Source organism: Scleropages formosus, chromosome 9 (assembly GCF_900964775.1).
Source record: "Scleropages formosus chromosome 9, fSclFor1.1, whole genome shotgun sequence".
Lineage (NCBI taxonomy): Eukaryota > Metazoa > Chordata > Actinopteri > Osteoglossiformes > Osteoglossidae > Scleropages > Scleropages formosus.
The window spans coordinates 2,769,491-2,840,634 of NC_041814.1; the positions used below are offsets into that span (position 1 = coordinate 2,769,491).

The following is a 71,144-nucleotide window of genomic DNA, read 5'->3' on the forward strand; positions in this document are numbered from 1 at the left end:
ACCACAGTCCTGCTGTCCGGTGGGTCTGGGGTTCGAGTCCTGCTTGGGGTACCTTGTGATGGACTGGCGTCCCATCCTGGGTGTGTCCCCTCCCCCTCCGGCCTTGCGCCCTGTGTTGCCGGGTTAGGCTCCGGTTCCCCGTGACCCCATATGGGACAAGCGGCTCTGAAAATGTGTGTGTGTGTGTGTGTGTGTTTGTAACTACGGGTTGTATGTAAGTCGGACGTTTGTAACTCAGGGACTGCCTGTTCCTAAGTTCAGTTTAATTTCCAAGGTCTGGTAAAAACTCAGGTATTGGTTAGGCAAACAGCAGAGTCAATTAAGTTTAAAATGTGGTCAGAGATAATTGTCCCGGCAAGTTTTAATAAAGAAGTTATTGTATGAATTACAGGTTGTACCATCATCACCATTTTATTTTATCATTTGTGTCTTATGTTCAGACATTTACGGGAACAAACACAGCCTTTCAAAAGCAGTTTGCACTTCTTCACGTAACACACATATACACATACACAGCTTTTTCCACCAATGTTGCCGTTATCTCCGGATGTTCTGTTCTGCTTCACATAAAACACCCAGAAGCAAATAAGACATAATTGTACGAGCAGTATTGCAGGACTTCAAAATACAAGGGCTGAGAAAAAATTGAGATGAAGTATGAACTCATTAGCAAAAACTGCTAGAAACACAAGTGCTGTTGTAATTACAGGCAGACTGAAGCTTAAAAGAAAGCGATAAGAACAAAGAAGCACAAAGCCTTCTGGGTAGATTTTATTCAAAATGCTTCCAAAACCAATTTAATTGTCCCATATCTGCTTGTAAATGGGTTAGATTTTTGCCAGAGCCTACGGTACTATGGTAAGCACTTTGGGAAAGCCGTGTTGCGAAGACTGCTATATAAGAGTAAACCGAACTGAAATTAATCCTGGAACTCAGCTGGTAGTGTAGTGGTTAGAGCTACTACCTTTGACCCCAATAGTTGCAGGTTTGATCCCCACCTCTGGCTGTTGTACCCTTGAGCAAGGTACTTACCCTGAATTGTCCCAGGAAAGGGAAAAAAAAATTTTTCCAGCTGTATAAATAGATAAATAATTATAAGCATGTGATAATTGTGATCTTAACATTGTAAGTTGCTTTGGAGAAAAGTGTCAGTTAAATAAATCAATGTAAACTTTCTGGCCATCATGCTGTTGTATGCAGCAGACTGCTGCCATTGCTTTGGCTGCAATCAGAACCCTGCTGATCGAAAAAGGCAGAGGCACCTCCAGAAGAGCCTGAAGGCATGCCTTGCTTGCCCAGTTCTCCCCTGCAGCACCCAAGCACATGTCAGTGCCTTTTGCTGGAGCTGGGTGCACTCACACCACCCCCCCCCACAGGGAACCACACTGACACTGTGAACCGGAGGGTTTGGCGGAGATCAGAGCGGAAGTGGGCACAGTGCCGGGCTCTCGGCCTGTGGGTTTCACAGCTCTTCCAAGGCGTGACTTCTTCCCTGGTGCGAGGAGGACTCTAGATGGGGGCTGGAGCCCAGCCGAACCCAAGCTCCGAACAAACATCCTGCCGCGTGGGGGGGTCTGACCCCAACACAAACACTCCACGCTGGCTTGTCCCACGGAGGCCATCATAGCGCAGATGTCGAACCTTCACGAAGGAACACGCAAGCCACCGATTATACCATCCTCATACACCAACACAGAATTCTGCCACAGCATAACAGGTGTGATTCTTATGGAATCGGATGCGTTTGCTGTCATTTATCATCATCACCAGAAGTGTTTTGTGTTACACGCAAACGAAGCGAACTTGAAGCCGTCCCTTTCGTTGTGGTTGTTATACAGGCTGAAAACCACTGTAAGCTTTTTGAACATATGTTTGAAACATCTAAAGCCATGAGGTGCCATATGCCACTTCTTCATTCCCATTTGGATCTCGCTCTGCCTAACTTGAGTGCCGTGAGTGATGAACATGGAGAAAGATTCCCTCAGGGTATTTTTGTCGTGGAGAAAAAAAAAAAAGGGGAAGAGGGTCACCAAACATTTGACTGTTGCTGGAATATCTTTAAAGGAGTCCAAGAATGCAGGTTTCTAGAAAGGAGTTTTAAAAATGTAGTGCAAAGGATTTTCTTATCAGTAATCACATGTTTGAAATACATTTTACACGACAGCATTTTTTAAAATCATATTTATCTTCTGCATGTTTGAATTAATAAAAGGACATGTTCTTATGCCTTCAGTATTGGTAAATAATGTATTAAGGAGGATATTTTCAGCAATTTCTGATAAAATTTTAAATATTCATTACAAAAAAAAAAAGTATTTCATTTTTTAATTTGGGAGATGGGAGTCAGTAAAAATTGCCTTTTTTTCTGCAGCAGATTAAAAGGTTTATGTTTCTTGATCAGTTTTACCTAGAGATGCGACCCAGAGAGAGTAGCGTGTCAGTCCGTTCGCTGATGTTAGACCAAATGCTTTAAACACGTGCTCTTGGTTATGCAAGGATGTTCATAGCTGTTTTCCTCCCCAGTATAATAATTTCCACTTGATGTGCTGTTGAAACTAAAATCTTTAACAGGCAAGAAATAATCAAATATTCATGGAGAGAATGAGTAGAAAAGATCACTTGTGCCTACTCGGCTTGAGCATGCCTCCTTCCACCAGTAACTCAATGTGCAGTTAAGAGAGTCAGCATTATGGATGTGGTCTTGGACTTCTGAGCGTGGTAAATCCATCTGTTACGGCTCCAAGCAGAATTAGTGAAAGTGAGCAGGGGCTGCAAATTGGTCCCTCACCTTGTGCAGCCTCAGTCACCCCTGAGAGAGACACTTGTTCTACAGTCACACCTGAAGATGGAAGGCATGGCAGGGTATCTGACACCAAAATATTTTTCAACCTTGATGAGAAGACAGCACATCCATCAATACAGAAATATGACAGTTTTCCCATGTGCTGTAAACGGCCCTATAAGCCGATGAACGGCGCAGCAATTCTGTGTGCCACTTTTGTGTTTTTATAATACTTCTTTATTTATTTTGAGCCTTCTATTTATAGAAGCAAACCTTTTTGCTTTTTAGCTTTCCATTTAGGGGGTGCAGTGGGTTTGGCCTGTGCCTGCTCTCCAGTGGGTCTGGGGTTCGAGTCCCGCTTGGGGTGCCTTGGGACGGACTGGTGTCCCATCCTGGGTGTTGTCCCCTCCCCCTCCAGCCTTGTGCCCTGTGTTACTGGGTTATGCTCCGGCTCGCCGTGACCCGCTTGGGGATAAGCGGTTTGTGTGTGTTTTCCATTTACAAGTGCTTATGCAACCCTGAACTGGAACCAGAGAAATGAAGCACTGCAGTTTTGAGAAACGGTGGCTTACAAAGCACAACTGGTATAAAAGAGAGAAGTGGTCTAGTTATGACAATGCACCCTCATTTAAAACCAGAAATGACAGCAAAAGATTATTTTAGGCTTTCATATAGACACGCGTCGCTTAACAGGGATACGTTCTGAGAAATGTGCCGTTGGGCGATTTCGTTGTTGTGCGAATATCATCGATGGCACCGCAGGTTTGTTTACAGCAGCACCACCACGAACACGTGAGTAACACGTTGCGCTACAACGTCGATAAGAATTTTTCACTTCCATTATATTCTTACGGGACCACTGTCGGATAATACAGTCAGTCATTAAGCGGCACATGACTGTACTTTAAAAAGAAGCACTACCCCATGAAAAACATAACTGTTCTGAAGCAGAGAGGCTCAGGCATGCATGAAGGAAAAGCAAGTCTCCTCTGGTGAGTAGCTATGAAAAAGGAGAGAAAGGCAGAGGTCTGGAGCAAACACGGTGTACCATATGTCCCCTCTAACCTAGGCAAAGGAGATCCACAGAATTGAGACAATGTCGTGTACTGGGGTCAATGGGAAGGATGGGAATTCATCATTGCAGACTACAATCTCTCAAAAGCCCAGACATCTGATTATCAGAGAGTGTTGTTAACCTACTTATCCCACAAACACATTTATTTATTTAGCAGACACTTTTTTCCAAAGCGACTGCCAATGAAATCTGGTGTTATCAGCCCACACACCTTATTTACCGTGGTGACTTACACTACTAGATACACTACTTACGATGGGTCACTCATTTATACATCAGTGGAACACACACACACACACACACTATGGGGGAAACCAAACAGCATGTCTTTGGACTGTGGGAGGAAACCAGAGCACCCAGAGGAAACCCACACACACATGAGGAGAACATCATGCAAACCACAGACAGACTAAGCGGGGATCGAACCCACATCCTCCCTGCCACGCCCACACCATCGGCATAATCTAAAACACCTGAGGCTCGACAGGATATAAGGCAGAAACAAACAAAGAGTGTTGCACAGGGAGTGTGTCAGTACAAGCTTTGGTCGAGTCAGGGGCCGCTGGGAGTTTCATCGACGCTAAGTTCATCCAGTTTCATGAAATCCCCATAACCCAATGTCCCAAACACTTAAATCAACGCACTAGACGGCCAGCCATTAGGCAAGGAGATATTAGATTCCCAGACAGTACCCATTCAAACGTCAATCGGGGCTTGCCACCATGAAACAATACAATTTTACCTGAACACGTTACCTGATGTTCCTGTGATATTAGGCTTTCCGTGGTTAGCACGTCATGACCCTGTCTTCGCTTGGAGTACTGGAGACCTCACAGAGTGGGGGACTCAATGTAAAGGAAGATGTCTTAAGTTGCCTTTCAGGGCGACCTCCATCAAGGGTACGGAGTCTGCACACCAGACCCAGACACCCCCGAATATCAAGAACTGGCCCAGGTCATCAGCTACGATCATGCTGCTGAGCTCCCTCCTCATAGTCCCTGGGATTGTGCAATAGATCTCTTGTCAGATACTTCACTGCCTCGTAGCCATATTTATCCTGTCACGGCCCAAACACCAGGCGCTCCAGCAATAGATCACTGAGGCTTTTGCCTCCGGCATCATTCGACCCTCCACCTCTCCAGCCTCCACCGGGTTCTTTTTTGTGGAGAAGGACGGAGGGCTCCGCCCATGCATTGACTATAGGGGTTTGAATCGAAGCATTGTCAGATACCCCCATCCGATGCCACTGATCACAGCCGCCCTCGAACAGGTACGTGAAGCAAGGTGGTTTACAAAACTAGATCTCAGGAGTTCTTATAACCTCATCCGTATTAGAGAAGGTGATGAGTGGAAGACCGCCTTCAGTACTACCATGGGGCATTATGAATACCGTGTTATGCGTTTTGGCCTTGCTAATGCACCGAGAGTCTTTCAGGCCTTTCTGAACCACGTGCTTGGGGATCTGGTCAACAGAGGGGTACTTGTTTACCTGGATGACATCCTGATATTCTCTAAGGACCTCAGCAGTCACATTGAGCTGGTGAAACAGGTTTTATGGCATTTGCGCCAAAATCACCTGTTTGTCAAGCTAGAGAAGTGTGAGTTCTACTGACAACGAGTGTCCTTCCTTGGCTTTGTGCTGACCCCAGATGGAATCTCCATGGACCCTGGTAAGGTACGTGCATTACAAGAGTGGCCGCGTCCGACCACTACAAAAGCCCTACAACGTTTCCTCGGGTTTCCAAATTTTTATCGCCGCTTCATACGGAATTTCAGTATGATCATAGCACCACTGACTGCATTAACCACAAGTAAAGCAAATAGGCTCCCTTGGAACCCTGAGGCCCAGAGGGCATTCGACGAGCTCAAACATCGGTTCACCTCAGTGCCCATCCTGCACCAGCCCGACCCTGAACTTCCTTTCATCGTGGAGGCTGATGCGTTGGAAACCAGAGCGGGTGTGGTTTTGTCGCAATGCCAAGGTAAACCAGAGAAAATGTACCCCTGTGCCTTTTTTTCTAGGAAGTTATCCCCTGCTGAGCCAAAGTATGATATAGAAAATCGGGAATTGTTAGCAATGAAATTGGCATTGGAGGAATGGCGCCATTGGTTAGAAGGTGCTAAACATCCCTTCTTAATTTTCGAGGATCACAAGAATCTAGAATACCTTCAGAGTGCTCGACACCTAAATTCTAGACAAGCCAGGTAGGCACTCTTCTTTTCACACTTCAATTTCACAGTAACTTACAGGCCCGGGATGAAAAACACCAAAGTCGACGCCCTTTCCCATGCGTATGAGGAGAAGCAGAGTCCCGAGGTCCCCGACTACATCATTCCCCGGACCCGAGTGGTGGGCCCCAGTGGGAGGCCAACCAAGGACAGCACCCCGAACCTGAACTAGCCGGAAAACCCGCAGGTAAGCAATATGTAGCCCCCGGAATGCGGAAGACATTTCTCCAATGGGCCCATGATCATCCTGCCACAGGCCACCCTGGCTTCAGTAAAACACAGGAACAACTGCAAAAACAATTCTGGTGGCCGTCCCTCAAGGAGGATGTACAGGACTACGTCCGGGCATGTCCCGTTAGCACCCAAACAAAGGTGTGTAACCAAAAACCTGCCGGCCTACTACAACCGTTGCCAGTATCGAACCGCCCCAGACTTCCTTGTCGATCTACCCCGCAATGAAGGTAAGACTATGATCCTGACTATCATTAACCGCTTTTCAAAGAGGTGTCACCTGGTTCCATTGCCTAAATTGCCTACTGCGTTAGAGACTGCTGAACTCCTTTTTCATCACGTTTTCCATCTCTAAGGACTACCCGAGGACATCGTGTCCGATCGCAGTCTTCAATTCACCCTGTGGGTGAATCCTTCTGGAAGAAGTTGGGGATTACGGTGAGTCTAACCTCCGGATATCATCCACAGGCTAACAGACAAGTAGAGCGGCTTCAACAGGACATTGGACGCTTCCTCCTAAGCTATTGCTTTGATAATCTACAACATTGGGTGCGGTACCTACCCTGGGCCGAATACGCTCATAACACCCTTACCCACACATCAACCGGACGCTCACCCTTCCAATGTATCTTTGGTTACCAACCACCTCTATTCCCTTGGCATCCAGAGCCCAGTAATGTGCCCGCTGGTACAGGAGCAGCCAGAAGGTGTGGAAGTCTGTACTGGATCATCTCCTCCGTCGCCAGTCGCAACTGAAACAGCAGGAAGACCACCGGCGGCGACCCTTGACCCTCATGCCAGGTCAACGAGTCTGGCTGTCCTCCCGCGGCTTGCAGGGACCCTACATGTCAAGAAAACTCAGCCCCAGGTATTTGGGTCCTTTTAAGGTTTTACGACGAGTCACACTCGTAACCTATAAGTTACAACTGCCCCGGCACTTGCGAGTACATCCTGATTTCCATGTGTCATTCCTAAAGCCCGTAGCCACTTCTTTCCATCAGCCGCCACCAGCGCCTCCCAACCCAATTTCCCTGCCGGCTGGGAGCAGGCCCGGATGTATCATTAGGACACTCTTAGATTCTTGTCGCTGTGGAGGGATTCTCCAATACCTGGTAGACTGGGAGGGGTATGGCCCTGAGGAGCACAGCTGGGTGGCAGCCCATGATGTTCTGGATCCTGACCTCATTTCTGATTTTCACAGGGCCCATCCGGACCCGCCTGCTCCCAGGCCTCGCGGCCGTCCTCCAGGTCCCAATGGAGTGTCTAGAGCCGCTCCTGGGGGGGGGGTGGGTCCTGTCACGCCCATGCCATCGGCGAAATCTAAAACACCTGAGGCTCGACAGGATATAAGGCAGAAACAAACAAAGAGTGTTGCGGAACCTTATTCGCCTACTGCTCACTCTCTCTGAGTCAGCCTACCTGTCACCTCCGAATCCTATCTCTTGCTTCTCGTTCTCTTTCCCGTCACCTGCTCCCAAGACCCCTTCCACCCTGGTTCCTAATCTGCTTGTTCGTGTTGTGACCTCCTGCCTGTTCCTCTGACTATGATTCTGGACTTTCTTGTGTACCACATTCGCCGTCCAAAGACCAACGCCTGTCCCTGACTACGGTTCCTGTCTCGCGTTTGAATAAACCCCTGTTCCCACCGCAATTGAGTCTGCCCTACACTTCCGGGTTGAAACCATGGCACTCCCTCACCACCCAGGTTCTGTGAGACGCAGCGCTACTCGCTGTGCCATCATGCCGCCCAGACAGACAAATGCATAAAATATTGTGTTCACACTTATAGGCAGCGATAAAGAAATCAATTAAACCCAAACAAACCTCAATAAGAAGCTACCCAACACTTCGTGGTAGCTCATGCCTTCGGGCACGACATCAGCAGTTGGCTACAATTCCTTCAAACAGGACTAATGGTTTTGACCATTTCCCCTCTAAGCTCATCTTTCACATTTTCAGCCCTCGGATTTTAATTTTTCACTATTATTACATATTGAAATGTGCACAGCTAGATAATAAACCAGAGAGCAGTACTGCGTAAAGGATTTGTCTCATCTATGACATCCTGTGAGCTGACATTTTACTCATAGCTGGCAGCAAAGTGCAGGAAGTGGCGTGGCTGGGTCCATGCCCAGGTGACTAATCCGATGCTAAAAATCAATAAGTTCATTTTGTTTCATCAAGGGTTTATTTTAAATGTAAGAACGGACCCCCCGCAGACTGCATGTGAACGGCAAAACATCACTGTACTTGTGCCAGTAGATAATCAGATTATTTTTACCCTACTCATAATACCTAAAGAAGCAGAGGTCTGAGATCACAAGCCCACATACTGTCCATCACCAGAAGAAGGGCTCAGGACTGCCGGTTTAAAGCACTTCTGTGAAATTTGAAAAGACTGGTTTTGAACAGACTAGATGTGATTAGGCATTTTTACAATTAAGCACACAAGGGCACATTTAAACAGGCCATTGCTGCTCTGGTGATTATGATTCTGATCATGCACGTGTCAGAAGGACTTCATGGAGCAGCAGCTCATGCAACAGGCTCTGCACACTGAGCCGCTGCTTTGCCAGGCGGGAGGCGTACTGCACCTCCCACTGTCGCTGCTCACCACTCTTTGTAATAAAATCTGTGCAGCATCTGTTGCCCTCGCTTCGTTTATTGCGTCCACCTATTAATGTTATGAAAACATTCAACACATCGGACCTTACGTCACACACAATATCACTAATAGGGGACCTGTTCACCTGTGCGGACAGAAAGATTAGCAACTGAGCAAGCCTTATGCAATGTGTTTATTTGTAGGAATGCTGCACCACCCTCCACGCAAAAATCAATTGAATTAACAATTACCTGATATAACCCCAGTAGCTGAGCCACCAATATACTATACATATATTAGACATTACAGATACGCTATACGTCGATAAAATGCAGTACTGCATGGAAATGTACCATGCAAAACCATGAGATATTCAAATAAATTGATGTGAATTAAAAGCACAGTGACATGACACTTTTGCATGTGAGACTGGTGCACCACTCCTCTACAATTTTATTTTACCTCACCCATTTACTTTGGACATGTGGACAGAATTACACACACACCATCTGAAACCACTTGTCCCATACGGGGTGACGGGGAGCTGGAGCCTAACCCGGCAATACAGGGCGTAAGGCTGAAGGGGGGAGGGGACGGACCCAGGATGGGACGCCAGTCTGTCCCAGGGCACCCCAAGCGGGACTCAAACCCCAGGCCCACCAGAGAGTAGGACCCGGTCAAACCCACTGTGCTACCGCACCTCCTCCATTGGACAGAATTAAACATGCTTAATAAAAGTGACTAAGAAAAAAAATACACACACTGGCAATTCCTCCCCCATAAAAAATGGAATAAAACCCTCTGTGTAATGAGATTTTCTTTTGACGCTGCCAGTATAATGTGGATGTGTGTAAAGTCATGCATAAGACTGACTGAAGAATTTCAGGTTTTAACACTATTACTGGCACCACCGCCCTTGCATGTTAAATTAGACCGATGATCCCAGAGTGCTCTGAATCTTTCAGTACACAAGGCCCTCGCCAATTCCTCATACGGAGATCCTGAACACCGGAACAAAATAAGACCATCTATCAATTTTAAATAAAAAGAAACAAAAGTCTTTCTCAGGCTTTAAAGCAAAGTGCCTTCTAACACAAGAAAAAAATGCACGGCCCATTGCTGCGCCAGTAAAATAGGAGCCCCGGGCAACCACCAACCTTGCCTGACATTCTGGAATATAGCACAACGTATACAGTAGAGACAGTTGACACTGCACCAGACAAAGGCGTATCAGAAAAAGGTGTCGTTGGCTTCTTTCTGCAGAAGGCATGGGCCAGAAGACCGCAGAAAAAAGGGCTACATGTTGCATGTGTAGATGCACAGTGACTTCTTACTATTTAAGTTTATTTAGCTGAAGCTCGTCTCCAAAACAACTTACTGATTTACCCATTTATATGGCCAGTAATTTTTTTACTGTGTTAATTCAGGTGAGGATCAGCTGTATGGCGAGTTCCTGTACCACCTGCCACCTGAAGTGGCCATCATAACTCGCATTCTGTCCATTACCATCTGAATTCCTCACCCAGAACCATTTCCAATGGATATGTCCAGCTTTGAATCCAGACTGATTCCACAGAGAGAGCGCTCCTGGGAATGTCTGATGCTCTCCAGTTGGCTAAAGTGGCCTCCCTCTCCCCGGTCCTCATCCTCCTCGACCTGCCTGCAGCATACAACACTGTCAGCTACCAAATTCTACTCTCTTCTCTTGGTAACCTTGGCATTAAAGGAACAGCACTAAAATAGCCTTAGTCCTACCTATCTGACAGATCCTATCAAGTGGTCTGGTGGGGCTCCCGTCCATCTCTTAAGCCTTTCTCAACTGGTTTCCCACAAGGCTCGGTACTGGGTCCTCTGCTCTTCTCGAGCTACACCTCCTCCCTCGACCCTGTCATCGCGTCCCATGGATTAAAATACCACTGCTATGCTGATGATACTCAGCTCTTCTTCTCCTTTCCACCTGGAGAATCATACATTTTATGCATCGCTGTCTGCCTATCAGACATCTCTGCATGGATGTCTGATCACCACTCACAACTCAACCTCTCCAAAACTGAGATACTACACCTCCCAGCTGGCCTAACTTCCTGTCATGATCTCTCGACCTGCTGAAGTCTTCCCACATATCTCCCTGCCTTGTCTCTCTGCATTGGCTTCCAATAGCTGCCCAGATCAAATTTAAGACCCCGGTTACGGCCTACAAAAGCATCATTGGAATTGCTCCCAGATATCTACAAGACCTGATCATCCGCTACACCCCAACCAGATTGCTATGCTCCTCCACCACTGCCCACTCGGTGGTCCCACACACAAAAGGTCCAAAAGTAAAAGCACAAAGGTTCTCGGTTCTGGCTCCGTTGTGGTGGAACGACCTCCCCCTCTCACTCAGAACTGCTGAATCTCTGTCCACATTTTCAAAGGGTCTTAAAACTCACCTCTTCCAGACTCGCTTCACCCATCATCTCTTCACTTTATGTAATGTGCAAATGTTCATGCACCATAACTTGGAGATCATAACTGTTGAATAACAGACAAACCTTCACGCAGTTACTCATGGAATCTAAATGTTTATAAAAACATTATGACGAATGTAATTAGAATTTGTGGATATTCTGATCAAGTTTTATGCAGCTACTCATGTGATGAACATTGGTTCATATGGTGGAAAGAAACAAAATGCCTGTAGTTAAGAATCACACGTCTGCATCTAAGTGTCTCTCCTTACTAATGTAATTTCTGAGATGTACGTCGCTTTGGAGAAGTGTCATAAATACATGTAAATGTAACAAATGTACTATTAAACTTTTTCAGACACTTTTCTCCATAACTTAAAACGTTAATCATATTTATGTATTACAATTATTTGTCCATTTACACAGCTTGGCAGTTTTTACAGGAGCAATTCCTTCATCGAGGGTGCTGCATTAGGAGGTGGGATTTGAACTCCTACCCTTCAAGCGGAAGGTGGTGGCTTCAGCCATCACACTTTAAGAGCAACATAGTAATAAAAAAAAAAGGTTTTTTCCTTCTCAAAGCAGCACAATACTGTCAGGTGCTTCTTGAATTTACCACAATGCACTGTGCTGTACATGTGTTTTGTCCTTCCTCACTCTGTGGCTGTTTAGTGGATGCCGCCTTGTCCTCCCTTCACCCCAACCACCGTGGCACCTGCTGGCCTTGCAAATTACACATAAAAGCTACACAACCAGGGTGAGAACTAGTTCATCAGCAGTAGGAAACTGTGCATCTCTAGCAGCGACCAGCTACACAGGCACACACAAATACAATGAAAACACATCTTCAAATTTTCATACCTCAGAAGGACGATAACTGCCCGAACCCCAAAACACCACCAAGTCATCCATTCTCCTCTGTCACGTCCCTGCAGCTGCGTCCGTGTCGGTGCAAGAGGCCGAGTCTCACTGAGGTTTAACCGGGAGCACTCCCAAGCAGCGCCAGCTCTCCAGCAGCCAGCATAGCGTGAGGCATGGTGCCCCCTCGCTCCCTTCCCACACAGCGGCCCAGCCGGCTGAAGGCGTTTGCGTGGGGGGCTGTGCCCATTATTCCCTTAAAGTCACAACCTGTGTGAACATTTCCCATTACAGGCATACTGTGTGTGTAAAACTTGTCTAGGTGTACGTGGATACAAGCTGGCAGAAGTCTAGCTCTGAACAGCAGTCGTCGAACCCGATCCTCATGTCCTCCAACGATATGAAAGCAGCGTGAGCACGCCCATCGCCCCAGTTACAACAGAGCTGACTAGTCCTTCCTTATGTCCATCAACAACAAGACTGAAAGTGAGAATCAGAAATTGAAAAACACCACGATTTATGTTATTTCACAACTGTGAGAAAAATTCTCCTTTTTGTGGATCAGCAAAATTTGGACTGGAAGCGGACAGCGTTTTAATTTTGAAACATGCAGTGTGGAGTCCGACGGAAGGATCGGTAAAATAACAGCAGGATGAAAGGACTATGAACTCTAAGGGTCTTTAGAATTCACACTTGATTGCTTCAGTGAAATTTTAATCACGGTACAATTGAAGGACGGAGGGATATATGCGGATGAGGAAGACGAGTCCTCGTTAAGCGGGAAACGGCCACATATGACCAGCTGTCATAGGAGAAACTTCATCAGCAAGCTTCATGGTGGATGGATCCGGGAGTCAGAGTTCATCACCGACTGCCGAGGCTTGTTTATTGGTTTAGCAGATGCATTTCTCCAAAGCGACATACAACTCAGCAGAAGTGCACTGCAAACCAGGTAAACAGTACAAAAGACGGAGAAAAGAAAACTCGAGAAACTCAAGATGTCAGTGCTGGGGTTTCAGAAGAGATCATTTCATCCTCTGCACCAAAATCACATTTCCACTTGAGTGGGTGACAAATACCCTGCTTACAGGGTAAGGACAAGGGATCTAACAACTGAGGTCAGACTGCTGGTCATTTTCAAGCTGCCCATCAGAGAGGTGGTCAACTGAGGAAGACAAAGAACCGTTAAGGAAATTGACTGGGGGTGGGGGAGCTGGTGCATGGTCTAAATTGAAGCTTTTTATTTTTAAAAAAGGAATCAAAAGGCAAACAGTCAGACGCCAGCTTTAATCACCACACTGCCCTTCTGTGGCAGCTGTTAGACGGATACCCAATATGTTCCAATGCCTTTCTGCCAAGCACGGATAATTGTGTTATATACCTGCTGCCCGGAGGACAGCTGTGACTTCCACGGCAGCAACAAAATGGGAACAACACAATAGGTACCAACAGACACACGAACACAGGGCTGCAGAGAGGCACGTGGACTGAGACAAGGTAACGGTTCAAACACGGCAGGAAAATTCCAACATCGGGCTTGAAAATGGTTTGATTAATAACGGAGCATCCCAGGGAAAGTATGAGGAATGTATCGCAATGCGAATGTGAACACTGCAGGCAGATAGAGCTGCTTGGCCACTGCTGCTTTCAATGAGAGATCACCCAGAGTGCAGCTGTTGGCTTCAGAGGCGCCTCGTTCCGACCAAGAGCAGCGTTAATCTGTGCTCTACCGGAGACCCTTCCTCGCGTTCCACTTGATGTGAAGCTCTGGGGGACCAAGCGACCTGAACATTCAACACTGGAAGTTCTAATGCAAATTAATATGATATGGTAAAATTACTATAGACAAAGTGCTATGTAGTCAAGTGTAATGTTAGAATTGCTCAGTAAAGTGAACAGACAGCATCACCCGAAGCTGAGTGCCGATCAATTAGCAGCTGGTGTAAAGCAAGGTTGAAACAGTGTAAGTGAGAATAGTGTGATTAAAGAGCAATGTAGGTATTTAGAGGAGATCAAGTAATGATGTATAAATAAGGACTGTGACAAAGAGTAACACAGGATCTTCACGAAATGTGTTAACAGTACAGGCAGTCCTGGAATTACGAACGAGTTCCGTTCCCAAGTCTGTCTTTAAGTCGAATTTGTACGTAAGTTGGGTAATTGGAGATTTCATCGGAAGTCTTTCACACGCTCCTTTATTTTCGCTTTGTCTTTTAAAATTGTCCCAATTGTTTCCGACTGTAGCCTAATGCTTTTCCAACGTTCATTGGCGTCTCACCTTTTCCTCAAGCGTTTTATTATTTCTGCTTTAATTTCAACCACAATCATTTTCCTTTTCTTGGATTAGTCTCCATCATTTGCATGACATTTACGCTTTGGTGCCATGGTTAGGAGAATAAATCAAAAAATTAGAACCGAACAGTAACGTGGTCCGACTGAAAAGAAGGAAGTCTTAGTCCTACCTCAGATCCACGTGCCCATGAGCCGATGAACCGTCGTAGATACGCAATGTTTTGATGCTCGTCGCAAAGTAGAGCCCGTTTGTTATTATAAACCATTGTATGTAACTAAGGGGGGTGCAGTGGGTTGGACCGCAGTCCTGCTCTCCCGTGGGTCTGGGGTTCGAGTCCCGCTTGGGGTGCCTTGCGACGGACTGGCGTCCCGTCCTGGGTGTGTCCCCTCCCCCTCCGGCCTTACGCCCTGTGTTACCGGGTAGGCTCCGGTTCCCCGTGACCCCGTATGGGACGAGCGGTTCTGAAATTGTGTGTGTATGTAACTAATTCTTAAGATAACAGGTTTAACGTGGAGGGAGGGTTGTGGTTTGTAACTACGTGTTGTAGTAAGTCGGACGTCCGGAACCCGTGGACCGGCTGTACACACCAACTGACACCTTCCAATGTGATGGGAGAATGTTTGCTATAGAAATGAATATTTAACAGGATCAAAGGGCACTGATGCCTACTAATTGAAGCACTAATGACACATCACTTGTGCCTCCCCCATAGGTTGGCTGTAAGTGAAGGAAATACCTGGAAGCACTTTGGCTGCTCACACCGAATCCACATAACATGCAAATGTAAACACACCAACGGCAACCGTAGGTGGATTTAAAAATCAGAAGGATTATCTTATGATCCTTCAGTCGTCTCCATTTGCATAGAGTAATCGGAAAAGTCATTTGCATACAGTGAGGTAGAGAAGCTAAACATGCTACACTTCTGTCACTAATGTTTAAAAGGATATAAGGCACATGTGGGGGGGGAAAAAGATCACTTACCTGCACAAATCAAATTTATAGGACAATCACCTATGGGATTGTGTGAAACTCCTGAGCATCAGATATAATGACTATGAAGTACTTAAGAACGCATTCTCATCATCCTCTACAGTACAACTGGGTGCATTGGAAATACACATGGTCTAAAACCCTGAACCTAACAGCGGACACAAACAAGAACATCCATGCTTTGTGTACCTTGGCATGTGTTGACTAAGGAACACACACTGGGAGATATCCCAGGTCGACTTTTGAGCTGAACATCATGTGGCATGTTGACTGACTTGAGGTTGCTGCAAGAATGCAATGCTGAGCTCCTTCCCTTACGCAAGGTGCACATCAATAGGTCTGAAGACTTATAGCTCTCCTCACTGATTACAAAGGACATCCAAGTACCTCAACTCACACACTCCCAACACAAGGCACTGGGCACACAGGGATGTTGAAATTACACAGCAAATGGTATTTCATGAACCGTGATCACCCCAGTACCTGGGTGAGGCTTTTTTTTTTTTTTTTTTGGTCAAACTGATCGTAGGGTTACTCAACTTGTGAGAAAACACACACACACATTGGTCCAGTCACTTTTACAGATGTAATGTAAAAACCCATGTTACTGATGAGCGTCACATTCAAGCAGGAAAAGATGCTTATTGTAAATAGTTGGAATAATGGGGGGACATGAGAAATAGCTCAACTGCTGTGGGTGCTGACAGGGATTATAAGGGGGTGAGGGCCTGTTGGGGGAGTGTTGATCCCAAAAAAAAAACCCCTAGATCCTTCAGGGAAAGGGGTCCTTGGACCAGGAGCATTATTCCCCATTAGTGCATCTGATACCTGTCACTGTGTACCGCTGTTGCAGTAAACATCCATAATGAATGCTGTCCGTGCGTTCTTCGCCCCATCCGAACCCCAAGCACCGTGCACTACAATACACATAGGCGGTCATCCATTTGTCTTTGCAAGTGTATAGGTGGGAGTGTGTGTAAGGAGATCAGATGTGGTATCTGAAGCTAGAGGGGCCGTGTCTCTGTCTCAGGCAGAGACCATTATTCATACAGGCCTAACCCCAGTTCGGCAACTATCTTCTAGTATGAAACAGAAAAATGACAAATGAAAGCAAGAACCATATGTAATACTCTGTTTTTATTTCTCCAGGATATTTACGCAGCTGTCAAGCTGTCCCAGTTGAAACGCTCAGACTTCTGAAGTGCCTGGATTCTTAGATGCAAACACCCACTGGTATTGCCTTTACTGAGCACCATTCCTATCCATTGTATGTTTAGAATGCAAAAAAACAGATGCAGTATCAGCTAGATACTTGAACCACTTGTGACTATCTTTGTCTTGTGTTTGGACCCATCCAGACAGAACCGCAACTGGGTCAGTTAAACACACACACGCGCAGTCTGAAACCCTTAGTCCCAAGCGGGGTTGCGGTGAGCTGGAGCCTAACCCAGCAACACAGGGAGCAAGGCTGGAGGAGGGGGACATACCCAGGACAGGATGCCAGCCCATCGCAAGGCACCCCAAGCGGGACTCAAACCGCAGACCCACCAGAGAGCAGGCACAGGCCAAACCCGCTGCACCACTGTGTCCCCCTTGTTATCAATACAGTAAATGTAAAAAGTGATGAGCACCTGTAGAAGATTGATGTTCAGGATATAGTGACATTGGTGAAGGATCTTATATTTAAAAAAATTCTAGTCATTTTGAACAGACTGAGGGGGTTTAAAAAAAGTAGATGTGTGAAACTGGAAGTCCGTTCGTCCCTTCTCACTACATCTGAATCATCTGTAGGAAATATGGATGTGGGGTCAAACAAATCTGTGAGGAATGCATCATCACACAGAGTCTACATGTTCGAAGGAGGGGGGGGAAAAAAAAAAAGAAAAGGCTGCTGCAATATTCAGGCGTTACATCACCGCAGACCCTTTTCGGCTGGAAAGCACTGGCACATTTCAAATGTTAAAGCATTCGAGAGCCCTTTGCACAAAGCTGCATAATTTAATGGCTGTAATTACATGTAATCAGTCAGCCAAGAAATGGCTAAAAGCTGCATGCTGCACAGAAGCTATGATGTATGAGGCAAAAGGAGAAATTCTGCAAAAGAACAACACAAACTGGCGACAAACTTTCACTGAAAGCACTGAATGTATCTGGAAAGAGAGGGTATTAAATGAACCATAGCTACTGTCCATAGAAATGTGCAGTCATGGATTCATCTGAAGCCTACTACACGTTAAAGATATTTAATCAAGTAAAAAAATGTATATTCATTCGTTCAGGCGCGTGGGGATGAGACAAAAAAAGGACTTTCTACCCAACAGAGGAATTGTGGAAATGCAACTCCATGTATTCGCAAAGGTTGAAAACCCTGAAACCACAGTAGCTTTGGTTCTCTGTTCTGGCTTTGTTGTGGTAAATGACCTCCCCCTCTCACTCAGAACTGCTGAGTCTCTGTCCACATTTAAAAAGGGTGTGAAAACTCACCTCTTCCATACTCACTTCAACGATGATCTCCTAAGGTCATGTGATGTGTAAATGTTCATGCACTATAATTTTGAGATCACAGCTGTTGAATAACAAATGAACTGTCACACAGCTATTCACGTAATGTAACGTAAATGTTTATGTGCATCTCAAATTACTAGGCAGGTGATCAGGAATCTTGGCTATTTTGATGAAGTTTTATGTCGCTACTCATGTGATGAACATCGGTTCATATGGTGGAAAGTAAATGTAATTCTTAACTACAGTTAAGTGTCTCTTCCTGCTAACGTGACGAACACATTGTATTTTCTACAAGACGTACGTCACTTTGGAGAAAAGTGTCAAATACACGTACATGTAAATTAGAACCATTCAGATTAAGGATTTTTCTGAAAAACAACAGGGCCCACCAGTTCTGTCTATTACCCTTTTTAAACTTTTTTGTAGGATGGCACTTTTCTCCATAGCAACCTATGGTGTTGCACTCATTAGACCATTTGCATGGCTTGGTCATTTTTATTGGAGTAATTTAGGGTGCATTTCTTGCTCAAGGGTACTCCAGCAGTAGGTTGGATGAGAAAGCAGGTGCTTCAAGCGGAAAGCAGCGGCTCTAACTGCAGTACCCCATTATCTAGGTGACATCTTTGTCCAAGGCAATTTTCAAGATTAGATTATTAACCTTTTACAATGATTTACCCATGTATACATCAGCATATCCCCACTGCATCAATTCAGGATAGGTGCTTTTGAAAAAGGGTGATACAGTAGTGGGCTTTGAACTGGCAACCTTTACACTGAAAAGTGATGCCTTCACCACTACACTAGTCCCGTTAAATCACAAAGATTAAAGTCATAATTAAACAATGTGCAAACCACTGGAAACCCACTGAAAGAGCTAGAAGGTATTGAATTTGATGATCCCATTACAAAAACTTTGATACAAACAATGATTAATGGAATTTAATCAATCTGGAAGCCGTGTTGTGGCACAAGACCCATATTTTACATAAAAAAAGGATATTTTGTATTCTGTTATTAGAGCTGCTCCAAACAAGTCCTCCATAACTGGCCTATTTATAGACAGAAACGTGGGGGCGGATTTGCAGTTAGAGGCTGATTCATGCTGCCAGGGTCCCGGGTTCGATCGTGGCCTCGGGTCTGTGTGTTTGTGTAACAAGCATACTTTTCCCCTTGTGTATTTTTTTCTATTTCGAAATTTGTTAGGGGCAGATTTTTATTTTTTTTAAAACATAGTCCCCCTCAAACATTTAGAAATTCAAACTAGTCAGGTTTTCATATCAGATATGAAACCAGCCTCTAGATTAATCAGAAGCTCATCTGGACTGGTCCCTGGGTCCAGACTACAGTGCCAGTATCATTTCAGACATGAGTCCAAAGCATGAACCCCATGTTGGGGCACAATAGTAATTTGATAATGTCAAATAAAATGTAATGTAAATGACTACAGCCTGACTTGTGTCAATGCATCTCATGTCGTTCCTTTTTATGCGAAACGCTGCTGAATGAACGATAAGCACCAACAGACCCGGGAGCTCCAGCGCTGAGCTGGAGTAGAACGGTAAATCGGGAGTCGAATTATCAACCGATCAGAGGACGCCGAAGCGGCGAGGACCCCGACACCGAAGCAGAGTCCTTAAACCATCGGATCTCCAGAAATTTTCATTAAACCCTAATCAATTAGTTGTAGTAACGCAAGTGTCATGTTTCACCCTGCGTTTGTGAACGAGCGCAGTGTCGGATGATGCGCTCCCTGGATTACCGTGTCACAGCATCGGTGCTCGTGAGGAGTGACTTGGCTTTGCGCAGCGCACCCTGCCGTTTCTTTGTCTTTTGTATTCGGTGAGCGTGCGCGGTGTCAGCGCGGGAGCGTAACACCCGGAGATAATTCATCGGCACAGGCCTCTACTTTACATTATGAAGCCTGAGTGCGGGACATGCAAATGGAGCTTGTTGCGGAGCACCACCGTACCCAGGCAAACTGAGCACCGCTGTATTGACTGGACTATTTGCAGAGGTTTTGTACCGCAGTCTCAGGAGGACCATATGTATTCATTACCATCAGCCGATGGCGCGTGATCCAGCCTCACGACAAACACCGAGGCTCGTTCGATACCGCTGAATGCCTAACGCCACTAATGGCTCTTGAGACTGAAGGACCCTTGTTGCATTTAGTTCCAGGAGATGAACCTCTCACCATCACAAAAAGATGGAGAAAGCAGGAGAACCCCCCCCCCGACACACACACACACTCGAATCACCCTCTCTTTTGTGTCGGTGGGGGTCAGACAACTATGCAGCTTCATCCCACACACAATACAGATGCATTTGCAGACACGCAAGAAGAAAAGCATGTGCTGCTTTTCAGCACGGCGCCCACGCCGGGCGCCGCACATAAGGCCGCCTCCGCTTTGCCCCCAATAACTGCACACTCAAGTGCGATTAATTGGATGCCCAATTTCAGCAGATTTTGTCCCCTGAAACGAGAGCCAGGGGTATTTTCCGTCAGCCGCAGCGAGTCACCGAGACGCTACGACCGACACGAGAGAGCATCCTGCACGGCACGCCGAGCCCACACACACACCTGCGGCCGGATGTTCGAGAACGTCTCGCACGGTCCTTTGGGAGCACTGGCCCAGCTTCATCAGCGCAGCACAAGGTGATCGGCATCCTTCACGTGACGCTTAGGGCATGTACATTTTTTTTCAGCAGACGCTTCTAGAAATGACGTTCATGTCGGTGAAACAAGAGCGCTCCAAGAGGCCATTTTAATGGAAGAATTGTATTCGCACAACATATTAAAAACCATTTGTTCAAGCCGTCTAACAAGCAGGTGGATGCTGTTCACTGCCACCGGAGAAGCGGGAACCAGCAGCCAGTAAGAAGCGTGATAAAGTGTCACATAATCTGCTAGGCAACAGGTCTGGTTAAGGGCATCTGAAGTGATTTTTGCATGTGAACCAGACACTGAGAACTTCCCTCCTGCCTGTCCAACACTCCCACGCTCCTCTCCTGATAACACAGCTTTACTGCAGCCCTGAGACCTGGCAGCACTTCTCTCTCTCACACACACACACACTGCTGTGCACTCAAGGTGACTCCACATCAGTGGGGCTCCCAGCTGAGGCAGGATAGAGAGACAGGAGGCCAAGGACAAGGCCACCAGCAACCTGCAAGATAATGGACACTGACACAGCCCACATCATTCACACACCCAGCCCTGAGCCTCTTTCAAATTATGTGGGCTGTGGCGATCGTGATGGACTGTGCTCACTGACCGCTACCTAAGCTCCATTTGCTCGGCACGGCCTGCCCTTCATCGTGAACATTGCGCTACTGAACGCTGCCTTACTCAGCCACGGAAGTCAGGCACCGTGCAAACATGCCTTCCAGCAACACCATCCGCGATGTTCTCACAAGGGCCACATTAAAGAAAAAGCAGCGCCAAAGCTTCGTTTAATTAGATTGACATTTACATGTCTTTAGAAGACACTTTTCTCCAAAGCGACTTCCAATGAACTCTATGTAGTGTCATCAGCCCACACACCTTATTCACCGTGGTGACTTACACTGCTAGATACACTACTTACACTCGGTCACTCATCCATACATCAGTGGAGCACACACTGTGGGTGAACCTGAACAGCATGTCTTTGGATGGTGGGAGGAAACCAGAGCATCCGGAGGAAACCCACACAGACACAGGGAGAACATGCAAACTCCACACAGACTGAGCGGGGATCGAACCCACATCCTCTCGCACCGCTCAGGTGCTGTGAGACAGCAGCGCTACGCTGTGCCACCCAACAATTAAATTTACACTTTGTTATTTTAAATCGTACAAAGATTGAAGTTACCTTCCATGTTTCCTCCGCCACAAAAACTACTGAACTCCATCACGTGTAGAACACCAAAAGCTTATTTTTCAGATACACTCTTCCTTGCGGCAAGGGCTGCTTACTTTGGCCTCACTAATTTTACCGCATTTAACATGTACAAGGTTTGGCTGCGAAGTCAAAAGCGCGCAGAAGAATGTCAAACGAAGACTGCACCAGGGACCTCTTCCGATACTGAAGAGCGGGGGAACTTAATAGATTTTTTCAGCGTTGCTATGGATGTCAGAGGAAAGGGATGCCCCCTAGGGCAGTCAGACAAAGTTTGCACTGTTTGAAGGGAAGGAAACTCAAGTGTCAACCCAACAATCAATGCATCAGTCAAGCAGACACTCCCTTCCCAGTGTTACACCTCCTGGGAAGGAACACAGAACAGACTAAACTTTATTTCATCAAAACATGTATACTGCATTCCAGGCTTTCATTGGGGAAAATGGGTTCAGATTTTAACATAAAGGTAAATCTGAATTCATAATTCATATGTATAGAGAAAACATTATCGCTTAGAGTCTTTTCTCCAAACTGACTTACAGTAGTTTTGTAAGCAAGGCTTGATTATTTCCTCATTTACACAGGAAGGTATTTTCTACACCGAACCAATTCAGGACAGTGACCATACCGTGGGTCAAGGTACAAGCTGGGACTTGAACCTGGATCCTTAAAGCAGGAGTCCATTCTAACTACTACGGCACCTGTTAGCGCTCACGTATTTATATATTCAGCGTTGATGTCACTAAAATCGTTGGAAGCCGTCCACGTCATGTCACATAGATAACGACTGCCAAGTGACTGAGTCAGGCTGTCATTTCCTCTGGCCTTTCTGCTGGTGTTCAGAGGTGATGTGATCTACGGCACACACTTGTCGTTCAGCTGCCAACGTTTGTCTAGTTTACATGCGTCAAACGGACAGATGTAAGTTCGTACAATTTTATAGTAGTCAGACAATCGTACTTAACACACTCCCATTGACACACGCATGCGTGGAGCATATGAACGGAGAACCAATTCCCCGGGAAGGATCCATGGCAGCACAAAGTGGAGATGTGTGGCCACTGACTAGGCTCAAGAAATGCACCACTCGATAGATAACATCCACCTACTTAGGATCTGCAATTAACTCTCGCTGTTGTGTTGTGTTCACATTGTCAGGACAGATGCTTCAATGACAGAATTACACTTAATTACACCCAAAGCAGTAGTGAGCCAAATTAAAGCACCTTTGAAAAAACCAAACTATTATCTCCTTGTTTGAAAGAGTTCCATTTGCAAATTAATGGCTGTCAATAACTATCGTGTCCTCATCTGTCAGAGGTCTGGCTCAGGATTCCCCCCCAACTGTTTATCAAATGAATCCCACTGTATGTACTTGGAAAAAATAAAACTGGAGACCCATCCTTAGTCACGCTCTGGTCTGGGATGAGCTTCCATTTGAAAACACCTCTGGTACTTTGTCTAATGAGGTAGCAGATGGTGTAGCGGTTAGAGTAGTTATTTTGCAACCAAAAGACCTGGATTCAAACCACCAACCCAGCTGCAGAACCCTCGAGTAAGGTATTTACGTTGAATTGCACACTTCCCGTGCCATATTAACAGGTAACTAATTAAAAGTAATGTAGCAAACAAACTTCACTAGTGATTTTTGGAGAAAGACATCAGCTATATAAGCTCAGTTTTAAAAAAAATCCTGGGATCTGCTTTGAAGTGTCCGTGAACCATGAGGAAATATTGCAAGTTCCTATACGAATGTTGTAGGGGGCGCGGGGGCGCAGTGGGTTGGACCACAGTCCTGCTCTCCGGTGGGTCTGGGGTTCGAGTCCCGCTTGGGGTGTCTTGTGACGGACTGGCGTCCCGTCCTGGGTGTGTCCCCTCCCCTCCGGCCTTACGCCCTGTGTTGCCGGATAGGCTCCGGTTCCCCCGTGACCCCGTATGGGACAAGCGGTTCTGAAGATGTGTGTGTGTATACGAATGTCCAGTGTCTTTTTCCACAGTAGGAAAGCAAGCACTGGGAATTTTAATGCCGTCACTAATCCCAAAAGCAGCCTTGGTGTATGCTGTACGGCTTTAGAACAACACAGGCGTTGCAATACTTTTACACCTGGTTCCATTGCACAGAATAACTGGAAGCCAATGTTTTCAGCAGAGCACAAGTGCTAATAAGTTGCTCAATACTGTTAACAGACCTCAGAAAACACCCTTGACAGCCCAGCACCTGCATAAAGGTACAGGTGATCCCCAACTTATGACGGGGTTACGCTCCACGAAACCCACCGTAAATCGAAAATATTTAAGTCGAAAATGCATTTAATAAACATCTCTCGTGACAGACTGGGAGATGTCGATCGCTGTGGCTCCCCAGCATCACAAGACAGTATCAGTCTGCATATCGGTCACCCAGGGAAAAAAAAAAAAGAAAAAAAAATCTAAATTCAAATTTCGAAGTACGGTTTCTACCGATTGTCTATTGCCAGCTCACCATCGCAGAGTCAAAAAATCATAAGTTGAACCATCGTAAGTCAAGGAGCATCTGTAGTTTCCCCATAGAAATGAGCACTTTGCCCTAAACCACTGTCACAGCATGGGTGGAAAATTAGACTCATTCATTCTTGCCAAGTTCTCCCTGCAAGCAACTCACAATGTTAAGCTCCTTAAAACTTACCCATTTATACTGATGAGTCTTTTTTGTATTAATGCAATTTACACAAAATCAGCCCTCCTCTGTCTTTTAAGGGGAAACCATAGTTTATACCCTTTTAAAGATGTATTCTTGGCTCACACCCCTTACAACTGCATTGCTGTGTTAGTAAACATCAGCTGAGCTCATTTGTTATTATTGGATGTTCATAACCCTGCATCTAATGTAGAATTTACAAACATATGTTGTTTTCCCAAGTAAATGCATATTTTCCTTGCCATTACAAACGAGTGATGGCAAATTAACAAGTAGCATCAGCGAGCAACCTCAGCAGTCTGGCACTGTTCTCAATGTTGTCTCCATTAGTGTTGCAACAGTGGTTCGATTCTCACCATGGCTGCTGCCCACCGAGTTCGTACATATTAAATCCGTTCTCGTCCAAGCGGTCCATCTGCTCACCAGAGCCTGCAAAGCTTTATTCATCTTTTCCCATGAAGTCTAAAGAGTAGCCTCAGATATGCAAATTAGAATATCCCAGAGAAACAAATCTGGATGCCAAAGCTTCATTAAACATCTAACTTGTTCTCAAGTCTGCTGGTCCAATCCAAGAGGGAAAAACGCAAATCACAGGTGTTCTGGAGATGGTAAAGGGACTTCCTGTGCAGTTACAGATCATCTATTGAAATATGTAGATGCTGGTAGCATACGGGTTAGAGCTGCTGCCTTCGTACGCAAAGGTTTCAGGTTCAAAATCCCACTTTTGGCTGTAGCATCCTTGGGGTACTTACCCTAAATTTGCTCACGTGAAGTTACCCAGTTGTACAGTACAAATGGGTAAGTAGTTCTAAGTAATCTAACACAGCAAGTCATTTTGGAGAAGAGCATAAGCTAAATGTGCCACGCCCACGCTACCGGCAACAGGCTACACCTGGGAACCAGTCAGGACGGGAGCATAAAAGGCAGCGACAGGACCAAGGCTGATGCGGAACCTTGTTTGCCTCGCACCCAAGCTTCCCATGACACACCTTGCTGCTACTCCTCGTTCCTTGCCCCTAGCCCTTCCTGCTCCTCACTCATTGCCCTGTGACCCCCTACTCCTTGCTCCTCCGATCCCTGAACCCTACCACCTGATTTGCTTTCTTGTGTTCCTGGACCCACGCCTTCTTCTCGACTTCGCCTTCTGGATCTTCCCCTTGAAAGACAATTGTCCCTTGGTGACCCTTGCCTGTCTGAGACCACGGTTATTGGATTACCCTAATAAACTTCCTGTTCACCCTCTCGCTTCCGGACAGGGAACATGGCAAAATGAATGTAAATATGAAGACAGCTTTAAAATAGACCAGCAGTAAATTTTCCAAATGCACATTTTTGTATACATCCTGAACTACATGCATCACATAACTACCAGAACTTTTACACCATAATTGCTTTAATCCTGTCAACTAGGTAAGATAAGTTTACCCTTTTTATACACAAGTATCTGCTATTCACATATTCCTTCTGCTCAACATGCAGTCACAGCATTTTCACCTACACTTTACTGTATGGTTTTCTTGGAACCCTAAAAAAAGAATGAGAGCCATGGCAAAACCAGGATTCTCAAAGGCCAGCAAGCCAGCCCATGGCCCCTGGCTACCAATGACCAACATTTGTCCCTTTAAGAGTACCTGAGAAAAGTCATTAGCTCCCCAGAAAGGGTACCTGGAACCAGAAGCAATGCTTAAAGCAGAAAAAGTTCTCAAAGCATCCATCCATCAAGGTCTATCTGCAGCATCCAAGCTAAGGCATAAAACAACTCGCCTATCCATCGCCGTCATAGACAGCTGAGAACCTTACGAAATGATCTGCCGAACAAGGTCTCATGCAGAGTCTCATTTTGAAACCTTCTCCCACTGTATCACTGTTCTGCTACAAACCTCCAATGATACCCATTTCTCTAATAGGATTCCTTACAGCTAAGGAGTTCAAACCAAAATCCTACATAGCTGTATCAAACTTCACTATACAAGCAGTCCCTGGGTTACAAACATCCTACTTAGGAACAACCCATAGTTAAACCACCCCCTGTAAAGCCTGTTATGTTAAAAATTTGAGTTACATACAATGATTCATAACAACAAACGGGTGCTACTTTGTGACGCGCATCAAAAGATTGTGCATCTACGGTGGTTCATTGGTTCCTGAGCCATGACTAAAACTTCCTTTTCAGTCGGACCACGTTACTGTTAAGTGTCTCGTGTGTTGCTGTATTTAGGTTTAATTGTTTTTTTTTTACTCTCCTAACCATGGCACCAAAATGTAAATGTGATGCAAAGAAAAACAATCACGATTGAAATTAAAGTGGAACTAATAAAGCAACTGAAAAAAGGTGAAATGCCAATGAACACTGGAACCTGATAGCTTCTTTAATGTTTTTTTATACCTACACACATTCTCTATTAGTGTAGTAACATTTTTGCCTATTATACTGTAGTTACATTTGTCATTACATTGTATTACTGTATTGTTGTACTGAAGATGTTTTAGTGCATCTGGAAGTGTTTTTATTTTTTATGCATAGAAAGGTAGACAGACTATATATTAAGACAAACATTTGACAAACTGAAGTTGGATACCCACCATACCCAACTGTTCCGACTTAGGAACGAAATTCGTTTCTAATCTGGGGACTGCCTGTACACAAGTTGTTTAGCATCACAGTGGCTGGTCACATTGCTTTAATGTGTGAACTTGGGCCAATCAGCCTCAGTTAACGCTGTTTGTTTCGTCCTTTACATGCAATGGAGTTCCACTCTCAACCCAACACTTTGTTCATAAAGCACAAACATTCACAAGCAGTAGACGGAGCAAACAGCTTCCAATACTCAAATGAAGAATTCTTAAACCACAAACAAAAACATGCCTGCAGGTTCTAGAGTGTCATTAAGGGCTCTACACCCACATCACTCATTCCTCCTGCAGCCAGGGTGTCTCATTCACCACACTTGGTGGGGAAGGTTTGGTAGATTTATGCCTTGTGCTGCCTACTGGTGGACACACCACTGCCACAAAGCATATACCTGTATAGCCTGCTGGGGTGCAGGTTCCTCCATTGAGTCTCGTGCAACGGATGTTTCCATAATATCTTGTGTGCTCATGAGTATTAAGGGTCTTTCTCAAAAAGGCTCACTATACTTGCAGCTGTAACATTTGCTAGAGGTTTGATGGAGTTCAGAGCAGAGGGAAAACCTTAACTTTGAAACACCATGCCCTAGAGCTGCTGAACTAGGGTGAGAAAATAAGGACCACCACCCCCCATCCCCAAAAGTAGAGGCACAAATACAGTAATCATGCTTCCATAACAGCCCCATCTATAAACCAGGAGGGTAAATTAGTGATGGGGATGTTCCCATACATCTTAAAGGCATTGGAGAGCACAGGAATTTCATTTTAAAGGAGTCCATTGAAAAGGGGTAAGAACATCAAGTCACAAAGATTAGGGGGGGAGTGTGTTCCCTGTAGGGCTGCACAGAACTGCACTAAGCAAAAGATGTAGGTCACAACACAGCCTGAAGTAAAATCCACTTAAAAATGCTGTATCCATAAGGGACAAAAAGAGGACAGATGCCCAAGATCATTCTCCCCTCCAAAAGAAGGAAAAAAAAAAAAAAAAAAACAAAATTGCAACCTTGCATTACAGCCAATGCCTTATTCAAAGTCAACTCAACTTTAAGGTAAGTCAGCCCTGCTCTCAGCACTGGCTGTCGGAAGTCCTGGGGTAAATGACTGTAGCTCCTCTGTGCCCATGCCCTATACAGCCTATAGTAGGAAAAAAAGTTTTCCAATAGCAAAGAGCAGCTGTTTGCACTACTCAGTGCAGATATCTGAAGGTGTAACCTGATTACCCATCAAGTCATTTATTTTTGATTATCCAAGTGACCTCAGAAGTGCAATTTAATATGCATTTTTGAACTCCCACTACTCCTTCCAAGAAGGAAAGTTTAATGAAGCTACACCCTCTTGTGGAGAACCACCCCATTATCAGGCTGAGAGAACACACATTCAAAGACAATGAATTTATTACTGCATTTCAGAAGTGTACAAATTATGTACATACAAAAATTAAGAACTTCTGAGTGACTGTAGAGGGGCAGCAGTTTACAACAGATTGCCTGAAGGAAAAGGAACAAGTTAATATTCAGGGGAGATAAACAGTTCATTTAGATCATGCTTTCCTCCAAAGACACTTAGAATGAAGTTGCTTAAGTGTATTTACCCATTTATCCACCCAAGTAATTTTACTGGAGCAGTTTAGGGAGAAGTACCTTGCTCAAGGGTTCTAGAGCCAGGTTTGGAAACCAAACCTGGAATGTTTTGGGCCAAAGGAAGCAGCTCTAACCACTATGCTACCAACTGTCCCAATGTAGTTGATGTCTACTAAAACCAGCAATCCCCAGTGCTAGGATGTGCAAGACCATGAAGTGATTGCAGGAGTCAGCTCAAATTACACAATGCAATCAAGTATTATTCAAGCAAAATGTGCCTTTATCACATTCAGGTGAAAGCTTAGTAAAGCTGAGAATAACTACATTCCATTAAGGTTCATTATGGATCGTTTTTGGCCTTAACATCAGGAATATTAGTGGGTTTAGGAGGGGGGGGGGGGGGTGTTCCATTTCTCACCCCATTGAGTTCCACAAAAAAGTGAGGCTGGAACATCTGCCAATATCCTGCACTATCCATTTCAATTAACAATCTATGCCTGCAGTATTTATACTAGCTGTTCTCAGTTAAACCCAGTATGCATTGAAAGTGGTAAACTGAGGAATCTCAGCTGAGATGTTTTTCTCCAGTCAGATTAAGTGGCCCTAGGTTCAGTAAATCAGCATTTACCAATTAACAGGGTGTGGCTTTTCATTATGAATATTTTCTTTTAACCTGAGCAAAACCATGATTTCCTTGAGTGCAATTGATTTGATGAAGATGGAATCAAAGCCTATATAGATTGGCAGGATTAGGGTTGTTAAGTACTTTCATAGAGCACCTTGACTAGAAAACTTTCATGAACCAAGACTAATTAGAGGTTAAGATTTAATTAAGAGGTTAAGTGTAGAGGGAATCTGCCATGATGCCAGTTTGCTTCCATCGTACCTGATCACCATGCTGTCTGCTAAGCCTCGGCAGGGATATCCTGAATGAGAAAACAGTCTTCATTGCACACAATGTCTGGCACATGTTGCCATGTAGTCATTATGACCTACAGTTTCAAAGAAAGCCACCTTCAACATTAACACTATTCTGAAGATCAAGGGGACATCACTACATATTGCAGTAACAACACTACACAATACCTTTGTCAGCTCTTTGATTCTGAGATGGTTGCCATACTGCTCTATTTCAAGGGAACTTTCTGTATCATTGTGGGTATGATACTCCTCACTATCAGTCTCCTCCATAGTACTGGGCTGCAAGGACAGGAAGTGTAATGAAACCTATAGTGGTTAATGCATACAGGTTTCAATGTTGACCATCATAGATGACACCAAGAACAAAACTCAGCTTCTCGTAGTCTGCCATCATGCTAAACTACAGCTCTGAACCACTCAACTAGCTTTCCGATCTGGACTGAGTATCCAGTATCATGCCTAGTTTGGCTATTCAGCTTGGCCAGCATCGCTCATGTCATAGACACCAAGCCTCCAGAACTACATCCTTTTTGAAAAGTACACACAACATCACCTCATAATCTGGGTCTGTTTTGCAGTCCTCCTCTGCCAGCTCCTGGTTAAGCACCTCCACCCAGGACTGGTGTTCATCATCATCATCATCATCATCATCATCTGTGTCATATTTCCTCTTACAGCCTTTTCCACAAGGCTTTGTGGGAGAGCTGCTTACCTCTAGAAGACAAACAACCAGGTCAGATCATTGGCATTGTTACCTTTGGTTTTGTAATCCTGCAGCACCTCCTACAGAAAGCCAGTAGAACTTATTGTAGGCTTCCCTCCATTTCATGGAGTCTAACTCACCACTCCAACTAGCCAGTCATTAAGTAAGGGCTTGGCTAAATATGACAAGGTATCTCTAGAGTGCAATCCCAGCCTCCCCAAGGTGAGGTGTACGAGAGACAGCCCTTGCCTGGTGACACAGAGCAGCCGATGCTGGTGCAGACCGGGAAGCCCAGCGCACCCTGGACGCGATGCGGCAGGATTGCCAGCACCAGCCGGGTAATACGGGACAAACGCTTCCTCACTGCAAGATGCTGGCGAGGCGGTGAGAACATAGGGGAGGGCAGGATCTTCAATGGCGAGAGCCCCAGTAGCCACCAGAAACCATTGAGAGCACGCATCTGTACAATAGTTTGTCAGCTGTCAGATCATCAACACAACTATCTCCAGAGCAGGCAGGAGTACTTGTTAGTTTAGGGCCCTCTACTTTCTCAGTAGTTAACATGAATTCAAAATTTGAATACATACCAAGTACTAGGATTCTATCAAAAAGAATGATAAATATAAAACACTCTTAAGACTCACAGTAAAATCCAGTCTGGATTAAAGCTTTATTACTTTAAAGCTAATCATAGTTAGCAGTAATAAAGCCAGGAAAGCATTACTTGCTGGCACTGCAGTCCAACCAAAACCCTGATCACATCATCTGTGAACAGAGTAGGACTGACGCCACTTACCACAGAAGTGACCGGCCAGGACTGAGAAAGGCGAGAGAGGAAAGTGTGCAGGAGCCCATCTCTTCTCACCACAGCCTTATCCTCCAAATGGAGATTGAAAAAGGGATACAACCAGACATTTCACACAGTGTACCTTGGAGTCACAGCAAAATACTACATCAACCAAAATGTACTTTTCTATATAATAATAATAAAAATAAGCTGAGCCCATGTAACTCATTCTCACCCTGTTATATTAGAGCATAACAACATGGCTGGGTCAAATAAGAAGGCCCAAGTACCTTGGTGTTGCTGGGCAGCTCAGGATCAACTATAAGGGTACAAGTCATGGTCAACCCAAGGACAGCAGCCGCAAAAAGTGCATCAAGAGCAACTGCAGGGAGTTGCACAAATAGCTGATGCAGCACAGAGCTCCACCAATCAGTGCCTTCCTGCACACCTTGACCAATCAGCAGCGCCGCCCATCGGCAATTAGCCAATTAAGTAACTCTCGGTGCAGAAATGTACACTAGAGCATCACATATAAGAGGGGCATGGTGGCGCAGCAGGCTTGGCTGGGTCCTGCTCTCTGACGGGTCAGGGGTTTGAGTCCTGCCCTGGGTGTGTCCCCATGCTCTGCACCGTTGGGCTGGGCTCTGCCCTGCTGCAACCCTTCCCTGGGGCAAGCGGCCTCAAACTGCACCTATGTGAGAGAGCATCAAACAGGGGAGAAAGAGATATGGGTTCGGAGAGTGTATATTGATGTTTTGGTATAAACCGAATTGATTAGTTTTCTCAAAATAACCTTATTCAATAATAGTGACATTGTGACCCTTCATATTTCACCAAGGTGTCCGGTACTATTAGACTTCTTTAAACACAAGAGGGAATATTGCTTCTTTTTCCATTATATAATAACTAAGTATTTGTGATCATTTCTCACAAATGAGTTATTAGAAGTGGCCCTTCCCACAGAACATATATGTCACCTCTTCATTTACTCACTCATTGGCTTGCCTTCATTAATCAGCAGTCTAGAGCCTACCCTGGAATCACTGGGTGCTCAGGGTTACACGCTGGATGGGTCATGATCCATCACAGGGTAACAACATACAAACACACAATATGGACAGTTTAGGATGACCAATGATGCTGAAATACATGCCTTTGGACTGTGGGAGGAAACCAGAGCATGAGAAGACAGGGCGAAAATACAAACCCCACAGATCAAGCTGAATTCGAACCCACTGTTCGCTGTCCTCCTGTTGAGTGAATGGTGGGATGGATCTCCATGCTTGGTCTGAATTTCCGCCGAAAGCTGCCCATCCCCCGCTCGACGTGTGTCAAACAGCCTAAGTGGGGATGTGCGTGGGAGTGGGACAGTTCAGTGGTTTGGGGGGAACTTTAAAACCTGCCTACTGTCACCCCCCAAAAAGGGGTGTGGTGGCGCGGTGGGTTGGTCTGGGTCCTGCTCTTCGGTGGGTCTGGAGTTCGAGTCCCGCTTGGGGTGCCTTGCGACGGACTGGCATCCCATCCTGGGTGTGTCCCCTCCCCCTCCGGCCTTACACCCTGTGTGCCGGGTTAGGCTCTGGCTCCCCATGCCCTGTATGGGGCGAGTGGTTCGGACGGACTGTCACCCCACGACACCATAAGGAGTATTCAATTCAAGGCTCGCGGTGCTACGATGGACAGAAAAGTGCGTGTGACAAGAAACTGCAGGGTGGGCATCTGCACAGGTGACACGCTCCACATGGAGTGGAGACACAGCGGCACCGGGCTGTGCATGACGCCATGGGGAACAGCGTGTGTGTGGTCACTGGGAAGCACCCGCAGCTCCGAAAGCTGGGGAAGCAAAGACAGCATGTTGAGCAAAGTGGTGATGCCAGACAATATCCCGCCGTTCAGCATCCCCAGCCCGGCAGCGCTCAGAGGCTTCGCACTGGATGGGGGAAGAGGAGCAGAGGATGATGGCGAAGCCTTGAGGTGCTCCAGAAACGTGAGTGAATCTCTGCCATCATTGGTGTCTTCCTCCAGCTCCTTTTCTTCTTCACAGAGATTTGGCCACAGAGTCCACGGAGTCCCCCATGACATCCTGGAGCCCTTGGAGCGGAAGGGTTCTTTCTCAAGCCGCCCGGTCTCAGAGGCCCGGCACATCCTGGACCCGACGACCAGAGTGGCCCTCTCCCTGCCGCACCTTCCTAAGGTGACCACACCATATGGTTTTGTGACCTTGAGCCAGAGCCCTCAGGGGTCCAGTGAGAAGGCGCTCTTCTTGCACCTTGACAGGCGGCGCCAGGGCAAGGATGAAAAAGTGACGTGTGTCGGACGTCTCGGTCACTCGCAAGACTCAACCACAGATGTACAGACCCACATGGTGACCCGGTCCTCATGCCCTCTCCAACTCAGCCCCAAGAAAGGCTGCAGGAAAGCAGAAAGTGATGGTGAGGAGCAGAAAAGCTCCACCTTGAAGTGTCCGTCACCTTCTCCCAGCCCAGAGACAGTCCGCAAGCCCGGCTCAAGGTTTTGGGGTGTCCTCCACAAACAGTTAATTGCCTTCAAGGGTGTAAGGCAGGCGATTCCTGGTAAGAAAAACAAAGAGGGCAAAAAGGGAGCGTTTTAAATTCTGAAAAAAGTGCTAAAATTGAGCATATTGACCCTTTTCTGCCAAGTGTGCCTCTCCAGATTCATAGTTGGGTTAGTACAGGGACAGCTGGTAGTGTAGTGGTTACAATGACTCCTCTTGGACCCAACGGTCACAGGTTTGATCCCCCCCTCTGGCTGCAGTACCTTTGAGCAAGGTAATTACCCTGAATTACTCCAGTAAAATTACCCAGTTGTATAAATAATGTAAGCATGTAATAGTTGTGACCTTAACATTGTAAGGCACTTTGGAGAAAAGCATCAGCTAAATGAGTAAATCTAAATTAATGTGGCACATTTTTCCTCATCAATGCTTTGTTTATTCACATACTGTCATAAAAACTGTGCATTTGTAGGTCTAACATTTCTTTACTCATGAATATATGTATTTTATAATTATATAAAATGTATAAATACACACAGTCCGCTTAATGCATGGGAACATACGCGATTAATGAATTCGGGCATCGAATATTTGTGATGTATGTTACAGAAAACAATAAAAAGCAACACTTATTGTTTGCATTGAGAGTTAGCGTAACTGGTTTACCACAGTTCATTCTTCGGGTAGTACTAGTATACTATTGTGTGTGTTATCCTTATCTTCCACGTAAAAGAAATCCTCTCGAATGGCTGCAAATAAAAGCATAAATGTGAATATCCTCAGGCCTGACCACCACTAAAATTTATTGACACATCTTTGATTTTGAAGCATCTTTTAGGGAAATAATAAATACATTTGCATGTAACAGGACAATATACTGTATATTATAGTATTAATGTGGGCTCACAGCTGCAGGCCTGCAAGTTGAATTCAGCGCTGTTTGTATGAGGTTTGCAGCAGAGTGAGCGACACCCTTACTGTGCACGTGTGTGTGCCCTGCGATAAAACCCTAAATGAGACCTTTGTGAATTAATTCAATGGGCTGTGAGTTTAAGTGCCCTTTTTTCCACACGTGAGAGGAGTCATATACGGCGCAGTGGCTATTTGGGCGCTAAAATAATAACCGAGACTGAGCGCGGGACGGGTTCATTTTTTAACGAGCCGGGGGCTATTCTTCCTCCGCACTGTGTCTCGTATAGTGACGTCACTGGCTGGGGGGTGACATTAATGACTGTCCGTAAAATGTTTGTGCTGCGTTTCAGCAGAAATGTACTATTTCGTAGAAAAATATCCCTACATTGTTCGCAATAAAGCCCAGCTTACATGTATCAATGTACCGACAAGGATAAAACTACGCGCTCATTTACTTTTCGAACCGTCTAATGCGCTCCGCTCGGAGCTCTCATTATTACCCAATTACAGTGACGCTTCGAATCACGTGGTTTCATCCGCAAGCGCTGCGAGCACGCGCTCTAGTTTCCGTCGCCGCTTCTGCTGTTTTCGTTTACAGTCGCTGATTTTGTCACATTTTCTGGTGTTTTACCTACAATACTGTGGTAATTAGTATTTGTGATCCTATGCCAATAATGCAAAAATAAACATAATTTTGATTTACTTCTTAAACGTTTTCACTTCGAATTCTATGTTTTCTTGTGGAATTTTCACTTTTACCACATATGCAAAAATGTAAAAAATAAGCTGTGCGTATGATATTATTGTAATTTAAATGTGTAATCTTAACTTTCTAGTTGTTTATGCCACTACTATTGCTATTACATTCAGTGATATAGGGCAATTACAATTTACGAGTAGAAAAAACATGACTGAGGATTCTGTGGCCTACGGGAGGAGGCCCATGGGGGGGGACACCATGAGTTACCGCGCTAGGTGACACCAATCCTAGTGACGCCACCGGCCTCGTCTTCGGCATCGTGTCTGCATGCAAAGAGGCCACATCAGCGCGCCCTTCACGTGCGGCGCCTCGCTCTGGAACACCCCCTCGGGTGGCTCTCCGCAGACGGCACGAAGAGCCGCTCACCTGACGGTTCTTACCTCCCCTCCGCTCTCGGCACGCCGCACGGCTCTATTCTCCCCATTTCCGACATGCGTGACAAAGAGGAAGCGCAACTCACCGTGAGTTGAACTAAAAGACTCGGTATCTCCTGATTTACTCCTCAGTTCCTAAAACGGGGTGGCGAGATCCCCTTCTGCTCGAGGATGTAAGATAAAAGCGTATGTTGAGAGACGAGCAGGCTAATGCCTCTCTCTATTGGTGTCTCTCCCGCGGCCTTGTGCAGCTCTGAGTGTCTCGCGGTGTGTAGTGCAGCACTGAGCCCCTGCACTTCCTGCATTTTGTCACCCCCAACCAGGCACTTAGAGCTGCCCCACACAAAGGGCCACTGTGTCGAGCCACTCGGTGCGTCACACCTCCATCTACATCCATCCTCTTGCGCTGAGACGATTGCAGCCGTGTATCTGATCGCATCACTAGTGCAATTATTAACCTCTCGGATTAATGATGCTACGGGACAGCAGGTGGCGCAGCGGTTGGAGCTGCGATCGAAGGACCTGAATTTGAATCCCACCTCCTGCTTTAGTACCTCTGAGCAAGGTACTTACCCTGAATTGCTCCACTGGGAATGACCCTGCTCTATGCAAGCCCTGCAACATTGCGAGTTGCTTAGAGAAAAACAGTCTGCAATGGGCGACCTGGTGGCACTGCGAGTAGTGCTGCTGACTCACAGCACCTGGGTGGTGCGAGAGGAGGTGGGTTCAGTCCCTGCTCAGTCTGTGTGGAGTTTGCATGTTTTTGCTGGGTGCTCTGGTTTCCTCCCACAGTCCAAAGACATGCTGTTCAGGTTCCCCCATAGTGTGTGAGTGACAGAGAGAGTGTGTTCCACTGATGTGTGGATGAATGACCCAGTGTAAGTAGTATATCTAGCAGTGTAAGTCACCTTGGTGAATAAGGTGTATGGGCTGGTAACACCACATAAAGTTCATTGGAAGTCGCTTTGGACAAAATCAATAATTGCTAAATGAATGTACAGTATTGCAACTGCATATACATGGCATCCTAAATGCTCCTTCTGTTCCATTTTTTCTATAGAACTTCTCTGCAGCATGACAGTTATCCTATTATAACTGTGTTTTGTTAACCCTTTGTCGTAGAGGCCAGCGTGGAAATCGCGAGGAAAGGTCGAATATCACATTTTCGACAAAAATCTGTATTTTTGCATGGAAAAAATTTGTCTCCATAATTTCGTTCTTTCCTCGGTGGGAGATTTCATCGTCCTTGGTACTTTAGAACCTGTGACAATGGACTCAGATGAGGAGCACGCTTTCAAGACAAACCCACACAGCCTAAGAAAAATTTCCACCAATATTAATATCCTATATGACTCACGTATTCTTTCTCGCAGCCTCAGAGATTAATTTTGAATTTGCACGCCCTGCACCAAGTACAAGCTCTTAAGAATAAACGCAGGGCACTAATTGCACAAATTTATCAATGTGTAACAGGACATGCCACAGTCTCATCATTAAATTTGCATTTATGCAATAAACAATCATAATTCCAGCACTGTTCTTGTTGAGGACAATAATAACTGATGAGCATCAAGAAAGACAGTGATCATAATGTGCATACAGTATAAAAGGATTATAATGATATATTTCAGATGCAGACTATGCTTACTGCTAAATTAAAGTAAATCACTGTAAACCCTCTCCCAGGGACAGCTGGTAATGTAGAGGTTAGAGCTGCTGCCTTCAGACCCAAAGGTTGCAGATTTGGTTCTTACCTCCAACTGCAGCACCCTTAAGCAAGGTACTTACCCTAAAACTGCTGCAGTAAAATTACCCAGCTGCATAAATGGGTAAATAATTGTAAATGTGGCCTGGGAGGAAAGAGTCAGCTAAGTAAATTAATGCATGTAGATGTAAAATACATTTGCATAACCAAGCCTACCATGTTTCCAGGTAAAGAAAATAAATGGATCTTATCTGCACTGCATAACAGAAGCCTGTTCATCTACTTCCAGAAAGTAACTTTAAACGTAAAAGGACAACAAGAGAGACATTTCATCGAGGATGCGATGTGGGCGAATTAGACTGGGTGAATATGGCACGAAGAAATGAATCTGTGCAACGAGGGAGGCTTCAGTGCTGCGTTTAAATGTTTGTTCTGAACAATGAGCGACGGTGCATATTTACTTGGCTTCTGCTGCATCACAGGTTGGTGCCATTTTTTTGCAGTGGACAATAACTACCATAAATCAGAATCAGAATCAGAACAAACTTTATTGCCAAGTATATTCACACATAGAAGGAATTTGTCTTAGTGACAGAAACTTCCACAGCACAGACAGAATGACAGTGACAAGACACGGATGAGAAGATAGAATATGTGAATGAAGGATAAGAAATATATAAAAATATAAAGTACCAGTGGGGGTGCGGTGGCGCAGTGGGTTGGACCACGATCCTGCTTTCTGGTGGGTCTGGGGTTTGAGTCCCGCTTAGGGTGCCTTGCGACGGACTGGCGTCCTGTCCTGGGTGTGTCCCCTCCCCCTCCGGCCTTACGCCCTGTGTTACCGGGTAGGCTCCGGTTCCCCGTGACTCCGTATGGGACAAGTGGTTCTGAAAATGTGTGTGTGTGTGTGTGTGTGTGTGTGTGTGTGTGTGTGTGTATAAAGTACCAAATATACAAAAATAGTCACTAGACATTATATGTATGTACAGGTATGTTCTATACAAATGCAAGGGAATGTGAGTAAGACATGATGTGATAAATAGATATGATTATAAATAGAAACAGCATTATTTAAATGCTATTATTAAATCACCTCCCAGGACAGCTGGAGGTGTGGTGGTTAGAACTGCTGCACTGAGACCCAAAGGTTGCAGGTTTGAATCCCACCTCCAGCTCTAGTACCCTTGAGCAATGTGAAATGGGTAAATAACTGTAAGTCGCTTTGGGGAAAAGCATCAGATTAATGAAAACACATGAAGGACACATGGCAGCCCTGTGCAATGGTGCTCCCCCTATATGCACATTTGGCTCCCTCTTGTGGTCAGAGGTGGTGTGGCAGGTGGCACTGGCGCCTTTGCACCCAAAGGTCACAGGTTCGAATCCCACCTTTAGCTGCGGCACTCTCCAGCAAACTACTTACCCTAAATAGCTCCCGTAAAAAATTACCCAGCTGTATAAATGAGTAAATAACTGTGAGTAGCTTAACATTGTAAGCTGCTTTGAAGAAAAGCATCAAATTACATCATTTAGCCAACACTTTTCTCTAAAGCAACTTACACTGTTAAGCTACTCACAGTTATTTATTCATTTATACAGCTGGATAATTTTACTATTCAATTCATCATCACCATCTAAAACCGTTTGTCCCATACAGGGTCGCGGGGAGCCAGAGCCTAATCCAGCAACACAGGGCAAAAGGCTGGAGGGGGTGGGGACACACCCAGGATGGGACACCAGTCCATCACAAGGCACCCCAAGCAGGACTCGAACCTCAGACCCACCGGAGAGTAGGACCCGGTCCAACCCACCCACTGCGCCACCGCACCCCGTTTGCACAATTCAATTCGATTCAATTTACTTTTATAGAGTGCTCTTCTCACGCAGTGCGCTTTAACACACGCATAAGGCAAGAAAAATTGATACAAACAAAGAAGACAGTCAACTAATGGCTACCATAATGAAGAACTTATTATAGAGCTATAAGTATACCTACTGGCCCACCAGGGAAAGGAACAAAAACTCCTGCCTGAAGGTTGAGGGAGAGAAAAACCTCTGGGGGTCCACAGGCCAGTAGGTGCCCACCCCTCCTGGGCATTCTAGAAAGTAACAACTTGTAAGCCAGTTTAACAAGCAATAATGATACTGTTGCTAAATGGCATCTTGGATCCCCAACTCAGCATGGAACATCTCGTTCATCATAGCAGTTGATCATCATCCTCAGTCAGCGTGGGATTCGTCTGTCACCACCGGCCGGCCTCATCAGGTCTTATGTAGCGAGGTAGTGCTCAACAAGAAGAAAGAACAGTTAGTAATTTGTTACTTAATTTATTATGCATTTTTATAAAGGTGCTAAAAAACAACCAAGGCAAGTGGAATTACATTTCGAGTGAACATGTAAGTCTTTAGCTGGGATTTAAGGACTGAGACAGACTGGGTATCTGACGGTAACTGGTAGACTATTCCACGGTTTAGGTGCTCTATAACAAAAGGCACGACCTCCTACTAGAGCAATTTAGGGTAAGTATCTTGCTCAAGGCTATTACAGCCAGAGGTGGAGAGTGAACCTGCAACCAGTGGAGCGAAAGACAGGAGCTCTAACCACTAAGGTGCTACAGCAGCTGCGGGGGCGGTTGGGTCTCGGTTTGGATCCCACGGCGGACACCAGCGCCTGTTGCTGAGCTCATTCCGGTGCGAGCAGCTACACAGCAGCTGAACTGTTGCTCGCTGGAAGCCCTCTCGTAGCGTGAAGTTTGTCTCTCAGCAGATTACAGCTCCGGTGTGACGAAATCCTGTGTCTCGTCGGGTTCTTCTGATAATCATCGCTGCTCTCGATGCACTATCTCAACCACAGCAGAGCCTGCGATCACAGGTTCTCGCTGATGGAAACTCCAAAATTATAGCAAATATTTTAATGCACGTACCGTATGGACCGACTCTTCAAAGCATCGTCTTTACTCACAGCTGGAGTTACATTTTTCGCTCAAAGTCTCACGCCGCGGCCTTCTGCTCCACCACGGGTTTTGTCTGTCACAATATCATCAGAAGAGCACTATTACGGGTGGAACGGTGACACAGCGAGTAGCGCTGCTGTCTCACAGCACCTGGGTGGTGCGAAAGAACGTTGGTTTGATCCCCGCTCAGGCTGTGTGGCACTTGCATGGATTTCCTCTGGGTGCTCTGGTTTCCTCCCACACTCCAAAGACATTCTGTTCAGGTTCCCCCCTCATCACAATGCGAGACTGCATTTCCCAAACATCTTAGCATGAATCCACTTGAGTTTGCTGTAAATGTGTTGTATTTATAGCACAGGAGCTACTTCATTACCCACCCTCTCGGTGGCATCGTTGACCGCTTGCCCAAGGCAGGCGGTCCCGGAGCCGATCGCGGAAGCACAGGGCACCAGACTGGAGAGGGTCCGCCCTGGATGGGACGCCCGTCCACCGCAGGTTGCCTAGACACACACATTCACTCACAGAGTGACACCACGGTCAACTGTAGCGTCGCCGCTTCTCCTGAACCACATCTTGACCACGAGAGGAAACCGCCACCAAGACGGGAGAACGTGCAAACTGCACGCAGACCGTCTGTCGAGGCACGTCACTTGATTGTGTTGCGCAGGAGCGAAACTCTCTTATTTTCGGGTATAAAAATGATGTATCGGGCTGCAGAGGGAAGAAAAAACAAGGCATCCCGTATTATCGGAAGAGGCCTTTCAACAGCACTGTCACGATGCATCGGAATTTTCTCCTTAGGCGACTCCTTATTGCCGCGCTCGACACCGTATCTGAAAGCAGCAATGTCACTTAAAGCCTCCCGGCACCCGCTAGCTTTCATTTTCGCGATCGCACGCTCGACTCTGGTTTCTACCTCGAAACATTCTCAAAGGTAGCGCTGTTATGAAAGACGAAAGTGTTCTTTTCGGCCGAAATGTTATCAGCGAAAAAGGAAGTGTGTTCGATTAGGAGGGGATGTGAAGATGAAGTTGTGCGCGGGAGAGAAACAGAGAGAAAAAAAGGTGTGTGTGTGTGTGTGTGTGTGTGTGTGTGTGTGGGGCGGGGGGGTCCTGTTCTTCCTTTTAGGGTTGAGGTTGGAACAGAAACGACTGCACACCACACGCTGTTCCGGTGCCAGCCTTTAGTCACGGCAGATCGCAGAGCGCGATAGTGGCGCTGGCTGTCAGTTAGAGAGAGACGGCCTCCGAGACGGGAGGAGCGGAGGAGAGCAGAACGGCGTGATCGCGCTCAAAGTGAACCAAAGCGAAGTTACACCGGCGGGCGGAGAGACGCCTCCGACGGAGAACGTCGGCCAGGTACCAGATGGAGCGTCCCGAGCAAAGCGACCTCGCCGACGGCACGGCGGGCGACCCCGGGCGACCCCCCGCCCTGCCGATCAAACAGCGCCGGTAAGACGGGGAGCCGCCCTCTCTTCTCCTTCTCTTTCTCCACTACACCAAGACAGCGAGAGTGTGTGACGATGGGAAAACATAGTTTATGTGAAATTTTCCCCATGTGTCACTGGGAGGCCAAGGGACCGCAGGATAAGGTCTTACATACAGTTAGTGTGTGTGTGTGTCTGTGTGTCCTGGATACTGTAACACACCGATTAGAAACGTCATGCTTTCTCTACCCAGAAGCCTCTGCTCTCAGAGCTCCAGCCCGGGTTCCAGCGTTGACCTGGACCCAGACATGGACTTCAGCAGCCCCTTGGAGCACCAGAACCGGACCCCCGGCCACGCCGCCTTCCCCCCCTCAGCCGCCGACTGCCATGCGCCACACTGCCCAATACATCACTTCTCCGGTGAGTGCGTGATTGCACACACACACACTAACTGTATGTAAGACCTTATCCATGTTCCGGAAGTGGCATACAGCTTGCAGTTAACCACAGGTTCTGGCAATGAATGAGTGTAGTAAGAGACGCGAACGAAGGGTACGCCGAACAGGGTACAGCGGCGTTACATGGAGGCGGCAGCGTGCCGCTGCTGTGTTCTCGCCTTCCCGTCGCCGTTTTCCTCGTTCCCATTCCCCACTTACTACGAATTCGATGAGAGGAAGTAACACCTGAAACCACGCGCAGCTTCTCGAAGCCCAGCCGATAGACGCCCGACCGCAGACTCATAATGATTAAGCGAAAGAAACGTCCTCCAGATGTCTTCGCGTGTGGAAACGTGCGCATCTCACTTCTCCGGGTAACAGCACAGTGAAGGTCTTTAGAGGGCCAACCATTTAACAAGTGTGTGTGTGTGTGTGTGTGTGTTATATTTGTAGAGTGCACAACACTTGACCAGAACACACTCATCTCACATCCTCCTCTCTTTGTTCCTGTTGACTATGGAGCCACGCATGACCTCTTCTTCCCCCCACCCCCACCCCCACCCCCACCCGCCCAGGGCACTCCGGCAGTCACACGGTGAGATTCCTCTCCGAAAGCACTCCTCCGCCACTGCCCAAAAAGAGACTGTCCCGCGCTCTGTCCCTGCCGGGGGGCGCTCTGTGCCAGCAGTGCTCGTACCATTCGCACCACAAGAACCGCGAGAACCCCCCTTCCGCGATGTCCCCTGCCAAAGGGGAGACGGAGACCGCGAAGTCCGAGCTCTCCCTCGAGTCGCGCCTCACGCTCCTCGGCTTCGACACTCCAGACTCGCGGCTCCCGGGCTTCTTCAAGAACTTCCGGAACCAAGCGGAAGTCTCTCTCGACATTCAGCGGCGCCACCTGCTGTTTCTCAGGAGCATGGCGCAGAAGCTGGAGGGGTTCCTCTTCGAAGAGCGGTCCGAGAGAGGGGCCGGGTCCCTTCGGCCTTCGGACTTCGTGCTGCACGAGGGCGGCGAGCCCCGACAGATAGGACGCTCCGTTTTCTACACCGCGTTTTGTCCGAAATATCCAGGACGCAGGTTCGCGGCAAAGGTAAGCAAGTGGCCTCCACCAGGGATTACCGTAATCCCCGGTCAGAACACAAGATTATTGATGCACTGCATCATTATTTTCTACCCAGGCCATCAGTGCAGACCAGAGCATGACCACTCACCCCTATTTGTAAAATCACACTAAAAGTGCAATGTGTGGATCGTGGCATGGGGGCGCAGCGAGTAGCGCTGCTGTCTCACAGCACCTGGGTGGGGCGGGAGGACGTGGTTTCGATCCCCAGTCTGTGTGGAGTTTGCATGTTCTCCCCGTGTCCGTGTGGGTTTCCTCCAGGTGCTCTGGTTTCCTCTCACAGTCCAAAGACATGCTGTTCAGGTTCACCCATAGTGTGTGAGTGACGGAGAAAGTGTGTGTGTGTTCCCTTGATGTATGGATGAGCGACCCATTGTAAGTAGTGTATCTAGCAGTGTAAGTCTTCGGGTGCTCTGGTTTCCTCCCACACTCCAAAGATATGCTGTTCAGGTTCACACAGAGAGAGAGTGTTCCACAGATGTGTGGATGAGTGACCCAGTGTAAATAGTGTATCTAGCAGTGTAAGTCACCACGGTGAATAAGGTATGTGGGCTGATAACACTACATAGAGTTCGTCGGAAGTCGCTTTGGAGAAAAGCGTCTGCTAAATAAATGTAAATGTTTTTGTATGAGACAGACAAGCAAGAAAGCAAATTCCCATCAGCTGCCCCAAGCCACGCATCTCAAGCGCTCCCTTATAAGGCCACTGATGGTTCCTGTCTATGAACTCTTGTGATACCCACTTCCTCTGTTGCCAGCAGGTGTTGAGAAACTTAACTGACTGCCTGCGGTGTGCGCAACAGTATTAAACGAGTCGAGAAGTTCCCGATACTGGCGAACGTCGCGCGCGTTTGATAATCGCGCACAAACACAAACCAGTTCCTGCGTGTGTCCAGCCGTGCAAAAAAATAATTTCGTGCCATTCGCAACCCTGCGGGTTTAATGATTTCCAACCGAAGTCAGCAGGTTAAAGGGGAAGTAGTGTTAGTTACTGCGTGTCAGGGCAGGGCAGGTGTCTGAGTCAAGGGTACAACAGCAGGAGTGGGATTCAGACCCGCGTCCTCAGGCTGCAGAGCGATGGCGTTAACCACAGTGTTATCTGCTGCTGTATTGCATTTCCTGCACAGGTTCTCGAGTCTAACGGCGGGACTGCTGATCCTGCCCATCCAGACTGTCTGCCGCCTCACGTCAACATTCAGCAAGTTATCGCTTATTTCCCACAATGCCCACAAGAGCAGAGAACGCAGCGGCTGCAATCTGAGAGAGAGGGAAGAGAGGAGAACGTCGCGGAAGACGTCGCCCCTGCAGGTGACGCGTCGCCCAGTCCGCGCTGCCCACCCTTACCGTGGGAGGGCACCACAGAGCCACACGGGAACGCTCCGGATCGTGCCGGCGGCGGGTCGCCCACCGTCCTCTCGCTCATGTCCAAGGGCCACGGGATGGTCATTGTGAGAGAGATGCCCTGGGGGACACTGGAGGATTTTGTGAGAGAGGGGACCATCCTGCACCGCTCTGAGCCCGAGGTGTACGAGAGGCAGCTGGGACTGCTGCTCCTGCAGGTCACGCAGGGGCTGCAGCACCTGCGCAAACACACAGCCGCCCGCGCAGACCTCCGGCCGGACAGCGTCGTGCTGGTGTGGCCGGACAAAGACACCCGGGAAAAAAGTGATGGACGGAAGGACGGAAGAGCAGAGCAAGCGGAAGCGCGAGGACAGAACGCAGGAGAGGAGAAAGAGCGGGAGGAAGCGGGAGAGCGAACGGCAGACATACAGGCTCTGTGGAGGAAACGGGGTACGCCGCGCGCCATACTCGCCGAGTTCCAGTGCGTGTTCGAAGCCGGAAGGCCCAGCGCATCAGAGGAGCTCCAGCTGTCGAGCCTCCTGCGGTACTGTCTGCACGTTTCGGAAAACCCTCTCCTCCAAGATGAGAGAGGGTCCTTCTACTTCCGCGGCCTGCTCCAGCTCGCCACCGCGCTGGTGGAAGGGGAGGCGAGGGTGCCGGACGCACCGGGGGTCCTGCAGCTTCTTCTGTGGGGCCCCAGGATGGAGATCCTCCAGCAGGGACCTTCTCTTCTCCCCAGCTGGCTGTCAGTGAAGCGCTCGCTGCTGATCCTGAAGCTGGCCGAGAGGGGGCTCTCTGTGGACCAGCGCAGCCTGGACTGGGAGGACCATCTTTGCCTGCAGTACCACTGTCTCACGCCCACGGACACCGTGCTGAGAAGCAGCACCATACTGGGCCTGCACGGTATTGCCCACTGATGCAGTCCAACCAACGTCAACAACCGCTTGTCCCGAGCGGGGTCGCGGCAACCCGGAGCCTATCCCGGAAGCACAGGGCGCAAGGCTGGAGGGGAACACCCTGGATGGGACACCCGTCCATCGCAAGCAGGACTCAAAACCGAAGACCCACCACACAGCAAGCACCAGCCAAACCCGCTGCACCACCATTTCCCCTATGCAGTCCCAGCTATTGAAAGCATCTTAAAACATAAAGCCAATACTATTCTTGGATCATATTTTATTTCAACGTCTCTGACGGACTGATTTCTTAAACACTTATATATGGATCTTACAGGAACTTCATTTCCACGGACTCCTTAAGGGGTGCGTATGTGCAAATACTTTAGAACTTGTGAACCCACAGAAGCTGGACTGACTGGAGGATGTAGCAGAGCTCATGATGTCTCCAGAAAGGCCATCCGAGGTCACCCCATGGACTCAAGGCAGCTACTGCAACGCAAGTACGTTGCGCAGCAAAATAGTACTACTGCTTTTGAGGGTGCACTAGTTGTGGCTTCATGTCAGATTTAAATAGCAGCAGATAAATTGCTCATCCATGTGCAAATGGCATTCATTCAATTAAAAGGGGGCGGGGGGGGGCAGGGAAAAAAACTTTGACAAAGTGTCCGTGTACATATGCTAACTGGCCTACTGCACCTGAAAGGGTTGTAGACATTAACTTCCACTAACCACAATACTGAGAAGTTTCCTTTGTGTTAAGAACTTAAAATGAGTATTTACACTTCAGTCAGAAAGGAACAAGTGTGCATGTACATTTGCTGGAAAACATGGATTCACAACATGTCCATTACATCCAGGAGGACAACCTTTGCTGAAAGCACAACTGCTATTCCTTATACATACATAGAAATGCCTCATGGTTAAGATTCACCAAAAAGTGAAATTTTACAACACCCATCCAAGAACGAGTAGCTCGGCAGCTAGGCCGACCTAAGGACAGCATGAGCACCGCAGGATCAGAGCCCACTTCCAAAACCTGAAAATCTTACTTCTAAAAGGAACTTACAAAAACTGCACACACCACAAATCAAGGTGAACTGCTTTACTTTGCAGTTTCAACAGTTAGATTTTATTCCAATGAAATAGAAAAGATCAGCAATTACAAATCATGCACACAAGTAACAAAAACAACCAGGCAATCAATACAAAGCAACCATGACAATACTAATTACATGAATTTAAGTTCAAAGAACTTCATCCAAACATTACATTCTAGAGATGATTAATGGTGGATTGGGAAACGTAAATCAAAACTGGTAATGGAATGAATTTCTAAACCCAGCAATGAGGCTTTTAGCACTTTCTTGTGAATTTATAGTTCACAGACGCTGCAAATTTAAAAGGTGACAAAAAATGCGATAAACACTGCCAGAATACGCGAGTATTAAGATTTTTCTCCCCCAAAAACAGCGAAAAAGGGAATGGTTTGCGTTCCATCAGTTACTCATCAGGAGTCTTTCTCAATCGTGTAAGCCATGAAGGAAGCGTCAGGTCGGTGGGGGACAAGGGTGTGACCCGGTCTCACAATCTCAAAGCCCAAGAAGCTGAACGTACGCAGCAGTGATGCTGTTGAAAGAAAAAATGAGAACGGTGATGCCACAAGACAGAAAAAGGCAACATTCATGAGAAGAGAAACTGATATTGAAGCGAGACACGATATCAAGAAAGAAACGAGTGAGATACACTGCAAAAGAACAAACACCGGAAAAGTCATACCTCTGTCATCACGATTCTTGTGGAAGCAGATGAAGACATGGTCTACCTGCAGGTGTTCTTCCGCAAACTCCAGCAATAGAGCAAAACTGGTGGTAGAAGATTGTGTGCAGAATTTTTTCCACATTAGATAGCAAGAACGTTTAAAACAGGTCAACAAACATGATGTTTTAAGAACGCCTGACAGGAACGAGTTCTTTCAATGGACTTAATCGGACAAACGCTGTTATAGCAGAAGTTTTTTCCCTTATTTTTTACTGGATTAACCATTTGTCCAAAACAAGTACTCTTAAAAAAGTATGCATGCAATACCACCACAAGAGTGACGTTTACTTAAGGTTATTGTAAGGATAGGCAAGCTCACCTATCCTTGCTGCCTTCTGGTAGGGGTCCTAAAGGTATCTCAACATACAGATTGTCTCCCCTCAAAGCAACTCTCCAAGAGCACAACTTGCCCCCTCCACAACGAGGCTGGAAGTGCAAGAAACGCACATGGCCTGCTGAAGGAGAAGGCTCCTCAAGAACCAGCAACCGAGCATCCTGTGAGACAGAAGAGCATTAAGCCAGCATTAAAAATGGCAGCTGCCAGTAGCATGTATAGTACACCACTTCATACATACCAAGACAAGCAAGATAAGTAGCATGGGGTACGTGAAATGATCTTCCCGCATAGCCTAAGTATTCACAAAGGTTAAAACAAGCACAAATGGAATTTGGGAAGAAACGGCGCTGATCACCAACACCAAGAATAAACACGGAGAAGACTCACTGAGTGAAACAGTTTAGCTGAAAGACTGTGATCCCTCTTGTCGTTCCCTCGCCCACCCGGGATCTTCAGCGGTGGGAGAGGGGCATCAGGAGCACCACCGAGGCCCCGGACACGGGTTACTACAGCAGTGGAGGCACCGACGGGGACTGTAGAAGATGACGGAGCAGTTGCAACACATTAGCACAAGTGATGCTGTCTTATAAATTGGCCAAGTCTTCAAAAAGAAAACGTTCAGTGTTTGACAAAACAGAAAGTTGAAAAAAATAAAAACGGTCAAGGCTAAAGTCAGATCCGTCCACCCATGACAACCCCTTGGCCAATGCAGGGTCAAAGGAGATCTGAAGACTATTCTGGAAGCACAGGGTGTGAGGCAGGGTACACCGAGGACAGGAAACCAGTTCATTATTGGGCACTCAATTTTTTGGACAACCAGTAATTTTTACATACCCATTCACCTGAAACAAAGAAAACAGAGTCCACACTGGCTGAGCTGGATTCAAAACCAAAGTCAACACACTTTGCGGAATCAGCACTACTGTACTGCCCGTTACACCCATACATTCGCCAAAAAAAAAAAAATAAAAAATAAATCACAAATTCTGTCTGCCAGACTATTTCACAGAGATCATAAATTTGTAACATATAGATCCTAAAAAGGAAGTTTAATGTTTTCACTTTGAAACCAGTATACAAGCTCAATGTTTAAAACACTTAAGCAAATCCATACCATGCACATGTAAGAGCTTGTAAAAATAATTGTGGGAAGCTAAAGTACAGTGATCCTACTGCCAAATCTTGTTTCACAATAAAAAAAACATGTGATTGAATCATAATACTACAACGAAAGGAATAAGATAACAGAATGTGACCTGTTCCTGCAATAAACCAACTTTGCATGACATGAACCTTTATTTTAGTTACAAAGGCCAGAATAAAAACAGTATAGATTTTTTTTTTTAAAAAAAGCTTTATTTTCTGAAACAACTGTAAAAAGTAATATACTCTAGTGAACATGGAAATATGCTTGAGACAAATACAAACTAAGTGCTGTACCTTTGTGACTAACCTCTTTAGGTGACCCAGACAACCGATGACTAATCCATAAACACGCCTTGCACGCTTGAGTGAAGGGTGCCTTTAGTCATTGCTACCTTGGAAAGGTGCCAAAATATGTAAACAGAACTAACAAGTTATACCAAAACCAGTGCAAACTGTGAAGACATTAAAAAAAAAAAAAAAAAAAAAAAACTACGCTAAAAACTAAACAATTAAAATGAAATGTTAAACTATCATTTCACATTTTGTTCAGCACAGACCTCATCTCAACAGTTTGAGTGACCGTATTTCCTGAAAAAATACCGTGATATTACAATTTGTGTGCGTCAGCACACTGGCCAATAAAATTCATTCTGATTTCCTGTAAATCTTCTCCCTATTTATCTTTCTACATGTTACAATGACCCATATGGATTGTGCAAATAAGCCAAACTGGGTCGGGTGCCCTCTGCCATTAGGCCTTGTCCCAGATTCTCTTAAGCTGGTTGAAGTTAAACCCTTGATCAGGAAGCCAAATTTAGATTTCAATGTACTTAACCAGAGAAAGGAGGACCGAGAAACTCCCCAAGTGAGAGGATTGGATTACCACTATTTTTATGGAAAAATGTCAATGTTTTCAGACAAAAGTCATCTAAAATTCATTGCAATACCAAAATATTTGTTTAAAATATATTTCTAGCTTAATTTTTGTTTTCATACATTCATCCATTATTTTTTATACATTATAACCACTGCAGGATCATGGTGGTTAGAAACTTAAGTCTGGTTTTCATTGTTGACAGCAACAAAACTATGTACAGACATGCTTCACTTAATGACAGGTATATGTTCTGAGAAATGCATCATTGGGCAATTTCGTCATTGTGCGAATATCACAGAGTGTACATATACACATCTAGATGGTACAGCCTCGATCATAGACCGTACATACACACACCTAGATGGTATAGCCTCGATGCAGTCAAGAGACGCGGTAAACACGAGATTTACAACGCTGCTGCTGGCATAACGCAGTATACTGTTTTACAGTAAATTTGTCTTAAAAGTAGAAAGAGTACACTGTAAAATAACGATTAAAAAGTAAAGTATAGTAAATACATAAACCAGTAGCATAGGTGTTTCTTATTATCAAGTACATAACTGTATGTGCTATACTTTTATACGACTGACAGCGCAGTAAGGTCATTTACAGCAGCACCACCATGAACATGTAACATGTTGCACTATGACATCGCTAGTCAATGAGAATTTTTCAGCTCCATTGTAAGCTTACGGGACCACTGTCGTCCATGGGGTCAGTTGTTAAGAGGCACATTACTGTACATCAAAAGTGATAACTGTCAGTAGTTTCATACTAATTATTTTAAACCTTAGTGCTCCCATAAATATTGATCTCAGATTTATCCTACATAAATTGGGTTCCTGCAGTGGTTTCTTTAGACTTATGCTGAAGTGATTTGCCTCTCATCTTGATCATTTTGAAAAAGTACAGATACCTGTCCTACCGGTATGCATAGTTAAATGGGTTTCACAAAGTTTAACACGCAAAGTTAACACTCAAGAGGAATAAAATAAAAGAACCTCTGTGCTGGTAACATTTATCATGGGGTCAAGTAGCACAGTACAGCTGCTACAGCAAAGCTGTGAAAATAAAGTTTTCATCTCTAAAGACACAAAAAAAAAAAAGAGTTATTACACACAGGAAAAGAAATTACAAGGTAATAAAAAGGGTTTAAACTTAATCTTTAAAAAACCTAACTTGGCAACTAGGCAAATGTTGACCGCAACCTGCCTTATGACATTCGTGCAAATTTTCTATCAAAGACAGGTTACACACAGCTCAGGAAAATCGTGAAATTAAGGTGCTTTCTATATGTTCAAAATTGAGAATTCACCTGTCCACAGCAAACTAAAATTTTCTTATTTATGCATTATTCTCATTACACTGCATGTGCATTACAGTCAATTCAAAGTGACGCAACAAGAGTGAGAAAGTATGATCATATGAAATCCATGTTAAGGTGCCAGTAAAGTTTAAGGCAACATTTCCTTTACTTACGTCCTGGAACCGTTTAGCACCTACGCACTCATCACAACTCATTAGTATGCATGTATAAGCTGGAAGACTCTTCAATTACATTTCACGTACAATTACTTTCTTTCAACTAAACAAACAACTGCTGGCAGCAAAGCCTTCAATTACAGGGTACCTGAAATATGTGGAACAGGCTGCTGCTAGTGAACTCCCGGGATGTCTATTCAATCAGTGCATTCAAACAGAGACTGAAGGCCCATTAATTCTCTGCTCGTAAAAAAAAAAAAAATTTAAATTTCCTCATATTTGTGCAATGTTGGCATGCCTCGAAACTGTGGGCAACCGGCTCACCTCAAAGTCCGCAGGATTCTCCCCTCTTCAGTTAGCTTTAAGAGCTTGTTCCCCCTCCTCTCATCATCTATCCTCCGGCAAATGTTTTTAAATGTCCATTGTTATTACAAATGCTGCTTCTTCCAAATAATATTGTATAGTTTGCACTGGGAATGCAACTTGCGCCATGCTAAGTGAATTCAACAAATTTTTAGTGCTTCTGCGGAGTTGCGTTTGATCCATTTCATCTTAAGAAAAATCATGAACTCCACACCCCTGGTACTGATGTCAATGACAGCAGAAATCCTTAGGGGGGGAAAAGAAAAAAAAAAAAAAAAAAACACGATTCCACAGCAATGATGTGTGTGACACAATGGTGCGAAGCCCAAGAACTTCCCACACCACAGCCTGGCTCTATAACCCTGTTTTTCTGCATTCAATCTTGGAAGATCAGAGTGGCACAATGTGCACTGAGCACCCTCCCGTTTATTCAGTAAAAACTTAACACAGGGTATGTTGAATATAAACTTGCATAGCTTCTGTACTTTTTTAAAAAAAAAAAAATATTGGGGGGGGGGCACAGAAACAGACTTTGCACTTTTCACTCCCGGGAAACGCTGTGTGTATACGTGATTGTGAACATGTACAGTCCACATACTTCGAAGAGGTGGGGATGGCGGCTTATGGCTTTTATGATGAAATGTGAGTTAGCTTATGCTGACACAGCAAAGTTTCATTCCCCCAGCTGACATGGGCTGAAGATTTCCTGAACACACACACACACACACACACACACACACAGGTGCCATGATCCATCTCCCACAGTCATTATTAAGCAGCACCTTACATTTACTCATTTAGCAGACACCTTTCCCCCGGGCCAAAAGCAACTTCCAATGAACTCTATGTAGTGTTATCAGCCCACAGAGCTTATTCACTGCAGTGATTTACACTGGGTCGCTCATCCATACATCAATACAGCTGGAGCTCGAACCTACGACGGCTTAGATCCAAGGTAGCAGCTCCACCACTAGGCTACCAGCTGTCCAAGAGAGCAGGAATAGATATTCAACGTTAGCCACTTCAAGAGCACATATTCGTTCGTTGCTTTATTCGACTAGACGATCAAGAAATTACAGGGTGTCGGTTCGCCTGCGGATCACAAATGCAAAGTCGCCCCATTTCCCCGCGTGGTAAAACGGTCGCTTTCGACATCGGCTCCGACTCGTGACAGTCACGTGAAAGGGGCGCACGAGGCCGTAGCGAAGACGTCGCAAAACGGATGGGGGGGGGGAGAGACGACCAATCCCCGCCCCCTCCCAAACAGCACATTTCTTGGAAGCGACTGTTCGCGAATCATTTAGGCGACAACTCGCTTTCACCGTCACATTTGAAGCACATTTTGACCCTTTTCCCCTCAACGAAGGTCTAACTGTGAGCAGCCAGGACGGGAGTGTGTAAAAACGCCGCGCCATTGGTGCCCGAGCCACGGGAACAGCGCGCGAGGCCCCGCAGGGCAAAACTTCCAGAAATTTCCACGCGACGCCGACCGAACACAGCACCTGCCGCCGACGCTCTGTAACACGGAGGAATTAAGGCGACACCGAGGACACGGGACTCGAGCGCAGAGGCGTGTCGGGCGGTGTTAACACCCCCGGGCCCGTCTCATTGTGCAAACGGCCCTTGTTGTTTACAAACCGAGTCTGAAGCGTCAGCGAGTGGAAAATTACCGCAGCGCACAGCGGCGAATTACCAGCCACACCGCGCCCAACTGAACTAGTCTAGCGTCTAGCCGGCGTAACTATAATATAATATAAAAACCGTTTCGCTGCCTGGTTACTTTTATTCATCATCATGTCAGCTCGGCCACAATAGTTTTCTGTTAACATTCCTAATAACTCACGTCAGCTGAGTTAGGGAACGGGAATAATAATTCGGCCCGGTGCGGGTAGTTCAGCAATCCAGCGTCCCGCGCGAGGACCCGTTATGTAAAGGTCGACATGATGTCCAGTTTCGCCTCCCCGGGACGACGTCGATAGACGCTGGAAATAATCCAGTCATCGAGATTCCTCACCGAACCCGCATTGATCGTGACGTGACCCCCCCCCGACGTCTCACTGACTCACCTTTCACTTTGGGGAATTTCGCTAATGCCCCTGTTCAGTCCGAGAGCCGGCATTTTCGCTATATTGCTTTCCTTTTCTCTCACAAAACAGTGACTATTTAGTATCGTCTGTAGGTGGGATTTAACCATCCGGCCACCGTGACCCAACGACGTCGTCCACAGCTCCTTTTCCTCTGAAGGAATGGTGGCCGAGCGGCGCTGAGACGTTCCTATTTATACGAGGGGAGGGGCTTGCCTTGTTGTGGGCGGGGTTTCCTGGACAAACAACAATCAACACCTCACAATAGCGGGCGGTGCGCTTTGATGTACAGTACTGCAGAAACTGTTTAATGTAATTGTGATGACGTTTGACATTTAATACCGTTGTAAGATGTGTCTTGAGTTTAAGTATTTTTTTATGACAATAGTGATGACCGTTTCATTGATTTTAAGTGTTTTTTTTTTTTTTTCCCCAGAAGCGCATTGATTGATCATGTTATTTTATTGAAGTTTTTCTGATTAACTGTGTTAAAATTTCGTCGTTGTCTTTTAATATCTGCCCTGTCTTAAATTTGTTATGTAATTCGTGTGGGGTGTTTATTTAGGTAAGGTGTATGGTAACACCCTGGGAACAGGCCAGGGGACCACCACTCTTGAGCGGTGAATGTTACCGGGTAAGTTCCTTTTAATTATTTATTATGTATGGGTTTTAAGCCTTGGGGTATGTTTTTAGTGTTTTAAAAGTTTTTCCATGCGGTATTTATAGCTGGTCTTATTGATTTTTTTTTTCTTGTTTTATTTTAAATTTTCTTATTGGCATGGCAATTTTTTAGGATTCATTTATTCATTGAATAAAGATTTTAATTACCTAAAATGATGAATGGAGAAATTTATTCCTGTCTGGTTGGACAGTGTGTTGAACCAGACACCCTTGGTGGGCTGGTGATCCATTCTGATCTGATTTTTTTACAAAAAAAAAAAAAAAAACAGCACTGGTGCTCCCCAAGGATGTGTGCTCTCCCCACTGCTCTTCTCCCGCTACACCAGCGACTGCACTTCAAGGAATCCCTCTGTCAAGCTCCTCAAATATGTAGACGACACAGCCCTAATAGGACTCATAAGAAATGATGAGTCTCCATATAGGCGGGAGGTGGAACAGCTGATCCTCTGGTGCAGTCAGAACAATCTGGAGCTAAATACACTGAAAACGGTGGAGATGGGTGGATTTTAGGAGGAACATCCCCAATACTGCCCTCCTCTTCATTTTTAACAGTGCGGTATCAGTGGTGGACGTCTTTAGGTCCCGAGAAATTGTAGATCGCATGAACTTCAAGTGGAACACCAACACAGTGTCCATCACGAAAAAGGCCCACCAGAGGATGCACTTCTCTGTACTCAGCTCCTCCATCACAATCTGGTTTGGATCAGCAACCAAACAAGAAAAGAACAGGCTGCAATGTAGTCAGGTCTGCAGAAAAGGGCATTGGTTCCAGACTGCCCTGCCTCCAGGACTTGTACTCCTCCAGAATCAGGAGATGGGCAGGGAAAAATCATGACAGACCCTTCTTACCCGGGCCCCAGCTTTTTTGACCTTCTCCCATCCAGCAGGCGTTACAGATCACTGTGCACCAAAACAGTTGCTTTCCCCACAATGTTATGTCTATGAACAGCTCATTGTATGTTACTCTGTGCAATATTTATTCCATCCCTCGTTATTTTCCACCACGGTCAATGCATCTTTGCACTTGTCTGTATGTATGTTTGTCTACACTGTGAACCACTGGGAACCAAAGCCAAATTCCTTTTATGTGCATGCATACTTGGCCAAATAAATCAGATTCTGATTTAATGGAGCAATTAGGGTAAGTACCTTGCTCAAGCGTACTGCAGGTGGGATTTGAAGCTGTGACCTTGGAGTCCAAAGGCAGCAGCTCTAGTACAATACCATTATCCTAAGTCTTCATTTGTATGGAATAAAGGTTTTGATTAACATCTCAGTTCTTAATCAAACAAACAGATGGAACTCCACTCGTGCTAAAGTTGCAGTGTCTCACAAAATTTCACCATCTTAAGCAAACTTGCTGTTCAAAGCCGTCACTCAGGAAATGTATTCCAAAAACAAGCTGTCGTTTTTTGCCGTTAAATCTCTGTGCCACTTTGTGGTGGTTAGAAGTTGTATTCCTTTATTGCTCTTTGCCTCAAAATGTGAGTTGTGAAATTGAAAAATCAAATATTCTAGCAATAATTAACCCTCTCCCCCAAGACCAATACCACAGTAAAACACATACGGAACAAAAAAGAGGTAAGGCCATAGTATAAGAGCTTGTTTAGAAGGCTGTTGCTCGGCTGATGTGTAGGTCGAATGCCAGCAGCAGTGTCAAGCAGTCTCTATATCTTAGCAGGGAAGGTTTTTTTCCACTTGCAGTTGTGCTTGCCTGTCAGCCAGCAAGACGTGCGGAAGAGGAGAGGCGAGGCACCCGGATCCCTTTACGCACCTCCATAGCTGAACTCTCTCTGTGGGACTGCACAGCTGAGCCCCGGTAAGTTCTGTTCTTCAATAAGTTCGAACCCAAACCATGTATATTATTGGTTCTCCATGCGCTACAAGACTGTTGTTTTATTAGCCTCTCTTACTGAATCCGCCCCATGTCTATTTTAGGAGGTGTTACAATATTAGTGTGGGCACTGCACTTTTCAGCCACAACCATTCTGTACGAATCGCAGTAGATCTAAAGAATGATCAGTGCTACAAAATGATACATACTGTAGGTGAAATGAACGTTCAAAGAATACAACTGGGGATCGGCACATTTTTATTATTTTTGCCACATATGTATGAACGTTAATCTCATTCCCAGTTTCTTATGTATTGTTCCAGTAGTTGCACTGTGACAAGTACTGAATGCTCAGGAATGGGACAAATAATAGTGGTTTGAGTAGAAAATGCTAATAGTTATGTTGAACTTGGTGTAGTACTGCTGGTAATATTGCCATTGTTTACTGATCATTCTTTTCTATCTGACTTTAGTTCTAAAAATAAATCAACAAATGTGTAATTAAATATAGCTATAATATGCAGAGGGGCGGTTGCCTTTGGCTCCGAAGGTTGCCGGTTCGATCCCTGCCTTTGGCTGTAGTGCCCTTGAGCAAGGTGCTCGCCCTGCAGTTGCTCCAGTACCTCTGCCTGGGTTACTAGTTGTGGCACTGCAATGGACTGGCATCCCGTCCAGGGTGTGCCTCCCTCCCGCTCCTTCAGCTTTGTGCCCAATGTCTCCGGAATAGGCTCCGGCTTGCCGCGACCCCACTCGGGACAAGCGGTTGTTGAAATTGGTTGGTTGGAATGATATACATATAGAGCATTACTTGTTTACCTGTTAAACAAAACAGTCTGCCCCTCATTGAACCGCCACCTTACCGTGGTGGAGGGGTTTGAGTGCCTGAATGATTTCAGGAGCTATGTTGCCTGGGGCTATATGCCCCTGGTAGGGTCTCCCATGGCAAACAGGTCCTGGATGACAGACGAGACAAAGTGCGGTTCAAAAGCCCCTTATGATGACAATTAAACCAAGGCTTTCGTTTACCCCGCTCGGTATGGGGCCACCGGGGCCCCACCCTAGAGCCAGGCCTGGGGGGGGCTCGCATGCGAGCGCCTGGTGACAAGGTCTATGCCCACGGGGCCTGGCCGGGCTCAGCCCGAAGCCACGACGTGGAGCCGCTCTTCGGTGGGCTCACCACCTGCCGGAGAGACCGTAAGGGGCCGGTGCGCTGTGATTTGGGCGGTGGTCGGGGCCGAGTGCCTGGCCGATCCAAACCTCGGGCGCCAACTCTGGTTTTTGGGACTTGGAATGTCACCTCACTGGCGGGGAAGGAGCCTGAGCTGGTGCAGGAGGTTGAAAGATACCATCTAGATATAGTCAGGCTTACTTCCACTCACAGCTTGGGTTCTGGAACCACTCTTCTCGACTAGGGGTATACTCTCCACTATTCTGGCGTTGCCCAGGGTGAGAGACAGCGGGCCGGTGTGGGCTTGTTAATAGCCCCCCAGTTCAGCCGCCATGTGTTGGAGTCTATCCCGGTGAATGAGAGGGTCATCTCCCTGCGCCTTCGGGTCAGGGAACGGTCTCTCACTGTCGTTTGTGCTTATGTGCCTAGCGGCAGTGTAGAGTACCCGGCCTTTTTGGAGTCCCTGGGGGGCGTGCTGGAAAGCACTCCCACTGGGGACTCTGTCGTTCTACTGGGTGACTTTAATGCTCACGTGGGCAGCGACACTGACACCTGGAGGGGCGTGATTGGGAGGAACGGCCTCCTTAATCTGAACCCGAGTGGTGAGTTGTTATTGGATTTCTGTGCTAGTCACGGTTTGTCCATAACAAACACCATGTTCATGCATAAGGGTGTCCATCAGTGCACTTAGCACCAGGACACCCTAGGTCGGAGGTCGATGATCGACTTTGTAGTCGTTTCTTCTGATCTTCGGCCATATGTCTTGGACACTCGGGTGAAGAGAGGGGCTGAGCTGTCAACTGATCACCACCAGGTCCCGAGGGAGACTGGGGACATTGAGTCCGAATGGACTATGTTCCACACCTCCATTGTTGGGGCGGCGGTTCAGAGCTGCGGCCATAAAGTCTCCGGCGCCTGTCGCGGCGGCAATCCCCGAACACGGTGGTGGACACCGGAAGTAAGGGATGCCATCAAGCTGAAGAAGGAGTTCTATCGGGCCTGGCTGGCTCATGGGACTCCTGAAGCAGCTGACGGGTACTGGCGGGCCAGACGGAACACGGCTCTGGCAGTCGCCGGGGCAAAAACTCGGGCCTGGGAGGAGTTCAGTGAGGCCATGGAGGAAGACTTTTGGTTGGCCTCAAAGAGATTCTGGCAAACCGTCCGGCGACTCAGAAGGGGGAAGCGGTGTTCTGCCAACACTGTTTACAGTGGAAGTGGTGCGCTGCTGACCTCAACTGAGGATGTCCTCGGGCAGTGGAAGGAGTACTTTGAGGATCTCCTCAATCCCTCCGACACGCCTTCCGTAGAGAAAGCTGAGGCTGGGGACTTGGAGGGGGACTCGTCCATTACCCTGGCCAAAGTTGCTGAGGTAGTCAAAAAACTCCTCGGTGGCAAGGCTCCGGGGGTGGATGAGATTCGCCCCGAGTTTCCCAAGTCTCTGGATGTTGTGGGGCTGTCTTGGCTGACACGCTCCTGCAGCATTGCGTGGAGTTCGGGAACGGTGCCTCTGGACTGGCAAACCGGGGTGATGGTCCCTCTTTTTAAGAAGGGGGACCGGAGATTGTGTTCCAACTGTAGGGGGATCACACTCCTTAGCCTCCCTGGGAAAGTTTATGCCGGGGTACTGGAGAGGAGAATCTGACCGATAGTCGAACCTTGGATTCAGGAGGAGCAGTGCGGTTTTCGCCCTGGCCGTGGAACACTGGACCAGCTCTATACCCTCACTAGGATGTTGGAGGGTTCATGGGAGTTTGCCCAACCAGTCCATATGTGTTTTGTGGACCTGGAGAAGGCATTCGACCGTGTCCCTCGTGGCATCCTGTGGGAGGTACTTCGGGATTATGGGGTTCAGGGCTTGCTGCTACAGGCTGTTCGTTCCCTGTATGACCGAAGCAGGAGCTTGGTTCGCATTGCCGGCAGTAAGTCAGACCTGTTCCCAGTGCATGCTGGACTCTGCCAGGGCTGTCCTTTGTCACTGATTCTGTTCATTATCTTCATGGACAGAATTTCTAGGCGCAGCCAGGGAACGGAGGGTGTCTGTTTTGGTGGCCGCAGGATCTCGTCTCTGCTTTTTGCGGACGATGTGATCCTGTTGGCTTCATCGAATCAAGACTTACAACGTGCACTGGAGAGGTTTGCAGCCGAGTGCGAAGCGGCGGGGGATGAGAATCAGCACCTCCAAATCCGAGGATATGGTTCTCAGTTGGAAAAAGGTGGACTGCGCCCTCCGGGTTAGGGGGGGAGTTGCTCCCTCAAGTGGAGGAGTTTAAGTATCTCGGGGTCTTGTTCACAAGTGAGGGAAAAATGGAGCGGCAGGTTGACAGACGGATCGGTGCGGCGTCCGCAGTAATGCTGTTGTTGTACCGATCTGTTGTGGTGAAGAAGGAGCTGAGTCGTAAGGCGAAGCTCTCAATTTACCGGTCGATCTACGTTCCTACCCTCACCTATGGTCATGAACTCTGGATCATGACCGAAAGAATGAGATCGCGGATACAAGCGGCAGAAATGAGTTTCCTCCGCAGGGTGGCTGGGCGCACCCTTAGGGATAGGGAGAGGAGCTCAGTCACCCGGGAGGAGCTCAGAGTAGAGCCGCTGCTCCTCCGCATCGAGAGGAGCCAGTTGAGGTGGCTCGGGCATCTGTTCCGGATGCCTCCTGGACGCCTCCCTGGTGAGGTGTTCTGGGCATGTCCGACTGGGAGGAGGCCTCGGGGCAGACCCAGGACACGTTGGAGAGACTACGTCTCCCAGCTGGCCTAGGAACGCCTTGGGGTTTCCCCAGAGGAACTGGAGGAGGTATGCGGGGAGAAGCAAGTCTGGAGGACCCTGCTTGGACTGCTGCCCCCGTGACCCGGCCCCGGATAAGTGGAGGAAGAAGATGATGATGATGATGATGACAAAACAGTCTGTAATTAATAAAGTTAGACAGCACAAACTGAAAGAAAAACAACTAACAGTTAACTATACATGTGTTCCTTTATAGATAGGAACTGTGATGGTTGTACAGAATCTAGTTAAGCATAATGTCATGAAGTTAGCAGTAAATACACACACAGAAACTGTTTGCTCCAAGTGGGGTCGTGGCAAACCAGAGTCTAACCCAGCAACACAGGGTGTGAGGCTGGAGGAGGACGGGACACACCCAGGATGGGACGCCAGTCTGTTGCAAGGTACCCAAGCAAGACTCGAACTCTAGACCCACCAGAGAGCAGGACCCAGCCAAACCCACTGTGCCACCGCATCCCCATCTAAATATATACAGTGTTATAAAAAAGTACTGTGTAATACTTTACCATACTTACAGCTGCCTAGCATGTTAATTATCATCATAATTTTCATTCATAACACTACACTGTATCTGGATGTCACAAAGGGTATTTAAGGTACTGGTTTAGCAGGTAGTGCTGAGCAATCCAAAGATATACAATAGATTCAAATCCCACCTCCCGCTGCAGTATCCTTGAGAGATTTATTTACCATGAACTGAGACATTATTATACAAATTAAATAAATAAATTAATTAAATAATATATAAATATGTAAATAGCTGTTAGAAGCTTGGTACATGAATACTGTAAGCTGCATTAGACAAAGGCATCAGCTAAATGAAAAATAATTCAGTGGCTTTTATTTCAGATTAATCAAATGATATTGGTGTATGGCAGTCATATTAGGTAAACTCAGTTTAGCTGTGAAGTTGAACATTTTCTACAATATTAACACCAGCTGTTGCAACAGACAGAAGTATGTGGATGGTACAAAACTATTATAATAAAAATGGGGCACTACCTGTCTGTCAGTTACATAAAATCAAATTTACATTAATTTTTACAGTGGTAATTTTTTGACAGTTAAGCAAACCTCATGTATACATTTTGATAACCACCAAATGTGATGTTTTTACAAAAATGATACCAGGGATTGTATCTTTACATTTATTCATTTAGCTGATGTTTTTCCCCCCAAAGTGACTTACAATGTTAAGGTGTTTATGAATATTTACCCATTTATACAGCTGGGTAGTTTTATAGGGGTAATTCTCAGTTAGGTACCTTGCTCAAGAGTAATACTGCACTTGCTGAGACTTGAACCTGTGCCCTTTGGGGCCAAAGGCAACACCTCTAACCCCTATGCTAGCAACTATCCCCCAATGCTTTACAGCATTCTTTTTAATTACTAATGAATATGTATCAGTATGTGAAAAGCTGTAATTAGCCTGAATAACTTTAGAAGGCAGGGAGCTGAGTACACAGTCCACCCCACCGCTGGACACTGTGAGAAGGCTGGGCCTGGTTATTTAAACCCGCTGAGCAATCATGAGCAACCAAAGCATCGTGTGTTGTAATCACATCCTCTTCCTCTTCTTATTGCCATGTGCACACTAGTACACATTGACATGTACAGTCAATGACATTAGCAGTTGGACTTGTCTTCTTTCCGTTTCCAGTACAAAAGCAGGACACGGGTCTTGAAGAAGTGCACCCAGGCTGGCAAAACCAACCACAACCTGTAGTCGAAGCACCGCACCACCGTTAGTAACAGCTGGAACCCTCTATTCATAGCGGATGTGTAAGGGCCGTCTGGTCCTGGGGGATAAGAAAGAGATTTTACATCAAGTGACAGGCATGCTGTACCGCCTTTTCTTTTGTCCTTTTTTTTTAACTTTATCGCAATACCATAGCACTCCTTTTTCAAGTACTTATCTGCTTGCCATCGTTAAACGTGAAAGAATGTTTAAAATGCTGTTGCAATAAGTTGGCTAGAAGTATAATGAAGAATTTTTGCTCGTCATTTAACTGGTCCTTGTAGCCAAAGTGACTCATTAGGTGGTAGAGTAGTGGTTAGTGCTACTGCCTTGGGATCCAAAGGTTGCAGCTTTGATCTCCAACTGCAGTACTCTCAATCAAGGTACTTACCTTAAATTGCTCCAGTAAAATTACCCAGCTGTAGGAATGGGTAAATAACTGTACCTTAATGTTGTAAGGTGCTTCAGAGAAAAGTGTCAGCTGGACGCTCACCTAAATTACAGGGCATAGTTACTACAGGAGGGCCCATATCTGAACTTTGAGCAGTAACTTTCAGCATGCTAAGCCTTGTGTTTTACTACTATGCTACCTGCTGCATATGATAGGACACAGGTCACAAACATAGTGCATTTCCATAAATATTTAATGCTTTTCATCAGCCGAAAAAACTTATCTGAATAGAAAATCTTTTGAGCAGGCAGTTGAGAAGGAACTGAAAGAGGAACTCTTCTCAAGAAGGAACTGCATGAAAAGTCAGTGTAAACACAGTAAACGCATTAGATTCTTGCCTTGAATACATAGCACAATTATTTCTGCTCTGATTTTTTCCAGGCATGCAGTAGTCAAAGGCAATAAGAAAGGCAAGATGAAACCCAACCCAACCCTGACCATGTTTTAATGAAAGAGTAGAGTAATTCCAGACCTTGTCTTCTAGGCTGCTCTACAGTTCTTTCTTTACACAAGTTGGCTGTACAGAGGTGTTTATGTTGACCTCCTGTTCAATTTGCCACGAGTTTCTGCAACATGGCAACATTTACCAAAGTATCAAATCCGATGGACCCAGAATTTTACAATCTCCACTCTTAAAACAATTAACATACTCAGCAAATACAAGCTAGATATTTAGCAGAATTATTTTAACTGCACTCTATTATTGAAGCTATAAAAACTGTTTTTTTACACCGACAGCCATTGCATGCAACTTGAATTTTCATAGAATGTCATAGATATCGTACACTTGTAGGGCTAAATAAAACACTGCAAACCATGATGACATATTACCCAAGACACAAAACTCTATGGCTCTGATGTATGGTTCTTCTCCACAGGCAATGCCAGGCCCCAAGCAAGTCTCAAAGCAAGTGTCAAAGGAGTCATCCAGAGCCGGTGCTTTTTCCTCCATTCACACCTGTCTCCGTAGCACATCAGTTATGACACCAGTGTTGAACTAAACTGTCCTCCTGCCATACTGTAACCCCCCCCGAACTCGTACACTTCATTGTATTTTAACCCTTAAACAAATCTGTTGACTGGTTTTGGAGCTTGCACCATAACTGTATTCCAGGTGTTCTCTATTCTTCAAAATTTAGAAGACTCAAGAACATGTCATGTATCACTAAGAACAAACATCCTGTCACCACCTTTCACTGCCTGGAAAGAATGCCGTTTTTGCGAAACTTAAGTGCTGATCATTTGGCCCCAACGAGCCTATGTCGGGAACTTATAGCAACTGGAGCATGTTCTCCAAAAAGGAACTAACAAATCAAAGGACTGCAAGACTTTTGCTTGTTAATAATATAGGCAGGCTATTTTCATATGCTTTCACTTCTTTGTTCACAGTGGTCCCAATTCGCCGTGCGCTGTCCATCCAAAGTTTGAGTGAAGCCGAGGACCCGTGGGAGGGGGTCACACTGAACCGCTGTCTGGTAGTGGCAGTCATTGTCTTAGTGATCAGCTCCAGCATTCAATGCCTGAATGGTGAGTAACCTTGTGACCTCTTTACAAATGTGTGTGTGATCTCACAGCAGCAGCCAACAGGTACATTAACATCTTGTCTCAGCACAGCTCAGCTCCCAGAATGATAGAGCTTACAGTATATAATACTGTATGTACAATAATGTTTAAAATACAGCTCACATTGAGTTCATGGAATATTTATTGCCAAATAAATAGTGAGCTTTACTCGGTAGGTGGGTTAGTGGTTAGAGCTGCCACCTTACACTAAAGGATCCCAGTTCAAATCATACCTACTGGTTTAGTACCCCTGATCAAAGTCCTTACCCCACTGTGTAAAAGGCTAAATCTAAGTGTTGGGACAGCTGGTAGCATACTGGTTAGAGCTACTGCTTTTGGATCCAAAGGTCGCAGGTTCAATCTCCACCTCCAGCTGTGGTACCCTTGAGCAAGGCACTTACCCTCAATTGCTCTAGTAAAATTACCCAGCTGTATAAATGGGAAAGTAATTGTAACCTTAACATTGCAAGTTGCTTTGGAGAAAAGCATCAGCTACATGACTAAATGTAAATCGTTGTAAGGAGTTTAACACTGTATGTTGCTTTTTTGAAAGGCGTCACCCAAATAAGTAAATCTGAACATACCAATCCCCAAAAAATGCTTTCGGCTACAGCAGCATAGAAGCAATACGGTTCAAAAAGACCCTGGAATTAAATATGACATTGATACAAGTTTAAACAACTAAATATTGAGAGTCTATAGATCTCGGACATAAAATACACATACATACACACAGGTGGAAGCTGCCTGTCCCAAGTGGGGTCACGGCAACACAGCATTCAAGGCTGGAGGGGGAGGGGACACACCCAGGGAGGGACACCAGTCTGTCACAAGGCACCCCAAGGGGGACTTGAACCCCAAACCTGCCAGAGCGCAGGATCTGGTCAAACCCAGTGCGCCACCGCACCCTCCCCCACATAAAATAATACTCTGTAAATATTTAACAATTAAAAGACTCCAAATTTTTTTGTAATTTTCTGTCATGTAGAACTGAAGTTAAGGTGATTCAAGGATGCATTAATAGGACTGATATGGTATTTAACATTTCCTTAGAACAGTAAGTGTGTCCTGACTCCTTATGTTGATAAACCTTGAAATTCCTGTTTATTTGTACCTAGTGCAAACACACTGGTTTGCTCCATTTTTCACACACTGTACTGTACACTGCCCCATTACACTTGTTTGGTAAATACGATCAGATATTGTGCACTCAGAGACAGAGCTGGGCTTTGTCAATCTGCATATCTAAATTTAGCAGATCTAAACCATTAATTATATCACACACGACACAACATTTTGATCATTCCAACAATTCATGAGTAAGACAAGGACAGAGCTCCCTATGACACATGCACTGGCTCCTTGCTCCTTTATTCCGCAGAAGCTCTGGAGGCTTTTGGGAGGGAGGCTGAGGAATCAGGAGCAGTGGAGGGAGGTGCACTGAGTATAACCCCAGAGGAGGTACACCTGTCTCCTTTTCTGTCTGTACATTTTGAATCACCTTGCAGGAAGTACCGTACCAAAACAGTACATACCAGGATATCACATTACAATTGCCGATATGCAGAAAGTCATGGAAAAGGATTCATGGTGAATCTCATTTCCACGTGCCTTGCAGGAGAGCTCTGTGTGGGAAAGCCTGTTCTGGTGGAGAAGAGCGCAAGAAGATGATGATGATGATGATGATGACGATCAAGACACAGCAGAAAAACCAAGGAGAAAGAAAGCACAGGGGGAGTTTGTGAGGGTCAGGCAGAAGGAAAAACCCTGGAAAGGCATCTTGGTTGAAAAGGAGGATGGGGAAGTTAGGGGAAAACGTGAAAAGGAACGGGGCCGGTGGCAGGAAGAGGAGGAAGGAAGAGTGAGGGGGAAGAAAGACAGAAGGAGAGATGGGTGAAGAAGACTGAGAGGTCCAGGATATATCGGCGAGAGGGAGAACACACACTTTTCATCCTCATCCTTTTGTGTTCATTGGGAAGAAGGATGGTTCAGTCACCGAGGCACCCAGTCTACACCTTTCCATATCTGCAAAAATTACACTGACACACAACATCATTTGGATGTGGCCACTGAAAGCTGGGAAAATATTCTCCCATTAATTTACTTTCATTGAAAGCAACAGAAAGCAATTTTTCCACTATTAAATGTTTCTCCTTAACGTCTTCATTAAACCGATCAAAGAATGCGACTTAATACGGTTCGCTGCTATTTTCTCGGAAATGTTTGCGTTACGCCACGCGTCCCTGGAGGTACTTATTGTCACCGACTACATCTTGGTTCCGTTTTGATACCAAAACATTTAATCAGTTCACAGGGTTCACCTGCAGATATGCTGCTGAAGTAGCATTAGTCCAAGTACATCATCAACAGTCACGGCATTTGCATTCAAGGCTTAGCAAAATTCCAGAGTAATTTATGCAGTTATACAGTATATAAATCACAGCATATGAAATATAAAGTGCTTGTCATCTGTCTTTTTACTTACTACATTAAATTCATTTAGCAGACGCTTCTGTCCGAAGCGATTTCCAACGAACTCTAGGTAGTGTTACTATCAGCCCACACACCTTATTCACAGCAGTGACTTCCACTGCTAGATGCACTACTTACACTGGGTCACTCATCCATACATCAGTGGAACACACACACTCTCTCTGTCACTCACACACTATGGGGGAACCTGGTGTGAGAGGAAACCAGAGCACCCGGAGGAAACCCAGGGGGGGTCAAACCCACATCCTCTCGCACCACCCAGGTGCTGTGAGACAGCAGCACTACTCGCTGTGCCACCGTGCCGCCCCACTAAATCTATAATTATCATATTCAGTCACGACTACATTCAGTACCAATAACAATACTGCTGTAACTGATATTTTCTTAGGTTGGATGAAATACCGAAGGGCAGAGAGCCCCTGCTGAAGACAATTACAAGGAATATTTGTAAAAACGCTCTGCACAGAATTCATTTATCCTTATATAACTCTTCCTAACATCAGATACAGATTTTGGAAACAAATACACCACAAGTTTTTTTTTTTTTCCTTGCATTAAAAAATTTATTATAAATATGAAAAATGCCATCAGAGAACAGCTGACTTACAGAAAAGCCCCTAAAGATGGAAATCTGTGAATGACATCTACAGTTACGGTAAACTTGCGAAGAAATGCATGACTTCGCAAGGGAAAAAAGGTGTTCTGCACACGAGGGCTGAAGCACGCAGGCAGGCGGAAGCAGTCTTTCGCACGGATTACACATTCGGTACATGCGTGAAAAGCACGCGCTGGTGGAAGTCAGCGGCAGCCGCACTCCTTGGCCACCATCTCGGGTTTATACTGTATTTCGGTACCTTCGCTGTTCAGCACGGCCACGCACAGCTCCTCGTACTCCACGGGCACGCAGCAGGGTCCGCGCTCAAGCGGCAGCCCGTTGTTCCGATGGATATTCAGCATCATGGCGTGATTGGTGATCCTCTCCAGCGGCAAGTCGCTGCACGAGCCCTGGCAGTTGTTGATGGCCGCCGTAGACGGGCTCAGCAGGTACTTATCCATGGACACGGTGAGAGGGTGCAGCTGGCACTTGCCCCTGCTTCTCTGGCCCTCTTGACCCCCGCGAGCGGCCCGCTGTCCCCTCTCCGCCTCCCAAGTCCAGAGCACAGTCTGCAGGGCCTTGAGCAGAAGCAGGGCGTGATACTGTCTTTCTCCAGGGTTGCCAGAACCTGCAAAACAGGGGAAGCGCTGTTGCTATGGCAGAGGCCACAACTATCCCGCTCCGGGCCTCAAGGGCCAAGTCCACGTCTCGCGTACTTGTGAGACCTCAGGAAAGAGCTCAAAGAGCGATCACAAAGAAAGCAAACCGAATTGTGGTTTAGGGCTTGTACTGGCGCCTCCATATTTTGCAGACTTGGCCCTACAGGTGTAGTTACGGGTAAAGCAAAGTGCAGTGAGCACAAGAGGACAGTTATTTAGAAAATGTCCCGGCTGAGAACATGAGCTGCGGTCCCACCTTCCCGCAACCATCCCTCTCACCCCCTGGCGGCTGGGCACCCTCCCTCGGCAGCGCGCTCAGTTCCTGCAGCCGGAGGAGCTGCTCCTTCGTGCCGTGTCTTCCTGCCTCTTCTCTGCGCATCCGGCTCATGGTCTCCTCCAGCCGCAGCCTCAGCACCGACAGCAAGTGGGGCTGCAAGGTCAGCCGACCCCGGTGGGCCCAGAGCTCCGAGGCGCTGCGGGGGAAGGAGAATAAGGTGGGAGCCGAGGAGTTGAGCAGGCCCAAGAGGAGGGCCTCGCTGGAGGAGGACCCCAGGCGCATGGAGGGCAGGGACGTCAGGGCACCGAGAGACACCGAGGCGGGCAGAGCAGGGACGGGCTCCAGCTGCGTGTGCGAAAGCGCTTCGCCCAGGAACTTCTGCAACTCGCACAGGAAAAGGAAGGTTTCAGAAGGCGGGGGGGCTGCGGTGTGGCTCAGCTCCAGCGCCGCTCTGCAGGAAAAATTCCCACATGGGTTGTTCCCTTGAGTCAGGTGTCAAACCCAAATTACTGCAGTAAAACAGGGATCGGGGTTGGACGGGCTTGGACAAAAGCACCGGTTAAACACCGAAACAATATTTTTGACTAATACCATACGTAACACGGTATCTTGGGAAACGCTCCTGGGCGGCACTACAGACTCACGCGTGCTTGGGCTCCGGGCCGTCTGAATCGTCAGCCGCCACCCTGTCTGCCAGGAGCAGGAGCAGAGGGCTCGGAGCCTTGTCCTCTGGCTTGTCCCCTTTCAGTAGCCGCTGCACCTCAGCAGCAGACGCCTCGGCTCCTGGAAGCGAACGTCACCGTTAACGTCCGAACGTGGAAACACACGAGCAGAACCTTCCGGCAAGGTGGGAAGGGAAATGTCTTCGCTGCTCACCATTATCCCCCCAGTTTGTCTCCATGGTAATCTGCCATGCCAGGCGATGCCGGGCTCCGCATGGTACTTTTCCCCCGGACAGAACAAGGAACTGGGTTCCCGCTGAAAGGCAAGCCGTCTGGGGAGGGGGGATTCAAATGAGAGGTAAATCCAAACCGTGCAAATGGCACGGTAATAACCTCCACGTTCAGGTGGGAGACAATTCGTAATAAGAAAATACCGACAGAAACGAAGGTGGATAATCTCCCGTAACTGCAACATGTACATATAATAAGTTGCATCGGCGCCGTCTGCAGAGCTGCTCTTGATGCTTAACCTGGTGATGCGGGAGGAGGGAACGACTGCTGAAGGAGATGCTCAGCACTCCCGTCCTGACAGAGCCCTCCAGGAAGAACAGGAGCGTGGGGGTCAGTTCGTGGCGTGCCGAGTGCAGGGGGGGTGGCAGCTGGAAGTGAAGGAGCAGCGTGGTCCTGCGTGTCGCTCCATCCACCTCCCACAGCTCTAAGAGAAAACGAAAAGCGCCAGTGAGTCGCATTCCGTTGAAGGCGATCTGAAACACAGCACGCATATATACAGTAAAAACGTAAAAATACGCAGAGGGAATTTGCTTCATGGCCTGGCTGTGGACACACATCTGAAGACAAAGAGGGCATCTTGTGTAAATTAAACACGGAGGAGGATAACTAAAAGTCAACGAAATACTCGGCGGGGGGGGGGGGGGGGGGGGGTCGGAGACCAAGTTACCTTTAGTGGGGTGTAAAACGTAGAGTGCCGCTTTCTCTGGATCTCCTCCGAAGCTTTCAGTCAGCGCCGAGGGGGTGACGATCCGGCCACCGGTTTTCCCATCTAGATTGGAACAAACGCCGAACCGTGCTCTGTCCTCGGGGCTCAGCTCCAAATCCCTCCCGGAAGCTTCCACCAGTTTGCTCTGCAGCTCCTTCACAACAGCTGCATGCTTTTCCTTGGCTGCGCGGAGCAAGAGCTTCCCTAGGCGGTGCTCAGAGACAGGCGTGGGGACGTCCACTGACTCCAGCGGTGGCAGGTTCCCCTCCAGGGGCTTTGGAGGGCCGTGAGGCAAGTGCTGCTCTTCTCCAAGCTCCCCCTCTTGCCTTCTGCTCTCGATGCCACCTGCAGCTCCCTCTCCTGTCGCATGACAAGAAGAGACGTCTCTTCTTTGACCGTTAAAAACAATACTGTGAAGTTCTAGACACATCTGAGATGTTTGGTCCTGAAGACAGGGCATTTTGTCTTTGCATGACATCTGGGAGGACGTAGGGTTTTGGACAGCCGTGGAAGACTTAAAAAGTAACAAGTGTCACCAACCTGATCGAATCTGGTCTTCCTCTGGATCCCGGTGCGAGAGAGCGACCACCACACAAGGCAGGAGCAACATCACCCCAACCACAGACCCCGGCGACATGTCGTCTTCTCGCTCCGTCGCCCAGTCTGCGAGAAGATCCCGTTTAGCCGGGCTCACTGGGGAAAGTTGAATTTTATAAGGTTCCCCTCCATAAGGGAGGAACAGAACATGTCACCAACACGCCGACGTAGACGATAAGGATGGAAGTAGCAGCCAACCAAACAAAGGATCCCTGTCCAACTGTGCAGCTGCTAAAGCGAGTGAAGAGATGCCAAAGGAGTCCTTCCCACCAGTGCTGTAAATCAGAACAATCACTTATTTACTCTCTCACTGTACTACGGTGCCCTGAGGGCCTCGGTATGAATGACAGTGCCACACGTAGCACTTAAGAAAATATGCACATCAATAATGCATTAAAACACACATTAGATGCAGAGAAGCATAAGATTGATAATAAAGTACATAAGAACGTGTTCTAAATGGTCCCTGCTGATGTAAACATTGAGATATTTTAAGGAAATGACAAAAAGGGTCATTGCGGATCCCAGTCGTCGTCCAAAAAAAAAATCTAAATTCAAAGAAAGCCTCGGTTTACGTGGCGAAAAAAACCGGGCGAAAAGTCAGACAACTCCTGAAACGCCGATTGTCGCACAGCTCGCCTGTTGCGTGACGTCATTTGAGGAAGCTTCGTCGTCACACCGGAATTTTCGAAATCGAGAGACGTCACGATTGACTTCTCTGAAGCTGCTGGCCTCTGAGCCACTGAACCTCACCTGAAGGACCAAGTCAGGTGATGAGGTACCCAAAAATGGTCTTAAACCAAGCGGACACAAAAAGCTGGGAAAAAACCAGTTGGCACAGGACGTCGTGACCTGTTCAAAGGTATAAAGCAGCTTGTGACAATGGGGGGGTGCAGGTAGCAC

The 71,144-nt window shown here is 46.5% G+C and overlaps 4 protein-coding genes across 7 annotated transcripts; 1 reads left to right on the forward strand and 3 right to left on the reverse strand.

Moving 5' to 3' along the window:
* Positions 1-28,583: 28,583 nt before the first annotated feature.
* org (oogenesis-related gene) lies at positions 28,584-31,553 on the reverse strand. Its single transcript, XM_018728147.2, has 7 exons — positions 31,489-31,553; positions 31,208-31,288; positions 30,661-30,871; positions 30,262-30,422; positions 29,874-29,987; positions 29,674-29,713; positions 28,584-28,694 (listed from the first exon to the last, which is right to left on the reverse strand). The coding sequence occupies exons 1-6, from the start codon at positions 31,534-31,536 to the stop codon at positions 29,693-29,695; spliced, it is 636 nt and encodes a 211-aa protein (XP_018583663.2). The 5' UTR covers positions 31,537-31,553; the 3' UTR covers positions 28,584-28,694; positions 29,674-29,692.
* A 9,552-nt stretch (positions 31,554-41,105) lies between these two features.
* LOC108919831 (inactive tyrosine-protein kinase PEAK1) lies at positions 41,106-45,718 on the forward strand. Of its 2 annotated transcripts, none has more exons than XM_018728121.2 (4): positions 41,106-41,863; positions 42,092-42,258; positions 42,851-43,365; positions 44,523-45,718. In XM_018728121.2, exons 1-4 carry the CDS (start codon positions 41,778-41,780, stop codon positions 45,651-45,653), a joined length of 1,899 nt encoding a protein of 632 aa, XP_018583637.2. In that variant the 5' UTR covers positions 41,106-41,777; the 3' UTR covers positions 45,654-45,718. The 2 variants fall into 2 exon arrangements, with proteins under 2 accessions (XP_018583637.2, XP_029110849.1); XM_029255016.1 differs by having other exon boundaries at positions 42,095-42,258.
* A 1,004-nt stretch (positions 45,719-46,722) lies between these two features.
* Positions 46,723-53,915, reverse strand: oaz1a (ornithine decarboxylase antizyme 1a). The gene is given in 6 exon segments (XM_018728353.1): positions 46,723-47,261; positions 47,412-47,497; positions 47,773-47,948; positions 48,178-48,264; positions 48,266-48,323; positions 53,725-53,915. Coding segments are annotated over 6 exon segments (654 nt in total). The 5' UTR covers positions 53,853-53,915; the 3' UTR covers positions 46,723-47,142.
* A 13,091-nt stretch (positions 53,916-67,006) lies between these two features.
* On the reverse strand, positions 67,007-70,474 carry amh (anti-Mullerian hormone). Of its 3 annotated transcripts, none has more exons than XM_029254503.1 (7): positions 70,185-70,474; positions 69,606-70,004; positions 69,178-69,362; positions 68,862-68,979; positions 68,630-68,768; positions 67,988-68,181; positions 67,007-67,677 (listed from the first exon to the last, which is right to left on the reverse strand). In XM_029254503.1, exons 1-7 carry the CDS (start codon positions 70,279-70,281, stop codon positions 67,253-67,255), a joined length of 1,557 nt encoding a protein of 518 aa, XP_029110336.1. In that variant the 5' UTR covers positions 70,282-70,474; the 3' UTR covers positions 67,007-67,252. The 3 variants fall into 3 exon arrangements, with proteins under 3 accessions (XP_029110336.1, XP_018583561.2, XP_018583560.1); XM_018728045.2 differs by having other exon boundaries at positions 67,965-68,436; XM_018728044.2 differs by having other exon boundaries at positions 67,988-68,436; positions 70,185-70,472.
* Between the last annotated feature and the right edge of the window lie 670 nt (positions 70,475-71,144).

Coding starts and splice junctions, on each gene's coding strand:
- amh (XM_018728044.2), bottom strand. CDS start 70,281: ATGTCGCCGGGGTCTGTGGTTGGGGTGATGTTGCTCCTGCCTTGTGTG. Junction 68,980..69,177: donor CCCTCCTCCCGCATCACCAG/GTTAAGCATCAA, acceptor CCCCCTCCCCAG/ACGGCTTGCCTTTCAGCGGG. Junction 68,437..68,629: donor GGCCCGGAGCCCAAGCACGC/GTGAGTCTGTAG, acceptor TTTTTCCTGCAG/AGCGGCGCTGGAGCTGAGCC.
- LOC108919831 (XM_018728121.2), top strand. CDS start 41,778: ATGGAGCGTCCCGAGCAAAGCGACCTCGCCGACGGCACGGCGGGCGAC. Junction 41,864..42,091: donor CTGCCGATCAAACAGCGCCG/GTAAGACGGGGA, acceptor TTCTCTACCCAG/AAGCCTCTGCTCTCAGAGCT. Junction 42,259..42,850: donor CCCAATACATCACTTCTCCG/GTGAGTGCGTGA, acceptor CCACCCGCCCAG/GGCACTCCGGCAGTCACACG.
- org (XM_018728147.2), bottom strand. CDS start 31,536: ATGACTTGTACCCTTATAGTTGATCCTGAGCTGCCCAGCAACACCAAG. Junction 31,289..31,488: donor AGCTGCCCAGCAACACCAAG/GTACTTGGGCCT, acceptor CTCCATTTGGAG/GATAAGGCTGTGGTGAGAAG. Junction 30,872..31,207: donor CCTGGCCGGTCACTTCTGTG/GTAAGTGGCGTC, acceptor ACTATTGTACAG/ATGCGTGCTCTCAATGGTTT.